This window comes from Salmo salar, chromosome ssa22 (genome assembly GCF_905237065.1).
Source record: "Salmo salar chromosome ssa22, Ssal_v3.1, whole genome shotgun sequence".
Taxonomy (NCBI): domain Eukaryota; kingdom Metazoa; phylum Chordata; class Actinopteri; order Salmoniformes; family Salmonidae; genus Salmo; species Salmo salar.
This window is the reverse complement of record NC_059463.1, coordinates 4,756,121-4,817,068: the sequence shown is the minus strand read 5'-3', so window position 1 is coordinate 4,817,068 and position 60,948 is coordinate 4,756,121. Positions and strand designations below refer to the sequence as shown.

Here is a 60,948-nt window from a genome sequence, read left to right as displayed (position 1 = left end):
ATAATGAAGGTATTTTGGTTAAGAGGTGGAGGCAAGGAGATCAAGGTGGAGGGGAATACAGGCAGTAAGATTATGGCAATAGAAAGAGGCATTTAGAGGACAGAGGGATGGAAAGATGAAAGAGGGAGGAATGGACAGGAGAGTTTAACGTGTGATTTCTATGCAGCATTTTACCTTAAGACTTTTGTTAACACTTGCTACCTCTGCAATATAAACCTTCATGGAACTAAGTGGTGAGAGGAGACTTAGGGGGTTGAAAACATGTAAATAACACCAATGGAAGTAAATTGCATAGTTTTTTACTAAAGCACCTTTCCATGTCATGACTTCCAAACCATGACACTCATACATACTCCTCTACCAAGACCATGAGTTATTATTTACGTAATATAATTATTTAGCTCATTTCACATTCTGCAAACGTTCAAACTGCCAAAGTCTTCTTGACGTCCATGCACAAAATATCCAGAGTTTAATATCCAAAATATCCATCATGCATTAGTGTGATAAATGTAGGATATGAAAATATACCATCTGATCTCTATCTAACTTAAGTGTTTTAATATTGTTGTTGCAAGTGTCATTTTCATTACAGTTAGTTGTAAAGAGGTTTATCAAAAAACAGAAAAGGGTAGAAAAATAACACTGCTCTAGAATCAGCCAAGCACAATACACTAAAGGCGTTCATCAACTATCAACGTGGCAGGTGTGCAGACTTCACAATAGAAAGGTCATGTAGAAATAGTAGTTTTCAGAAACAACTAAACCTTCAAACACTACAGCACCAACAACAGCATCTTAGTTATAATCAATAAATAAAAGAAACAACAAAAATCTTAATTACTAAATTATCATCAATGGCCAGCTTTAACTTCCCATTTATTAGGCAATAATACGCTGTCTGCACAATGCAAGATCATCTTTAATTCTTATAATATAAGACATAAATTAGATTATTTGTGTAAATATAAAATTAAATAATACATCAGAGGAAGCATACACATTTGCAAACCCAAAAACAAAATGGATGCAGTATCAGATTAAACCACTATTTGTCTGTTTCTTACTGAAGTAATAAAGTACAAAATGAAACTTTATGGAGTAAGCAATGCCCCATAAACTCCCTCATACTATCTACACTTATTTTCTTCTTTGGCTTCCTAGTAATATTACCTCTGCTCTTGCAGAAAATGAAGAAATGTTGTGTGTGGTGGCTGTGTGTACATGTGTGTGTGTGGTCCACAGAATGTGTATTTTCAACCTGCCTGCCCGGTTATCTTGATCTATGACAAATGCATCCTTTGACAAACAATGTCAGAGTGTGGGAAGCATGTACTAATACAAAAGAATGATGTTTGTCTTTAGCTACATACTTAACTTTGCAGCACAACAACGGTGCCACAACTAACCCTACAAGACAACACATAGAATGAAGTTAGATCTCCAGCAGTCCACTGCTTGTTTCCACCCCATTGCCTGAACCAGTTTTCTCTCCTTTGTTAGTTGGGTCACTAGGGACTCCTCCATTATTCTGCACGGCCGTGTTGGGTTTATTGGGGTCTGCCATCTCCTCATTCCTGGGGTCCTGGGCCTCTCCCTCCCCAGTCTTTCCCTGCTGCAGGGCAGACTCTGCGTGCGTCTTCTGGTGCTTGCTGAGGTGGTCACTGCGGGTGAATCTCTTGTTACACAGCAGGCAGGTGAACTTCTTCTCCCGCGTGTGTGTGCGGACATGCCTCTCCAGTTCGTCGGAGCGTGTGAAGCGCTTCCCACAGAACAGCCAGTTGCAGACGAAGGGTCTCTCCCCAGTGTGCCAGCGGAGGTGGGCCTTGAGATGCGAGGCCTTCCCATAGACTTTCCCACACCCTGGGATGTGGCAGCTATGGACAGGCTTCTTCCTCAGGGATGCAGCTGAGGCCCCCAGCCGCTCCAACTCCTGGCAGTTGGGACAGTCACAGGAGGACCTGCCAGTGGTGGTTCCTCCATACCCTCGTGATCCAGCTGCAGGCTTCAGGCCCATCTGACTCTCCATCAGCCCCCCGCCGGACACCTGCTTGGGCTTGTACATGTCCTGAGGCAGCATGTGCTGGGAGGACTGGAGGAGGTGTGATGAGGAGCCCAGGCTCACTGAGGGGTACTGAGCTGCATTGATGGAGGTGAAGTCAGAGGCGTAGCTGGGCAGCTGGGGGCTGAGGGAGGCTTGGGGAGGGATGGGCTGGAGCGAGCCCTGGAGGCTGTCGGTCTGGGGCTGGGGCTGGGCAGCACTTAACCAGTTGGTGTTGGGGTGGACTTCCCACCAGGAGGATGTGGCATTGGAGGGGGCGGCAGTGATACTGGGGTGGATGCCAGCCTTGTACCAGGAGCCGTAGGGGTGGGTCATGTCCAGGGAGGTGTAGACGCTGGTCAGACAGTCGGCTGTGCTGTGGGCCTTGGACACCAGCAAGGACTGCTCCTGGGACATGGAGGTCTGGAAGGAGTGGGAGAAGGGGTTGTACTCAGACGTGTACCCCCCAGAAGACGGCGGTGGACTCTCGGTGGGCGTGAGTAGCCCCCCTCCGGAGCTGAACAACCCAGTGTAGGAGTTCTCAATGCTCTCCCCTCCTCTGCCATTCTTCTGGAGGTCTAAGGTCATGCTGTACTGCTTCTTGCCTGGAGCGGTGCTGCCGGGGCCAGCCTTTCCAGGTGTGGCTGAGTCCCTCACAGGGCTTCCAAACTTGTTGCTGGTGGCGGTTAGCATAGCAAAAGAACTGGAGCCGTAACGAGCTTCCTCCTAGAGAGATTAGGAGACAGGAGGGATTACACACAGGAAATGGCTGCTACTACTTCTGCTTCTGTCAGTGTCAACACTAATCAAAACAGTATGGCAGGCTGTTTTTTCTGCTTTCCCCTCAAATTCGTTTTTCAGCTGAATTGAAATGACTGTCTTGATATAGGCTGCTTGTTTTGGCAAAGTGACTGAAGAATGAAAGAAAAGCCTTCCTGGATGGGCAATTCTAATGTAACTCTATGGCAGCACCCAAGGGGCTTGAATTTCCGAGCTCCACCCTTCGATTTTGCAGTGATGTAGTGTCCCTATGAGTGGCAGAACACTGAGCCAATCACGGCGCAACTAGAGAACGTTACCAACCCCTACACTCTGTATTTTTCCGCTGGCTACCCCACCACCACAGAAAGCACTGAGCTAGGCTGAAATTTGGAGCTGCCTTACTCAAGAAAGCAAAAAAGAGACTAAGTTTGTATGAGGCTTTATTAACTCAATGATGATGATGATTGTATTTACATTGTTTTTTGCAAACTGATATGTGACACGTATTAATGCCCCCCCCCCCCAAAAAAAAAATGTGGGGCCTGTTTTGCATGTTATTTTGGCATGAATATGTTTCACACATCAGTTTGCAAACAATGTACTATTATATATATATATATATATATATATATATATATATATATATATATATAAATAATTTTGCTAAACAGGTGGGGCTCAAAATAGGTGGGGCAGCCAGAATGGCGGGTCGCACTGTCCACAATACTAATCTAATTTACAGTGAAAAGAAGGAAGCCTGTACAGAATAAAAATATTCTAAAATGTTCATCCTGTTTACAACAAAACAGTAAAGTAGTACTGCAGAACATTTGGCAAAATAATTCACTTTTTTTCCTAAATACAAAATGTTATGTCTAGGGCAAATCCAATACAACCCATTACTGAATACCACTCTCCATATTTTCAAGCATAGTGGTGGCTGCATCATGTTATGGGTATGCTTGTAATCGTTTAAGGACTGCAGAGTTTTTAAGGATACAACATTTATGGAATAGAGTTAAGCACAGACAAAATCCTAGAGGAAAACCTGGTTTAGTCTGCTTTCCACCAGGCACTGGGAGAGGAATTCACCTTTCAGCAGGACAATAACCTAATGCACAAGGGCATGTCTACACTGGAGTTGCTTATCAATAAGACAGTGAATGTGCCTGAGGACTGAGTTAAATTTTTTACATTTCAGATAAAGAATGAAGAGAAATTATAGATAAAATGTATTGGTGCTCATCGGCCACTGGACATAAACATTACACAACAAGTTGGAAATCACAAATTCAACAATGAGTGGTTTGGAAGGAATCAGTGGCTAACTGCAAGCATTGCAAAGCAATCACTAGCCTGCTATTTAGTGGAGTGGGAATGTGGTCCCAACTCTGGGTTTAAGAGTCTCTTAAATGGATAAACATTCAACATTGGCCATGCCGTCAATCCAGCATTACTTCTTCCGCGCTCAAAACAACTGGAAACTCAGAACTGGAAAATCTGACTATAGTGCATTCAAGACAAATGGGAACTCAGAAAAAAACTAGCTCCGACTAGGTAAATAAGTTTTGAACGGTCATCCAACAATGGGAATTGCAAGTCGGGAACACTGGCCTCTTTCTAGAGCTCCAACCTGAAGATCACTGACGTCATCATGATTCAACCTTGTACTTTTCAGAGTTCCCAGTTGTCTTGAAGCACCATAAATCCAGAGAATGCCAGACTTTGATGACAAAGTTTGATGACAAAATTTGGCCACGTAGTAAGCTGTTAGCTGTTGGTGGTGCACATGTTGCCTATAGCCTGTTTTAGAGAAATGTCATCTTCAAAAATTGTAAGTGCTTTCATTGTCTGCTTATATGCACCCTTTATTTATCCTACGGTTCTAACTGTAAGAATGGCCCATGTTCTGAATTCTGCCTCTGTAAATTTAAAAAGTGCTGAACAAATAGTTATATATATATTTTTTATCTTTATTTAACTAGGCAAGTCAGTTAAGAACAAATTCTTATTTTCAATGACAGCCTAGGAACAGTGGGTTAACTGCCTTGTTCAGGGGCAGAACGACAGATTTGTAGCTTGTCAGCTCGGGGATTCAATCTTGCAACCTTTCGGTTTTTGCAACCAATGCTCTAACCACTAGGCTACGCTGCCACCCATCCTAGCTCGCTCATAGATGTCTTAATCAAAAATACGGATTGCCTCTCATCCGCTCGTCATCCCCTTATGCCATAGTTTGTATATCTCAATTGTCAGTAGAAACCACATTTGTTTAAGCAAGTTAGCCATATCAGTTATATATATTTTTTAAAGGCAGTAAATGAGGCTGAATGAACTGTTTCACTGCCAGACAAGACTCTGCTGATAGCCAGGTGTAGCAGTGGTAAGGTGTAGGCCCTAACAGCTTGTGGGCACTGTTTGTCACCATTATAGTGCAATTAATGTATTGTTTAGTGTTGTGTAGTGGCTTTGCTGGCATGCATAATTATAATTTTTTGATTGCCCCACCAAGATATACAGTTGAAGTCGGAAGTTTACATACACCTTAGCCAAATACATTTAAACTCAGTTTTTCACAGTTCCTGACATTTAATCCTAGTACAAATAGGTCAGTTTGGATCAAAACTTTATTTTAAGAATGTGAAATGTCAGAGTAACAGTAGAGAGAATGATTTATTTCAGCTTTTATTTCTTTCATCACATTCCTAGTAGGTCAGAAGTTTACATACACTCAATTAGTATTTGGTATCATTGCCCTTAAATTGTTTAACTTGGGTCAAACGTTTCAGGTAGCCTTCCACAAGATTACCACAAAAAGTTGGGTGAATTTTGGCCCATTCCTCCTGACAGAGCTGGTGTAACTGAGTCAGGTTTGTAGGCCTCCCTGCTCGCACACACTTTTTCTGTTCTGCCCACAAATTGTATGTAGGATTTAGTTCAGGGCTTTGTGATGGCCTCTCCAATACCTTAACTTTGTTGTCCTTAGGCCATTTTGCCACAACTTTGGAAGTATGCTTGGGGTCATTGTTCATTTGGAAGACCCATTTGCGACCAAGCTTTAACTTCCTGACTGATGTCTTGAGATGTTGCTTCAATATAGCCACATCATTTTCCTCCCTTATCATGCCATCTATTTTGTGAAGTGCACCAGTCCCTCCTGCAGCAAAGCAGCCCCACAACATGATGCTTCCACCCCCGTGCTTCACGGTTGGGATGGTGTTCTTCGCCTTGCTAGCCTCCCCCTTTTTCCTCCAAACATAACAATGGTCATTATGGCCAAACAGTTCTATTTTTGTTTCATCAGACCAGAGGACATTTCTCGACAAAGTATGATCTTCGTCCCCATGTGCAGTTGCAAACCGTAGTCTGGCTTTTTTATGGTGGTTTTGGAGCAGTGGCCTCTTCCTTGCTGAGCGGCCTTTCAGGTTATATCGATATAGGACTCGTTTTACTGTGGATAGAGATACTTTTGTACCTTTTCCTCCAGCATCTTCACAAGGTCCTTTGCTGTTGTTCTGGGATTGATTTGAACTTTTCGCACCAAAGTACATTCATCTCTATGAAACTGAAGACGTCTCCTTCCTGAGCGGTATGATGGCTGCATGGTCCCATGGTGTTTATACTTGCATACTATTGTTTGTACAGATGAACGTGGTACCTTCAGGAGTTTGGAAATTGCTCCCAAGGATGAACCAGACTTGTGGAGGTCTACAATTTTTTCTGAGGTCTTGGCTGATTTCTTTTGACTTTCCCATGATGTCAAGCAAAGATGCACTGAGTTTGAAGGTAGGCCTTGAAATACATCCACAGGTACACCTCCACTTGACTCAAATTTTGTCAATTAGCCCATCGGAAGCTTCTAAAGCCATGACATAATTTTCTGGAATTTTCAAGCTGTTTAAAGGCACAGTCAACTTAGTGTATGTAAACTTCTGACCCACTGGAATTGTGATACAGTGAATTATAAGTGAAATAATCTGTCTGTAAACAATTGTTGGAAAAATTACGTGCCATGCACAAAGTAGATGTCCTAACTCACTTGCCAAAACTATAGTATGTTAGCAAGAAATTTGTGGAGAGGCTGAAAAACGAGTTTTAATGACTCCAACCTAAGTGTATGTAAACTTCCGACTTCAACTGTACATGCTAAAATCGTCACTGATTGTGGAGTAACAACAATGTTGTTGAACCATCCTCAGTTTTTTCCTATCACTGCCATTAAACTCTGTAACTGTTTTAAAGTCACCATTGGCCTCATGGTGAAATCCCTGAGCGGTTACCTTCCTCTCCGTCAACGGAGTTAGGAAGGACGTCTGTATGTTTGTAGTGACTGAGTGTATTGATACACCGTCCAAAGTGTAATTCATAATTTCACCATGCTCCAAGGGATATTCAATGTCTGCTGTTTTTTATCCACCTATCAATAGGTGCCCTTTGCGAGACATTGGTCTTTGTGGTTGAATCTGTGTTTGAAATCCACTGTTTGACTGAGGGACCTTACAGTATGTGTGGGGTACAGAGATGAGGTAGTCATTCAAAAATCATATTAATCACTATTATTGCAGAGTCCATGCAACTTATTATGTGACTTGTTAAGCAAATTTGTACTCCTGAACTTATGAAGGATTGTCATAACAAAGGTGTTGAATACTTATTGACTTCAGACATTTCAGCTTTCATGTTTCATTTTTAATTACTTTGACATTATGGGGTACTATGTGTAGGCCAGTGACCAGAAACATCTCAATTGAATCAATTTTAAATTCAGGCTGTAACACAACAAAATGTTGAAAAAGTCAAGGGGTGTGAATACTTTAAGCAACCAGTCTTGCAAGGGCCGTGGGCTTAAATCAACATAAGGTTGACCAGTTTTTTATGGCCTACAAGGACGTTTTAAACCGCATCAGGGACGTCAGGCCAACAAAGATTTGGAAAATAGATGAGACTGGAATACGAAATGTCCAGAAACCTTTGCCTGCAACAAGGGAGCAGTATAGGTTGCACGGATGACCAGCTCAGAGGGGCTTCACAGTAATTTGTGCTATCAGTGTAGAGGAGCAGTACGTACCGCCCCTCTTCCACCGGAAGAAGATGAATGAACAGCTGCTGGTTAGAGCACCTCCAGGGTCCGTTGGAAGGGTAAGTGACTCAGGCTGTGTCGAAAGTGCCATCTTTGACGACTGGCTCTACCACTTCGCCCACAGTGTTGGTTGCACCCCTGAGGAACCTCACATCCTTATCATCGATGGGCACCACTCCCATAAGACCCTGGAGGCTTTCTTGACAGCAAGAGGCCAGGGAGTTATTCTCATCACTCTGCCACCCCACTGCAGCCAGAAGATGCAGCCGTTAGACCGTACCGTCTTCAAGGGTCTGAAGGCCTTTACAACAGGGCAGGAGATCAGTGGATGACGACAATTCCTGGGAAAAAAATAGGTATATACCAAGTGGCTGGCCTCTTCGCAAAGGCCTATAACAAGGTGGCTTGTGTGGAGAAGGGGAGTAGAGGCTTCCGGGCCAGTGGGCTGTGGCCTTTGAAAAGGACATCTTCACAGAGGCAGACTTCTTGGCCACTGAGGTTATAGAGCAGCCTGAGCCCATTGCTGGTAAGAAAAAGTAATCTAAATGAATGAAAAATAGCAGAAGCAGCATGTACTTGGTAGAAAGTGTTTATTGTACTAACACCAATGTATTGTTTTTGTTGTTTATTTTCAATGCATAATCTCCATTCAACCACAGTGCTCTACCGCCACCGCTGCCACCTCTACCACTGCCATCACTAGCTCTACAGTACCTCCACCAGCTCTAACACCAAAAGCTCTACCTCCACCACATCTACTTTTGCCACAACCTCCACCCTGCATCCTACCCTTGTTCCAAATGTTGTTAACAAAAAATACATTCAGTACTCATTTTAGGGAATAAATATATTTGTATATAGTGATTAGAAGTGTTTATTGTACCAATCCTCTTGTTTGTTTGTTTGTTTGTTTGTTTTTGCTTAAACCAACAGCCAACAGCTGCAGCAGTTGTATTGGAGTTGTCCCTGAGGTCGAAGCTCCAGGAGGAGAGGCCGAAAACAGCTCCTTTTCTGTGAGGAGCTGTTTTCAGTCACAGGTCGGGACTGGATTATGTGTGAGCAGTGCAGGAGGTGGTTTCATGAGTAGTGCTCCAACTTTACTGGGCATTGCTTAATTTGTGACCTATGTACAAATTAGAATTGTGCAATAGCAGAGCATGAGAGATGCGACATCAATGTTACACTGAATTAGTTAACTTTTTTGGGATAGGGGGCAGCATTCGGAATTTTGGATGAAAAGCGTGCCCAAGTAAACTGCCTGCTACTCAGGCCCAGAAGCTAGGATATGCATATAATTAGATTTGGATAGAAAACATTCTAAAGTTTCTAAAACTGTTAAAATTATGTCTGTGAGTATAACAGAACTTATTTGGCAGGCGAAACCCTGAGGACAAACCATCCAGGATTTTTTTTTTTGTTGAGGTGACAGTGTTTTCAATGGGTTTTCTATATGGATCTAGATTTCTAAGGCACTTTGTTTTCATCCGGTATTGAACACAGTTTATCCCGTCTTAAATTTGATTGATTATTTATGTTAAAAATACCTAAAGTTGTATTAGGAAAGTTGTTTGAAGTGTTTGGATCAAGATTACAGGTAACTTATTAGATATTTTGTAGTCATATTGCGCGAGTTGGAACCGGTGTTTTTCTGATTCAAACGCGCCAAATAAATGGACATTTTGGAGATATAACGACGGAATTTATCGAACAAAAGGACCATTTATGATGTTTATGGGACATATTGGAGTGCCAACAGAAGAAGATCTTCAAAGGTAAGGCATAAATTATATTGTTATTTCTGAGTTTTGTGTCGCGCCTGGCGGGTTGAATTATGATTGTCATGTGTTTGTTTGATCGGGTGCTGTCCTCAGATAATAGCATGGTTTGCTTTCGCCATAAAGCCTTTTTGAAATCTGACACGGTGGCTAGATTAACAAGAAGTTAAGCTTTAATTTGGTGTATTGCACTTGTGAATGTATGAAAGTTAAATATAATTTTTGGGGAATTTCGCGCTCTGCCATTTCAACGGATGTTGTCGAAAAGTTAGCGGAACCCCTAGCCGTAAAAGGTTAAGTGATGATTTATTGTTATTAAATGTTATATTCCAATTAGCTTAGTTATATTCCATTCTAATATTATATTCCAATTAATTTTAATTTTTCTTAATAATTCAAAACAAATATTGAAAACCTTTTCCTCTTGAATGTCATTTTAAAGACTGCTGGGATTTAAAATCTTGCAATATTTCAATAATATTTAGTGCAATTGTACATAATGGATTACATGGGAAAAGAACAACAAAGAAAGAACAAAGAAAATGAATGTGCAGGTGAGTTAAAACCTCTTAAGGATCTAACACTTTTTTTTCAATTTTCGCCTAAAATGACATACCCAAATTGAACTGCCTGTAGCTCAGGCATTGAAGCAAGGATATGCATATTCTTGATACCATTTGAAAGGGAACACTTTGAATTTTGTGGAAATGTGAATGTAGGAGAATATAACACAATAGATCTGGTGAAAAGAAAATACTTTTGTTGTTGGCCACTAGATGGCAGCAGTGTATGTGCAACGTTTTAGACTGATCCAATGAACCGTTGCATTTATGTTCAACATTTTGTATCAAGACTGCCCAAATGTGCCTAATTCGTTTATGAATAACTTTTCAAGTTTATAACTGTGCACTTGTTACTTACAACCTCATGCTAATCGCATTAGCCTATGTTAGCTCAACCGTCCCGTGGGGGACCCACTGATCCTGAAGAAGAATTGCGAAATAAAATAGTTTAAATGGATTAACTCTATGCCATAATCTTCTGCAATAACCACCATACTTTAAAAACGTCCCTTTTCTAAAAACAACAATTAATGACATTCTTCTTAGTGTAGGCTAGTTACCCCCCTAGTACCCTATAGCCTACTCGATTATTGGGCAGATTCAAGTTATTACACTTAAGACCATTTAGGTATGTAGTCTCCTCCTTACAGACGCAACAAAGTCCCCAGGGGCGCCGCATGGCTGTTGAGGGTGGATTTACCAGTCTCCCTAATAAGCGCCTGCTGTCGACTTAGCGTATCCTGTTGCCTTAGCTCCCGTTTCCAGGTTAATTGCTCTCAATCCATTTTCAACCCTCTCCCCGTTGAGTCTTAACTTTTATGTCCCCTGCTTAAGTTTTGATGACCGGCAGAGATGTAGGCTAATACTTTAATTGCAGTGGAATCTTTTTGGAAGGGTTGGAGAGAGATTGCGTAGCGTGTAACTTAATGTAGCGTTTCTTGTTGATTTTGTTGTTGACTGATTTGCCAAGCATGTGGGCTCCAAGCTGTCGTCCAAGCAGTGGACCTAACCAAACTTTTCAGTAAGAATCTTCGGTCAGATAGAGCTTCCGTGTTTTCCTATGTCTGCTATATCATCCAACGTGCCTAACGGTAACATTAGCAGTTTGGATAGGCTAAGCCTAAATATTACAGCATTGGCCTATGACTGACATTTATAACACGCATTCCAAATGGTAATTATATTACCTACACTTTAATGCTGTTGATGACCTTCAAAATAAAGTCCCTGCTTTTGGCAGAATTGTAGTCAGAGAATGCAGTTACGCACACCAATTCTGACAGATGGAGAGCCAACCGTTATATTTAGGCCGTAGCCTATAGGTTTTCACAATCTAATATTGTCTTATAAAAGCCTATTTGTCGAATGTCAACAGTGCAACGTTCTTTCTCATTTTCTCCATTACCTCAAGAACATACGCTAACGACATGACTGATCGTTCAAGGAGCGCACTGAACAGACAGATATAGTAGCCTACCAGTGCGCATTAAGTTTACCTCGCCACTCAGTTCATGAAAAATACAGCAGCAATTGGCGCCTAACTGTAAAACAACTTAAAAGTTAATACAAAAACACATACAAGTATATTCCATACCTCCAGGATAGATGCAGCCATCCCTGAGAAACAAAGTCCAAAGAGTCGAGAGGGAAGTTGGATAGACTGTTCTCTTCTCTGCTCGTGGTCCCAGGACAGTTTGGGAGAACTCCGGCACGAGCGCACAGACCTCTTTGGAAAGAAAGAGCCCGCCCCTTAATTATAGGGTCCGCGCGCTTTGAAGATTCGCTCAGAGTCAATAAAGGAGAGAGGGAAGGAAAAAGGATGGAGTGCATTGGAGGAGAAGAGAAGACATCCCACCTCCCAAATTTCAGATTGACAAATCCAGATTAATCTTTGGGAAATGGGTGGTTGGCGATTACAGGGGCTATTATGAAAGAATAGATAAAGACTTCAATTGTTAGGTAATTTACACCCTGCTTGCATCAAAGCCATCACCATGCTCATTCAGGTTCACAGTATAGAAACGCATGCGTTCTGTCAGCGTCAACATTATATAGGTAGCCTATTTATAGCCTACCTGCTAATATTAAGCCTAATAATGTTGAACATCTTTGGCGCTAATGATGCATTGATAGAACATATGTTTAATGGCAAAAGCATGCGTTATGGTCTCCATATAGGCCGAATCTTCAAATATAACACAATAATACCATAATAGTAAAACGCCTACTACTTCAACTGTAGCCTACCCCTTACAATTAATAATACATTTGGGTCTAGGCTACTATGGTCAATAATAATAATATTGTTATTAATAGCAGTAAAGCTGCTTGCTTTCGATATTGTTGTTGTGACACTCATCCAGAAAGGAAAGGAACATGCAGGCCACGAATAAATCAATCAATTAAGCCGGTCGGGTCTGCGGTTTGCTTCACAGGTTTTATTGTTGAGTTTTTAACCCGCTTTCTTTTTTCAATATTCTGAAACGCAGTTAAATGCTTTTGTAGGCATGATCTCTAATGATTGAAAGGATTCAACTGCTCGAAATTACAACAAAAAAAGAAATACTGCCATCAAATAAAATAAATTCCGAACACGGCTTTTAAGCTAATGGTTGGAGTAAAAACAAGACTTTGTTTCCTCGTTTTGGACTAAGTCTCCAGAAAGAAAATCCCTGACGATTTTAATAGATAGACCTACATGTGGAAATATTTACTATACTCCAACACAGCAGTAGGCCTACTTAAATCCATCTTCAGGTCTGTTACGACATTATTTCTCCATGATTTTATTTTGCAAATAGCTGTGATTAGTAGGCAACCTCATACAAACGCTGTGTCTTTCTTGAAACGTATATTTTATAGAGCATCATTTCCACCACCTGTCCTCCTTTATTAGTGGCTCTATTAAATCACATCCGCTTTAGCCGACATCTGCATAGTGGTTGGGTGTCGGAGGTGGAACTGCGTTATAGCTAGTTGTCAAATCCACAAGCCGCTCCTGCCGTTAAAGAGGACATTGTTGGCTGCACTGCGTTGCATTAAGAGAAATCCCATGCAGCCTTGTTTACAAGTTCTGCACCTCGATTAGGATGAAAAAAAATCCTCATTATTTCCTTTAATGATTTTTCATTTTGAGCGTAACTATTTATTATATAGCGTACATTTTATCGTTCTGAATTTCTAACAGGAGTGGGGCGGGTGTGGCTTCATGACTATGATCGCAAGAGCAGCTGCTCACCGATTTGAAGGCTCCAATGCAGTTAAACATCGAACACCACCAAAACATCCGCTGTGTGGTTGTCTGCTATCGCCGGTTAACGCTTGATCCGAGGTCTAACTTCGATTTATATTCATACTTGAATGTCATGATTTACGGTTTCAGGCATACAAATAACGATAGCGACAGAATTATGTAGGCTATAGAAGATTGAGAATATGTTTTCAGATTAGGACATTTGGATTTGAAATGTAGGCCAATCACCATTACAGGTCACTCAGAGTGCAATGCCTACATAAAGCGGAGGAAAGAAACTTAAATTGTTCCTAGCAAGGGAGAAATTGTGTAGTTATTGGGTGGATTAACAGTAGACAGTGTGTCTGGGGTGCTCAACTGATATAAATATATATATATAAAATATATAAACATTTTAAAACGTATTTCCTGCAATTCTACACAGTTTGACTACTTATTATGCCTCTCTTGAGGGGTATTTGAGTAGTATTTTGAAAACACAGTATAAGTGGAAGGATAAGTGGAAGAATAAGTCATCACCATCATTAATTAATGTATTTCAAGGCAAATATTTTAAGAAGACAACATTTGAAGACTGATTTGTATTATAGTTGGAGTTTGACTACCTTATGTCCAGTCCGCTTTTTAAAAAATATAGTAATTGAGTGTAAACATATCATGGACAAGGACTGACACTTGTCAGTGACAGAAGTATAGACGACATGGTACTGTTTTGGTTCCTTCGTTTTAGCCTGCCAGGGGTGCCGGGTCAGTGCCAGTGGCGTATTCCTCTGGCTAACCGCCCCTCTCCATATTCAGAACGTCAGAGTGGAGGAGGCGGTGCATGCGAACAGAGCCGGACTATCGTCCCCCAACCCCACCAATATTTTTACAATATTTTGTAGGAAAACCGCTAACTTTCTGCATTTCACATTTTTTTGCAATAGGGCAGAGAGAAAAATGTGCTGTTTTATAATGCTATTCTACAAATTTCGAAATTGAGAATTGTTTTTGCAGTTTTTAAGGAAATTTCCTGCAAATCTACACATTTTGCCATTGATTATGAAGTGTCCATATGCTATCTGGGGCCCCCCGACCTCCAGGGGACCCCAAACCCACAAATATATACAATAATTGTGTATATATTTTCGCCTATGGTTAATAGTATGTTATACCCATCAGAAAAGTGTTTTAACTCAACCCCCTTGTGCTCCCTCCATTCCTCAGTGCACTTGCTGTGTTGCTGCAGGTTGTAACTCTACACTAGATATTTAATCCAACATGTCTTTATCAATCTTTGACCAGTGTAGTTGGTAAAATGCTACGTCATTTTTTCATTCGAGATGACCACTTTGTCAACATAAGCATTCTTTTTTTCAAAATGAATTAATATGAATATAAGAAAAAAACATGCAACATGCATCATCATCATCATCATCATCAGAAAACAGTGCAATGCGGACACCATATAACAGTGCTGTCAGAAAGTATTCATACCAGAGCATGTGAGCAGAGTTCAGCGGTTGCAAAGCCTGCTCATCGCAGTCCTTGCACACCGCTCCGGCGCTCCATGTGCTTTTCTACTACATTCCTACAATCCGCTCTGTGCTCACAAGGGAAAAAAAACTGCCGCTCCAAATTCGCTCTATACATTAAAATCACAATTTAACCAACACCCATCTATATTTGTGACTACCTGGACTTAACAATAGTTTTTTAAGTATTTAAACCAAATCATATGGATTTGAATGAAAAGTATTTGAACAAACATGGAAAGGTGAATGTAAGAAGCGAACATATGTCATAGTAAATATGTCATACCATGTCATACTAAAAAGCATATAAACACTAAATATGTCAGGAGCCAGACAGGGAGCCTGAGAAGGAACGGAAATGAATTATTTAGGCTATATTATTTCTATTATTTCAAGGTCTAAAATAAATACAATGTGAAGCATTTGCTAGTGCGACACATTATGCTCGTAGGGACATAAAGCGCTCAGCATTTAAACACCATTTTGTTGTATTAAATCATTATAGTCTATAAATTGCACATATAGCCTGTGACTTACTTAGAATTAAATACAAATGAAACGAAAAATGACTTATTAGTGCCTTTGATACATTTTTAGAATACATTTTTAGAAATAATGAGTTTGGCCAGTCTGTGCCTTCAGGCTCTTGCAATGGTGCCTGGAGAGCCGGCCAGCAGCGGATAATATGCCTCAGAGTTTTTACAATTACATTTTTATAGGTAGGCCAATAGGTTTTTAGGGAAAATAACCCAATCAAAACGGAAAGTGGGAATATGCCAATGTTACACAATCGAGATGTGGAAAGCTCTTAGAGACTCCAATCTGTAATCGCTGTCAAAGGTGATTCTAACATGTATTGACTCAGGGTTGTGAATACTTATGTAAATTCTATATTTCTGTATTTCTTGTTCAATATATTTGCAAAAATGTAAAAAAAATATATTTTGCCTTTGTCATTATGGTGTATTGTGTGTGTGTAGATGGGTGAGAGAGAGAAAATATATTCAATCCATTTTGGATTGAGACTACAAATGCTTGCGGTGACGGGCTCGTGAAGCTCGTGAAGTGAGTGCTACTGGAGCGAAATTAGAGCGGGCGAGAAGGCCGACGCTCCAGCCTTTGGGAATCTCGCTCCACGCTCCAGTAAAAATGGGCAAGCTCCGCTCCAGCACATACTCTGATTCATATACCTTGATTTATTCCATATTGTGTTGTGTTATGTAGGTCTACAATCTTGTCCCTGACATCCTTGGAGAGCTCTTTGGTCTTGGCCATGGTGGAGAGTTTGGAATCTGATTGATTGATTGCTTCTGTGGACAGGTGTCTTTTATACAGGTAACAAGCTGAGATTAGGAGCACTCCCTTTAAGAGTGTGCTCCTAATCTCAGCTCGTTACCTGTATAAAAGACACCTGGGAGCCAGAAAGTTTTCTGATTGAGAGGGGGTTAAATACTTATTTCACTCATTAAAATGCAAATCAATTTATAACATTTTTGACATGCATTTTTCAGATTTTTTTTTGGTGTTATTCTGTCTCTCACTGTTCAAATAAACCTACCATTAAAATTATAGACTGATCATTTCTTTGTCAGTGGGCAAACGTACAAATCAGCAGCGGATCAAATACTTTTTTCCCCTCACTGTAGATAATAATAAAGGACTTGTCAGTGCAAACTTAATACACTCCTGTCACCCATTACAAAAAATCTGTACTGCTGTTGAACTGCTGAACATTGGAAATCTCCCAATTCAGTATGTTTCATATCATCATCACAGTTGAAACCGGGATTCATCCATGAAGAGCACACTTCTCCAGTGTGCCTATCAAGGCACAAGGCGAGACTCAAATGCAGACACAGGAGGCAGATGGTTGGAGTCTTACAATGTTTATTAATCCAAAGGGGTAGGCAAGCGAATGGTCGTGGACAGGCAAAAGGGTCAAAACCAGATCAGAGTCCAGGAGGTACAGAGTGGCAGACAGGCTCGTGGTCAAGGCAGGCAGAATGGTCAGGCAGGCGGATAAAAAGTCCAGAAACAGGCAAGGGTAAACACCGGGAGGACTAGAAAAAGGAGAATACAAAAAGCAGGAGAATGGGAAAAACGCTAGTTGACTTGGAAACATACAAGACGAACTGACGCAGAGAGACAGGGATAAATTCACTGGGGAAACAAGCGACACCTGGAGGGGGTGGAGACAATAATGAGGAAAGGTGAAACTGATCAGGGTGTGACAGTGCCAGTGGCCATCAGAGGTGAGCATTTTCCCAATAAAGTCAGTTACGATGCTAAACTGCAGTCAGGTCAAGACCCTGGTGAGGATGAAGAGCATGAAGATGAGTTTCCCTGAGACTGATTCTGACAGTTTGTGAAATAATTATTTGGTTTTGCAAACCCACAGTTTCATCAGCTGTCCGGGTGGCTGGTCTCAGACGATTCCTAAGGTGAAGAAGCCGAATGTAGAGGTCCTGGGCTGGCATGATTACACATGGTCTGCGGTTGTGCGGCCTGTTGCACGTACTGCCAAATTCTCTAAAATGACGTTGGAGGCGGCATATGGTAGAAAAATGTACATTACATTCTTTGGCAACAGCTCTGGTGGACATACCTGAAGTCAGCATGCCATATGCACGCTCTCTCAAAACTTCACATCTGTGGCATTGTGTTGCGTGACAAAACTGCACATTTTATAGTGGCCTTTTATTGTCCCCAGCACAAGGTGCACCTGTGTAATGATCATGCTGTTTAATCAGCTTCTTGACATGCCACACCTGTCAGGTGGAGGTGAAAAAAAAAATGTATGAAATGTATGCACTCTGGATAAGAGCGTCTGGTAAAATTACTAAATGACTAAATTATCTTGGCAAAGGATAAAAGCTTACTAACAGGGATGTAAACAAATTTGTGCACAAAATTTGAGAGAGCTTTTTGTGCATATGGAACATTTCTGGGATCTTTCATTTCAGCTCATGGGACCAACACTTTACATGTTGCGTTTATATTTTTGTTCAGTGTACAGTACGAGTCAAAAGTTTGGAAAAGGGTTTTTCTTTATTTTTTATATTTTCTACATTGTAGAATAATAGTGAAGACATCAAAACTATAAAATAAGCCATATGGAATCATGTAGTAAGCAAAATAAGTTTTAAACAAATCAAAATATATTTTATATATGAGATTCATCAAAGTAGCCACCTTTTGCATTGATGACAGCTTTGCACACTCTTGGCATTCTCTCAACCAGCTTCATGAAATAGTCACCTGGAATGCACTTCAATTATTAACAGGTGTGCCTTGTTAAAAGTTAACTTGTGGAATTTATTTCTTAATGCGTTTGAGCCAATCCATTGTGTTGTGACAAGGGTAGGGGTGGTATACACAAGATATCCCTATTTGGTAAAAGACCATGTCCAAATTATGGCAAGAACAGCTCAAATAAGCAAAGAGAAACGACAGTCCATCCATACTTTACGACATGAAGGCCAGTCAATTTATAACATTTCAAAAACTTTACAATTTTCTTATAGTGCAGTCGCAAAAACCATCAAGCGCTATGATGAAACTGGCTTTCATGAGGACCGCCACAGAATAGAAAGACCCAGAGTTACCTCTGCTGCAAAGGATAAGTTCATTAGAGTTAACTGCACCTCAGATTGCAGGCCAAATAAATGCTTCAAAGAGTTCAAGTAACAGACACATCAAAATCAACTGTTCATCAACTGCTCCATGAAGCATGGAGGAGGAGGTGTGATGGTGTGGGGGTGCTTTGCTGGTGACACTGTCAGTGATTTATTTAGTATTCAAGGCACACTTAACCAGCATGGCTACCACAGCATTCTGCAGCGATACGCCATCCCATCTGGTTTGCTCTTAGTGGGACTGTCATTTATTTTTCAACAGGGCAATGACCCAAAACATGCCTCCAAGCTGTGTACGGGCTATTGGACCAAAAAGGAGAGTGATGGAGTGCTGCATCAGATGACCTGGCCTCCACAATCACCCAACCTCAACCTAATTGAGAATTTTTGGGGATTAGTTGGACTGCAGAGTGAAGGAAAAGCAGCCAACAAGTGCTCAGCATATGTGGGAACTCCTTCAAGACTGTTGGAAATGCATTCCTCATGAAGCTGGTTGAGAGAATGCCAAGAGTGTGCAAAGCTGTCATCAAGGCAAAGCGTAGCTACTTTGAAGAGTCTATATATTTTCATTTGTTTACCACTTTTTTGTTTCTACATGATTCCATTTGTGTTATTTCATAGTTTTGATGTCTTCACTAATATTCTACAATGTAGAATAAAGGTTAAATAAAGGTAAAATATATATATATTTTTTAATTGTAGAAAATTGTCAAAATAAAGAAAAACCCTTGAATTAGTAGGTGTGTCCAAACTTTTGACTGGTACTGTGTATCAAATTCGACAACATCCGGTGAAATCGGAAAATACAAGTGTCATACATGATTCTTTAGATTAGAATCTTGGTAATCGAACCACGTTGTCCGATTTACAATAGGCTTTACTGGCGAAAGCATAGCATTCGATTATCTGAGGACAGCGCCCCACAACCACATATGTTTTCAAACCAGCATAGGCATCACAAAATCACAAATAGCGATAAAATAAATTAATTACCTTCGAAGATCTTCCTCTGTTTGCAATCCCAAGGGTCCCATCTACACAATGAATGGTCGTTTTGTTCAATAAAGTCCTTCTTTATATCCCAAAAAGTCCGTTCAGTAGGCATCATTGAGTTCAGAAATCCACCTGTTTAACATGCAGACAAAAAAGTCCCAAAAGTTACAGGTAAAGTTCGTCCAAACAAGTCAAACGGCGTTTGTAATTAATCCTCAGGTAGTTTAATATCTAAATAATAATATTTCATACGGAGACTAGTATGTTCAATTGGAAAGGAAAATAACGAAGAGCGTGCCCTTGTTCAGTGCGCAGAGACTACTTTTGCCTTAGTGCTCCCCTTGGATAAACTACTAGTCCTCGTTGGTTTTTCAAAAAACAAGCCTGAAACCATGTATAAAGACTGTTGACATCTAGTGGAAGCCATAGGAACTGCAATCTGGGAAGCGGAAGTCTTAGTTTTCAATAGCTTCACATTTGAAGTGGCTGGGAGCTGAAAAAAATTATAACTCCGGATGCATTTTCCTCGGGTTTTTGCCTGCCATATCAGTTCTGTCGTACTCACAGACATTTTCTTAACAGTTTTAGAAACTTCAGAGTGTCTTCTATCCAATTCTACCAATTCATGCATATCCTAGCTTCTGGGCCTGAGTAACAGGCAGTTTACTTTGGGTATGTCAAACAGGCGGAAATTCAGGAAACTAGACCATGCGCTAAAAAGTTAATTAACTTGTTATACCTAGCATGATTTAAGTGGCGAGAACACAGGTACAGTATACTTTTTGTATTTAAAACATATAACCCTGTGTTTATACTGAAGGCTACAATAGCTGAATTGATTAGTCTATACATTTATGTATAAATAAAGAAGTCTTTCCACCGTCATTGTGGCCGTCTCTTTTCTCAAAAAGAGAGGACAGAAGATTAAAATTGTTGTAAAAAATAAACATAGAATTTGAGTCCTTATTGTCAATTACAAGGCATGGTCTGAAGAGTCTGGCCCTCACATGAACACACCACTATGTTTAGCAGTCTGTTCTCCAACTGACCTTCACTCTTTATTTTCTTATAACAATCAGAGGCAGTGCATAGAAAGACTGGGATGTATATGAACACACACACACACACACACACACACACACACCAAAAGCATACACACAGTTACCTATGATTTGCTTGAAATACTTGCTGTGTGTCATAACATTAGTCACAGTTTGACACATAGTAGTGCACAAATAATTTGAAGAACCTCGTAAATAACATTATAATGCCACACAAAGAGAACAAGCTGGAGTCTAACTAAAGGCTTGAGAAAAAGTGAGGGGAATTTTCATGCATATATTTCACTCATATGTGCTCTACAAACAAACAGTATATCCATCATACGTGGCAAACAAACTCCTGACACTGAGGGATTCACCTCTTAGCGGTGTTTCTCATATAACTTAGTTTTCCTTTTCCTTTCTGTGTCCATTAATACTAGGCATTTTACATTGAAGTGAAATGATAGGGTTAGGTACAGCATCTAAACCAGAGGAAGTGTTGCTAAGTTGACTCAATGGTCTGCTTTCTGCACATTTATACAAGTTCTTAGTCATCTAACATCTCTGACGTTTTCTCATTTAAAGTTCCCAGTCAGTCACAGCTATAATTAGACATTGTGTTAAATACTTAACAGCTCTCCAGAAAGCTGTTTCAGTTTTATTTTCTACTTTTGTTTTGAGGTTTGGCTTTTAGGGGTAGGGTTAAGGTAGGTAATGGGGACTGGGGAGGGGTCGGGACACATCATTAGAGAGTTGGATTTCTACAGAAAATATCTGTTTGATGTGAACAGTTATTGGTAATCATAAAAACCATCAACGAGAAAATGTCGAGTTCCACCCAAATTCAGAGCAACTTAATGCTTCTTCTTATTGCTTTTTGGAAACTTGGCAGTGGACGTTAGATCTAGTCTTTATCATATGCTTGAAGCCCCATCTATGTATGCAATGCAGGATAATCAGGTTACAAAGGGTAGATTAGGGATTTTTCAATATGCCACTCATTTAATCTATCCTGACTCCCAAACTAACTAAAAAGTGATGCCAGTCTGTCTGTCTGTATGCTTGGCCTTGCTTCTGCACCTTCCGTGCTGCATGCACCAAATGGCTTTAACTGTCTTTTGAATTGGCTCCCCGATGTAATTATGACATTAGGAATAGCAGTTGGAATCATAATTGATTCCCACTGAACTGATGGAATCATAATGGGAATCAATGGAAGATCTCTCTCTCTCTCTCTCATGTATTTCCCTTAACATTCCTCGGCCTACCAAATCCTCTCCTAACCCGGACGACGCTGGGCCAATTGTGCGCCGCCTCATGGGTCTCCCAGTCATGTGACACAGCCTGAGGTCTGTAGTGATGCCTCAAGCACTGCGACGTGGTGCCTTAGACCGCTGTGCCACTGGGGATGCCCCCGCAAATTGATAATTCTTAGGGCTAGGCCCCTTTTTTCTCAATTTCTGCCTTAATGATGTGCCCAAAGTAAACTGCCTGTTGCTCAGGCCCTGAAGCCAGGATATGCATATAATTGGTACCATTGGAAAGAAAACACTTTGAAGTTTGTAGAAATGTTAAAATAATGTGGGAGAATATAACACAGGAGATATGGTAGGAGAAAATCCAAAGAAGAACCAACCAGAATATTTATTTTTGAGAGACCATCCTCTTACAATGGCAAGTATAAGGTCATATTGAAAATGAGCTCCCTGGATGCAATTCCTATGGCTTCCACAGGGTGTCAGCAGTCTATGTTCAAGGTTCCAGGCTTGTAACTTCAAAAACAAATAAGAAATATCAGTTTTAGTACAGGGACACAGTCTTGGAAATTCGTGTTGGCGCACGCCATGAAGACAGGACACACCTGCTAAAATCAGTTTCCCATTGAAAATACTTATTTCCATAAGAAATATTATAGTTTCATTACATTTTAGGGTATCTGCGGAGTGAATAGAAACGTATTTTGACTTGTTGAAAGAAAGTTTAGGTGTAGATTTTCGGATTCCTTTCTCTGCATGTTGAACGAGTGGATTACTGAAATCGATGGTGCCAACTAAACAGACATTTTGGGATATAAAGAAGGATTTTATCTAACAAAACGACACTAGATGTTATAGCTGGGACCCTTTGGGTGTCAAATCAGAGTAAGATTTCCATAAAGTAAGTGAATATTTAAATCGCTATCTGTGAATTTATGAAACCTGTGCAGGTGGAAAAATATTTTGATGTGGGGTGACGTCCTCAAACAATCGCATGGCATGTTTTCGCTGTAATAGCTACTGTAAATCGGACAGTCCAGTTAGATTAACAAGAATTTAAGCTTTCAGCCAATATAAGACACTTATATGTACCTAAATGTTTAATATCCATCATTTTTATGATGATTTATTTGAAGTTGTCCTGCTAGCGGGACGCTTAGCCCTAAAAGGTTTTAAACAATCTCCTCAGACACCACTAAACCAATGTCTCTGAAACTTGGTTTGCAGCATCTATAGACCAAGATCTTTTTGTGTTCCATAAATGAAGTTGATATATTAAATGCCAATGCGGCCCGGGTTAAAATCCCACCATTGTCACTTTCAGATAGACATCTCTAGACAGTGAGGGATTGTTGGTTTTGTATCTGAACCTAATTTTATGAAATAAAGCATTATATTTGAAAAAGTGAAAAGGGCTCAGGTCGTTGCTGCTTGCAAATATTTTTAGGGTTCCAAGCCCGTTTCGCCCTTTCTGTCCTTATTATAGGAATTAATTTTTTATCTTTGGAGAGCTATAGCTCAGAAAAGGCAAGACTGACAGAGACCAGAGGATATGAGCCAAGTGGAGCTGGAGTGAAGCGAGTAGCGGAGCATGCGCAATTTGTCCGGCTCTGGTGCTTCTCAGCCATGAGCTCTGGTCATACTTTTCCTAGCATTTTTCATTTCCTTCATCACTGTTCTTTTAATTAGACCTATTCTGTTGTTTTTATTTAGCCTACCCAACCTCGAATGTGCAGAGATGTTGATATGAGTCGACCAAGAAATAGGTCACACAGCCTGTGTAATTGATAGAAAGACAAAGAATGAGCCCACGCAGCAGCACCGGAGAGGTTTAGATGTTTAAATAGTCTATTGTTAAAAAAGAGGAGTGCAAGTTTGTAACAGTGATAAAGTTGTCTATTAACTGTCAAATGAAGTATCTGATCATTAATAGATTACAGAAAAAGCTAGTTGTTTTTTAACACAGCGGCCGCATATCACCAGATATGTCCTTGTTTACCATGTTGAAATGTTGAAGCTTCTTACGATAGCCTACTTCAATATCAACTGTTACATGGGGTGGTTGTTCAATTATATTTTTTAACAAAAAATGAATACATTTGGAGTAGCAAGTTTTTTTTTCCTGTGAGCGCTGAATAATTTTTTTGCGTGATGAGTGGGATTTCCAACCGGTCAACTCTGCTGACATACTCTAACAGAGACCAAACTTGATGGTATGGTTAAGTTGGTGGGCAATTATATCTGATTACACATGGTGCAACTTGGCCAAATGTGGGCGCTTGACCTAGAGTCTCGAAATTCCTTTCTACCCATGGAACAAATTTGCCTCTAGGACCGTTGATGCACGCATGATGGTAAGTTGCTTTGGATAAAACTCACAAGCATTTTGCTACAGCTGCAATAACATCTGCTAAACATGCGTATGTGACAAATAACATTTGATTTGATTTAAATGGCATCTATTACATTATTATACAGTATGTTATAAGATGTGTAAGTGCAAGAGATTGAGTCAAGATTGGAACCTGTAATTCATTCATACATACATACATACATACATACATACATACATACATACATACATACATACATACATACATACATACATACATACATACATACATACATACATACATACATACATACATACATACATACATACATACAGTCCCTTCAGAAAGTATTTAAACCCCTTGATTTTTTTCCACATTGTGTTGTGTTACAACGTGATTTCGTTGTCTTTTTGTCAACGATCTACAAAAAAATATGAATTAATGTCGAAGTGGTTGAATTTTTTTGGTAAAAAAAAACACAAATATCTTGAATACATAAGTATTCTACCCCCTGAGTCAATACATGTTAGAATCCCCTTTGGCAGCGATTACAGCTGTGAGTCTTTCTGGGTAAGTCTCTAAAAGCTTTGCACACCTGGATTTTACAATATTTAAAAATTATTCAAGCTCTGTCAAGTCGGTTGTTGGTCATGTCTTGCTATACATTTTCAAGCCGATTTAAGTCAAAGCTGTAATTAGACCACTTAAGGACATTCAATGTCATCTTGGTAAGCAACTTCAGTGTATATTTAGCCTTATGTTTTAGGTTATTGTCCTGCTGAAAGGTGAATTTGTCTCCCAGTGTCTGTTGGAAACAGACTGAACAAAATTTTCCTCTGGGATTTATCCTGTGCTATTCCATTTATTTGTATCTTAAAAAACTTCCTAGTCCTTGCCGATGACAAGCATACCCGTAACATGATGCAGCCACCACCATGCTTGAAAATATAAAGAGTGGTACTCAGTGATGTGTTGTGTTGGATTAGCGCAAAATATAACACTTTAAATTCAGGACATAAAGTTAATTTCTTTGCGGTTTCCTTCTACTCCAACAACTTAGTTAGGAAAGACGTCTGTATCTTTGTAGTGAATGGGTGTATTCATACACCATCCAAAGTGTAATTAATATTTTCAACATGCACAAAGGGATATTGAATGTCTTCTTTTTTTGTTATTGTCATCTATCAATAGGTGCCCTTCTTTGCAAGGCATTGACAATTTCCCTGGTCTTTGTAGTTTAATCTGTGCTTGAAATTCACTGCTCGACTGAGGGACCTTACAGATAATTGTATGTGTGGGGTACAGAGATGAGGTAGTCATTCAAAAATCATGTTTGTGTCCTTGCAATTTACTATTTAAATGGTCAAGCAAATTTTTACTCCTGATCTTATTTAAGCTTGCCATAGCAAAGGGGTTGAAATCTTACTAACTTACATTTCAGCTTTTCATTTTTTATTAATTTGTAAAAACTTATTTCTACTTTGATGTCATGGGATATTGTGTGTAGGCCATTGACAAAAAAATATATAATAAAAAAAAAATATTAATTTAAAATTCAGGCTATAACACAACAAAATGTGGAAAAAGTCAAGGGATGTGAATACTACCTGAAGGCACTGTATTCCTCGTGTTACCCTTCAATAATTTGTATATTTTTCTTTCTGCATTGATGGGAAGGGCCCGTAAGTAAGCATTTCACTGTAAGTCTACACCTGTTGTTTACGAAACATGTGACAATTTTATTTAATTTTGACTCATTGTTAGGTACTAACATTGGAAATAACATCATGTGTGTGTGTGTGTGTGTGTGTGTGTGTGTGTGTGTGTGTGTGTGTGTGTGTGTGTGTGTGTGTGTGTGTGTGTGTGTGTGTGTGTGTGTGTGTGTGTGTTTGGTTTCACTAGCCTTGTGCTGTCCAAAAGTCCTCACAAAGATAGTAAAACAAGGACAATTTGGACAAGTGGGGGCATTTTTCTGGTCCCCACAAGGGAAAAGGCTATTTTAGGCTTAGGGGTTAGGTTTAGGGTTAGGGTTGCAATTAGTGTTAGGGGTTAGGTTTAGTAGTTATAGTTAGAACGAGTAAAAAGTTTAAACTTGAAATCACTCACTCACAAAAATAAAAACATTGGAATGATATCATATCTTGGGTTCTAGTTTTTAATTTTCATTTAATCTCTGCAGGTTTTAATTACTGCATTTTACAACAAACCACACCACTAAAATAGACAAACTTCAATAACGTGGATGTGTGGGGTAATTTTGAACGGCTTGTAAACGACACGTACAAAATTATCACAAAATAATATGGAGATACTGAAACTCAGAAATTACGTGTTTCCCTCATGAGTCTACACACAATATCCGATAATGACAAGCGAAAACATGTTTTTCGAAATGTTTATTAATTGACTAAAAATAAAAAAACATACCTTTTTTACATAAGTATTCAGACCCTTTGTTATGAGACTCGAAATTGAGCCAAGTGCATCCTGTTTCCATTGATCATCCTTGAGATGTTTCTACATCTTGATTGGTGTCCACCTGTGGTAAATTCAATTGATTGGACATGATTAGGAAAGGCACACACCTGTCTATACAGACAGATTATTTCACATATAACTCACTGTATCACAATTCCAGTGGGTCATAAGTTTACATACACTAAGTTGACTGTGCCTTTAAAGAGCTTGGAAAATTCCAGAAAATTATGTCATAGCTTTAGAAGCTTCTGATAGGCTAATTGACATCATTTGAGTCAATTGGAGGTGTACCTGTGGATGTATTTCAAGGCCTACCTTCAAACTCAGTGCCTCTTTGCTTGACATCATGGGAAAATCAAAGAAATCAGCCAAGACATCCTTGGGAGCAATTTACAAACGCCTGAAGGTACCACATTCATCTGTACAAACAATAGTAAGCAACTATAAACACCATGGGACCACGCATACCATCATACTGCTCAGGAAGGAGATGCGTTCTGTCTCCTAGAGATGAACATTTTACAATAAGGCTGTAATGTAACAAAATATGGAGCATTTTTCAAATGCATTGTAAATAGAGAAATTCTCCCAAAGCCATGCTGTGCTACGCAGCTAATTCTCCAGTGTTAAATCAACACTGATGGTGTTACATTGAAAACTGGGCCAGTGTCTATACAGGTCCACACTTTTCAGTGTTAAATGAACACTGTGCTTAGTTATGCAATAACATCTCAAAGTTTTTTTAACACTAGAAAGTATATATACACCGAGTTTACATTCCATGACATACACTGACGAGGTGAATCCAGGTGAAAGCTATGATGCCTTATTGATGTCACTTGTTAAATCCACTTCAATCAGTGTAGGATGAAGGGTAGGAGACAGGTTAAAGAATGATTATTAAGCCTTGAAACAATTGAGACATGCATTGTCTGTGTGCCATTCAGAGGGTGAATGGGCAACACAAAATATTTAAGTTCCTTTGAACAGGGTGTGGTAGTAGGTGCCAGGCGCAACAGTTTATTTCAAGAACGGCAAAGCTACTGGGTTTTTCATGCTCAGCAGTTTCCCGTGTGTATCAAAAATGGTCCACAACCCAAAGGACATCCAGTCAATTTGACACAACTGTGTGAAATATTGGAGACAAGATAAACCAGCATCCCTGTGGAAAACATTCAACACCTTGTAGAGTCCATGCCTCGACGAATTGAGGCAAATTAAACTAGAACAACCATTTCATTATCAGGTGCAATAAATACACTGTGACTAACTGATTGGATTAGTTTACAATTTTTTTTGTTATTTGTATTTGTGTAGCATGAGATTAATCAATCAATCAATGTACATACAAAAACACAGATATTAAAAACAATCCTAAAAATGTCTACCAACAGTAGAGCATGCTGGGATATCTAATAGTAATGGGGTTGGTTTTGATGGGAATGGTTTACTCTCCACAGAGTAAAACGAGACAATAACACTCTCACACTCAACACTGGTTATTAACAACAACACTGTGGTTATTTTACACCATTGAGTGTTAATCGAACTCATGAATCAACACAAAAAATGTTGTACAGAAAAATCCACACTAGGTTGCACTGGCCAATTTGCTGTGTAGGTCTAGGCCTACTACTCTTCTGAAAATAAAGAAGAAAAACCTTCCTTCCCCCATTTGCCTAAACCTAAAGCCACAGCATGTGGTCTCTCTAAAAATGTCTGTCGTCGGTTCTTCTCGGGAAGGAGAGCCCAGAACAGCCCTCCACCATAATGGGCCTGTGGGTGTGGCCCCTCGTAGATGGCTTTTGACGGGGCCCCTCACAGCTGGCCGCACCCTTTGCCAGATCCCAAGGGCTCCAGGCTGCCTAACCAGAGACACCACGAGACGAGACGATGCGCCCCCCCTAAACCAAAGCGGTCCTGGCCTGGAGGAGCTGGTGCTACTGCCCGTTGTTGGAGCTATGGAGTATGGCTTGCTCACTGGTGATAATGACACAGATACTAACTACATAAACCCTGAGACTCACTATGACTGAGCTCACTATACAACATGTTAAGGGCAAACAGTTGGAGCAATACAAGGCAAGGCGTAGAATCGCTAATCTTGATCACATAATGAGTAGTTATTTGGGATGCAAGATGATTTGTAGATCAGTAATTCTGTAAAGTCAAAATGCAACATAGCCGATCATAAGCTGATCGTACACATTCTCCATAACTTAATTTGGAAAAGGCATGAATTCTACCGACAAAGCAAACACATCATCTCCTTTTTTCACCCTTATTGTTTCTGCACTTCTGTCAGTTTTAGACTTACTCTTTCGTAGCATTTTAACCTGTTATGGCTAGGGGGCAGTATTTTCACGGCTGGATAAAAAACGTACCCAATTTAATCTGGTTACTACTCCTGCCCAGTAACTAGAATATGCATATAATTATTGGCTTTGGATAGAAAACACTCCAAAGTTTCTAAAACTGTTTGAATGGTGTCTGTGAGTATAACAGAACTCAAATGGCAGGTCAAAACCTGAGAGATTCCTTTACAGGAAGTGGCCTGTCTGACCATTTCTTGAACTTCTTTGCCATCTCTATCTTTTACAAAGGATCTCTGCTCTAACGTGACACTTCCTACGTCTTCCATGGGCGCTCAGAGCCCGGGAAAAAACAGAATGTTGTCATCCCAGCCCCAGGCTAGGGCGATCAAGACTGGGCTTAGTGCCCTGCGGTTGAATATTTAATAAAACGAAAACGACCCTGATTTACCAATTCGGATAGTGTCTGGGACGCACGAACAAAACGCCGCTATTCGGATATAACGATGGATTATTTTGGACCAAACCAACATTTGTTATTGAAGTAGCAGTCCTGGGAGTGCATTCTGACGAAGACAACAAAAGGTAATCAAACTTTTATAATAGTAAATCTGATTTTGGTGAAGGCTAAACTTGCCGGGTGTCTAAATAGCTAGCCCGTGATGGCTGGGCTATGTACTTAGAATATTGCAAAATGTGCTTTCACCAAAAAGCTATTTTAAAATCGGACATATCGAGTGCATAGAGGAGTTCTGTATCTATAATTCTTAAAATAATTGTTATGCTTTTTGTGAACATTTATCGCGAGTAATTGAGTAAATTGTTAGTAAATTCCCCGGAAGTTTGCGGGGGGTATGCTAGTTCTGAACGTCACATGCTAATGTAAAAAGCTGTTTTTTGATGTAAATATGAACTTGATTGAACAAAACATGCATGTATTGTATAACATAATGTCCTAGGTGTGTCATCTGATGAGGATCATCAAAGGTTAGTGCTGCATTTAGCTGTCTTCTGGGTTTTTGTGACATTATATGCTAGCTTGAAAAATGGGTGTCTGATTATTTCTGGCTTGGTACTCTGCTGACATAATCTAATGTTTTGCTTTCGCTGTAAAGCCTTTTTGAAATCGGACAGTGTGGTTAGATAAAGGAGAGTCTTGTCTTTGAAATGCTGTGAAATAGTCATATGTTTGAAAAATTGAAGTTTTTGTATTTTTGAGGAATTTGTAATTCGCGCCACGCCTATCATTGGATATTGGAGCAGGTATTCCGCTAGCGGAACGTCTAGATGTAAGAGGTTAATGACTTTACTGTACAGTTGATGTCGGAAGTCTACATACACTTACGTTGGAGTCATTTAAAACTCATTTTTCAACCACTCCACAAATTTCTTGTTAACAAACTATAGTCTGGCAAGTCAGTTAGGACATCTACTTTGTGCAAAACACAAGTCATTTTTCCAACAATTGTTTACAGACAGATTATTTCACTTATAATTCACTGCATCACAATTACAGTCGGTCAGAAGTCAAGATACACTAAGTTGACTGTGCCTTTAAACACTTTGGAAAATTCCAGAAAATGATGTCATGGCTTTAGAAGCTTCTGATAGGCTAATTGACATCATTTGAGTCAATTGGAGGTGTACCTGTGGATGTATTTCAAGGCCTACCTTCAAAGTCAGTGCCTCTTTGCTTGACATCATGGGAAAATCAAAAGACATCAGCCAAGACCTCAGAAAAAACATTGTAGACCTCCACAAGACTGGTTCATAATTGGGAGCAATTTCCAAATGCCTGAAGGTACCACGTTCATCTGTGCAAACAATAGTATGCAAGCATAAACACCATGGGACCACGCAACCTTCATACCACTCAGGAAAGAAATGCGTTCTGTCTCCTAGATATGAACGTACTTTGGTGTGAAAAGTGCAAATCTATCCCAGAACAACAGCAAAGGACCTTGTGAAGATGCTGGAGGAAACAGGTACAAAAGTATCTATATCCACAGTAAAACGAGTCCTATATCGACATAACCTGAAAGGCCGCTCAGCAAGGAAGAAGCCACTGCTCCAAAACCTGCCATAAAAAAGCCAGACTACTGTTTGCAACTGCACATCGGGACAAAGTTCGTACTTTTTGGAGAAATGTCCTCTGGTCTGATGAAACAAAAATAGAACTGTTTGGCCGTAATGACCATCGTTATGATTGGAGGAAAAAGGGGAGGCTTGCAAGCCGAAGAACACCATCCCAACCGTGAAGCACGGGGGTGGCAGCATCATGTTGTGGGGGTGCTTTGCTGCAAGAGGGACTTGTGCACTTCACAAAATAGATGGCATCATGAGGCAGGAAAATTACGTGGATATATTGAAGCAACATCTCAAGACATCAGTCAGGAAGTTAAAGCTTGGTCGCAAATGGGTCTTCCAAATGGACAATGTCCCCACGCCTAGTTCCATAGTTGTGGCAAAATGGCATAAGGACAACAAATTCAAGGTACTAGAGTGGCCATCACAAAGCCCTGACCTCAATCCCAACAAAAATCTGTGGGCAGAACTGAAAAAGTGTGTGCGAGCAAGGAGGCGTACAAACCTGACTCAGTTACACCAGCTCTGTCAGGGATGAATGGGCCAAAATTCACCCAACTTATTGTGGGAAGCTTGTGAAAGGCTACCCGAAACGTTTGACCCAAGTTAAACAATATAAAGGCAATGCTACCAAATACTAATTGAGTGTATGTAAACTTCTGACCCACTGGGAATGTGATGAAAGAAATAAAAGCTGAAAAAAATCATTCCCTCTTCCATTATTCTGACATTTTACATTTTTTAAATAAATAGGTGATCCTAACTGACCTAAGACAGGGAATTTTTATGAGGATTAAATGTCAGGAATTGTGAAAAACTGAGTTTAAATGTAGTTGGCTAAGGTGTATGTAAACTTCCGACTTCAACTGTGTGTCTGAATGAAAATGGAGAGTTAACCTGACAACACCTCTTTGACTGATCTGTAGTTTGACCATGTTGTTTCCAGTATTAAGATCATTCATAATACATATTCTAGCTAAATGCTCTTTACTCATTTAATAATTACTGCCTTATGAGTGCCTATAATTTGTATTGGGTGTTCAGACCACGGGAGTGACTGAGTGAGTGGTTGTTGGGTGAAACTGGTGAAAACCTGGTTTGAATCAGTGGAGGGGGACCTCTTCTCTCCTCCTCTCCTCTCTCTCTCCTCTTCTCCCCATCCCATTCTCTCCTCTCAGAATTAGTTTGTTTTGTTGCCTCTCTCCTTTGCTTTTTAACAGATCTGCCTGTTTCTGGAAGTGTGGCTGGCGGTTGGCTCCTCAGCGAGAAAGGCAGCGGCTCTTAATTGCTCTTTGTTGTGGCGGGTTGGGGGGGAAGTAGGGCCTGTGGTTCAGCTGCTGCACAATGATGCTCTGGATTGCCAGCACACAAACACACATGGAAGAACGCACAGGCACGCGCTAGGTCTGTGACAGTCATGAAATTTTGTCAGACGGTTATTGTCATGCAAAAGACTGCCGGTCTCACTGTAATTTACCATTAATTAGCAGTTAAACAAAACTTGAAACATCTCCAGACCTCCATGCATATGTCACGGTTGTTGTCGGTGAAGGAGGACCAATACGCAGCAGGTACGTGTATGCTCATCTTGATTTTTATTAACTACAAAAATGAACATACAAAATAACAAAACGAAACGAACGAACGAACAACTACAAACAGTCTGGTAAAGCATACGGCTTACACACAGAACAATCACCCACAAATAACACATACAAACACACCCTAATATATGGGACTCTCAATCAAAGGCAGATAGACAACACCTGCCTTCAACTGAGAGTCCCAACCCCAATCAACCAAACATAGAAACACACACACTAGACTAACCATAGAATTAACTAAACATAAACCAAAACCCGGAAATACTAAATCAAACACCCTTTACACAAACACACCACCCCGAACCACATAAAACAAATACCCCCTGCCACGCCCTGACCAAACTACAAAACAATTAACCTTATATACTGGCCAGGACGTGACAGTACCCCCCCCTTAAAGGTGCTACCCCAGAAGCACCTTAACAAAAAAATAACCCCAAGCAACACCAACAAAAAGTCCCCTTTTCTAAAGGGAGGGAAGGGAGGGTGGCTGCCGTCAACGACGGCACTGTGCGACACCCCCCTCCCCAACCCACCTATTTCTGGAGGTGGCTCTGGTTCCGGCCGTTCCAGGCTGTCGGGCCACTCTGGCATCGCCGAGGGGCAGTCGGGCCAGTCTGGCATCGCCGGGGGCAGTCTGGGCAGTCTGGCAGTTCGGGGACAGTCTGGGCAGTCTGGCAGTTCGGGACAGTCTGGGCAGTCTGGCAGTTCGGGACAGTCTGGGCAGTCTGGCAGTCGGCCACTCGGGACAGTCTGGGCAGTCTGGCAGTTCGGGACAGTCTGGGCAGTCTGGCACTCCGGCAGTTCGGGGCAGTCTGGGCAGTCTGGCAGTTCGGGACAGTCTGGCCACTCCGGCGGGCAGTCTGGCCACTCCGGACAGTTCTGGGCAGTCTGGCCACTCCGAGGGCAGTCTGGCCACTCCGGCAGTTCAGGGCAGTCTGGCCACTCCGGCAGTTCAGGGCAGTCTGGCCACTCCGGCAGTTCAGGGCAGTCTGGCCACTCCGGCAGTTCAGGGCAGTCTGGCCACTCCGGCAGTTCAGCGCAGTCTGGCCACTCCGGCAGTTCAGCGCAGTCTGACCTCTCTGGCGACTGTTGACTGGCGGGCAGCTCTGGCGACTGTTGACTGGCGGGCAGCTCTGGCGACTGTTGACTGGCGGGCAGCTCTGGCGACTGTTGACTGGCGGGCAGCTCTGACGACTGTTGACTGGCGGGCAGCTCTGACGACTGTTGACTGGCGGGCAGCTCCTGGCGGGCAGCTCTGATGATGACTGTTGACTGGCGGGCAGCTCGTGATGACTGTTGACTGGCGGGCAGCTCTGATGATGACTGTTGACTGGCGGGCAGCTCTGATGATGACTGTTGACTGGCGGGCAGCTCTGATGATGACTGTTGACTGGCGGGCAGCTCTGATGATGACTGTTGACTGGCGGGCAGCTCTGATGATGACTGTTGACTGGCGGGCAGCTCTGATGATGACTGTTGACTGGCGGGCTGACGCACTATAATCCTGGTGCGTGGTGCTGGTACCGGATATACCAGCTTATGAACACGCACCTCCAGGCTAGTGCGGGGAGCGGGAACAGGACGAGTCGGACTGGGTTGACGCACTTCCGGCTCCGCACGAGAGACAGGAGCTGGAAACCCAGGGCTATGGAGGCGCACAGTCGGTCTAGATCTTACCTCCTGCACAACCCGCCTTGGCTGGATGGAACTAGTAGCCCTGTACGAGCGGGGTGCTCGTACAGGGCAGACTGGGCTGTGCAGGGGCCTGATGGTAGCCGTGCGTAGAGCGGGAGTTGGGTAGCCTGGTCCTCGGAGGCGTACCGGCGACCAGATGCGCTGCGCAGGTATCCTCCTACCAGGCTGGATGCCCGCTCTAGCACGGCACCTGCGAGGGGCTGGAATAACGCGCACCGGACTGTGCGTGCGTATGGGTGAGATAGTGCGCTCCTCAGCGAAACATAGCGCTCTCCACCCCATACGCTCCTCCATATAACCACGGGTAGCTGGCTTCCGGCTCTTCCTTCGCCTAGCCAAACTACCCGTGTGCCCCCCCCCCAACATTTTCTTGGGGGTGCCTCTCGTGCATCTCCTTCAGCGCGTCCACTCTGGCCTCGTACCACCGCCTCTCTGCCTTGGCTGCCTCAATTTCCCACTGCGGGCGGCGATAATCCCCAGCCTGATGCCAGGGTCCGGCCCCGTCCAGAACTTCCTCCCAAGTCCACTTCTCCCGCCAGTCCAACTCGAACTCCGTCTGCTCCTTCCTCTGCTGCTTGGTCCTTTGGTGGTGGGTGATTCTGTCACGGTTGTTGTCGGTGAAGGAGGACCAATACGCAGCAGGTACGTGTATGCTCATCTTGATTTTTATTAACTACAAAAATGAACATACAAAATAACAAAACGAAACGAACGAACGAACAAACAACTACAAACAGTCTGGTAAAGCATACGGCTTACACGCAGAACAATCACCCACAAATAACACATACAAACACACCCTAATATATGGGACTCTCAATCAAAGGCAGATAGACAACACCTGCCTTCAACTGAGAGTCCCAACCCCAATCAACCAAACATAGAAACACACACACTAGACTAACCATAGAATTAACTAAACATAAACCAAAACCCGGAAATACTAAATCAAACACCCTTTACACAAACACACCACCCCGAACCACATAAAACAAATACCCCCTGCCACGCCCTGACCAAACTACAAAACAATTAACCTTATATACTGGCCAGGACGTGACAGCATACAAGAGCATTCAAGCCGCTGTTGCGGCCTTTGGAGCATCTACATTTAAAAAAGTATAATAAATAAATGTAATATACACCATCACAATACATCCATTATTTATTTTAGGCAGGTCTAAAGAATATGATATGAAGAAAATGTATTTCAGAAGAACAGTATATGAGTTGGCTTACTGTATGTCATCTGGCTATGCACCATGCCATAGGCGTTGGCTTGTTTAAGAGACAACATATGCTTATAAATCCCATGCCATTATTTTATTTTACATGATTTATACTAAGAAGAATATTATTGAACTTAGCTGAAATAAAATATGAATGATATTTTTTGCATTCTGGCGCAAGTGCTGTTGGTCTAAATCTAGCGTATAGGACCTGTTTCAAATGAAAAAGTGATCATTTGAAACAGGTCCTGTACGCTAGATTTAGAGTTACACTACAACAGCATGTTGCTACAAAGTTGGAAGCATTAAATTAACTTGAATGTCACTGTATGCTGTAACATTAAGATTTCCCTTCACTGGAGCAAAGGGGCTTAGCCTGAACCATGAAAAACAGCCCCAGACCATTATACCTCCTCCACCAAACTTTACAGTTGGCAATATGCATTCGTGTAGGTAGTGTTCTTCTGGCATCCGCTAAACCCAGATTCGTCTGTCGAACTGCCAGATGGTGAAGCGTAATTCATGACTCCAGACAATGCGATTCTACTGCTCCATAGCCCAATGGCGGTGAGCTTTACACCACTCCAGCCAACGCTTGGCATTGTGCATGATGATCTTAGGCTTGTATGCAGCTGCTCGGCCATGGAAACCCATTTCAGGAAGGTCCCGATTAACAGTTATTGTGCTAACGTTGCTTCCAGAGGCAGTTTGGAACTCAGTAATGAGTGTTACAACTGAGGACAGACGATTTTTATGCGCTACGTGCTTCAGCACTCGGTGGTCCAGTTCTGTGAGCTTGTGTGGCCTGCCACTTCGCGGCTGAGTTGTTGTTGCTCCTAGACAGTTACACTACAACAGCATGTTGCTACAAAGTTGGAAGCATTAAATTAACTTGAATGTCACTGTATGCTGTAACATTAAGATTTCCCTTCACTGGAGCAAAGGGGCCTAGCCTGAACCATGAAAAACAGCCCCAGACCATTATACCTCCTCCACCAAACTTTACAGTTGGCAATATGCATTCGTGTAGGTAGTGTTCTTCTGGCATCCGCTAAACCCAGATTCGTCTGTCGAACTGCCAGATGGTGAAGCGTAATTCATGACTCCAGACAATGCGTTTCCACTGCTCCATAGCCCAATGGCGGTGAGCTTTACACCACTCCAGCCAACGCTTGGCATTGTGCATGATGATCTTAGGCTTGTATGCAGCTGCTCGGCCATGGAAACCCATTTCAGGAAGGTCCCGATTAACAGTTATTGTGCTAACGTTGCTTCCAGAGGCAGTTTGGAACTCAGTAATGAGTGTTACAACTGAGGACAGACGATTTTTATGCGCTACGTGCTTCAGCACTCGGTGGGCCAGTTCTGTGAGCTTGTGTGGCCTGCCACTTCACGGCTGAGTTGTTGTTGCTCCTAGACATTTACACTTCACAATAACAGCACTTACAGTTGACCGGGGAAGCTCTAGCAGGGCAGAAATGTTACATACGGACTTGTTGGAAAGGTGGCATCCTATGACGGTGCCACGTTGAATGTAACTGAGCTCTTCTGTACGGGCCATTCTACTGCCAATGTTTGTCTATGGAGATTGCATGGCGGTGCAAATTTCAGGTGTGCTGAGTGCACACTTGAACATTGTGAAAATTCTTTGTAACTTCCAACGCTCGTTCACTGTGAACACTGAGGCTGTACCCGCTTTCAGTTAGTTTTAACAGTGGTCAAGTAGGTTACTGTGGCTATTTGATCACAATGTAGGCCTACCAGAGTGGCCTACCATCAAAAACAATGGAGAAAAAGGAAATGCATAATTATTCCCATACCATTATTATAGAGAATCAAACAAATTATGCTATCTGCCTATTGGCTACTTAGCTTTTTCAAACCTGTCTCAAAATACTTCCCCTTAAAGACAAAAAAAACCCTCTTTACCTGACTCACTTTTCAAACATGTCTAAAAATGCAAACGTTTTGTGCTGTTGTAGGAAGCAGTCACTCCCCATTGCTGTTTACAAAGTATCTATAACTGGGCTAATAACTCACTAACTAGCAAAAGATATGAACAAATGTACAAATGTGATAACGTCCCTTCACTACATGTAGCTCTCACTTTGATCTAAAAACAAGCACATCAACTCACGACCGCTCATACTGTAAAAACAGTCCAGTTCAAAGTGAATGGCACAGATCCATTTATGGCAATGGTCTATTTGCATTTAGGCCTACTGCATCTCTGATTGGTTATGGCCCACAGGTCTGTGTAGAGTAAGGGTCTGAGTCGTGCCTGTCAATGCAATAGAATCCTACTCCGATGCGTTCTGCCTACAACAACATCTCTTGCATACTTAGTTTTGCATACTAAATCTTGCATAGTTAGTTTTGTTTCGGTATGTTGCATTGATAGTGGCTAATATTGCAATTCGATCACAATTCCCACAGTAAAGGGAAATGTTGATAGTGTTAACTAATGGGGAAAACTCTAGAAAGTTGAGGTTAAATCTCATGCGTCTCTGCACTGGCATCCAGGGTTGGGTAGGTTACTTTCTAAATGTAATCCGTTACAGTTACTAGTTACCTGTCCAAAATTGTAATCAGTAACGTAACTTTTTGGATTACCCAAACTCAGCAACATAATCTGATTACGTTCCGTTAGTTTTAGATTACTTTCCCTTTAAGAGGCATTAGAAGAAGACAAACATGTATGTTATGTGTTGGTTATGTAGGCTTCTTCTAACCCATTGCTTTCTACTACATATAATAATATGATTCAATTATATTGTTACATTAAAAACCAAAGTCTATCAGAATTCCAGACATTCCAATAAATGTTTTACCCCTTAACCTTCAAGAAAAGGACTTGGATATATGGTATAGATTAGCCAAATTGTTTTAACTGAGCATAACCCCAAAACCAAGGACTTATTAGCCAGCCCTACTCTGTTGTTCATGATTTCGTTGTCATGGAGTACTGATTGGGCTCATTGATTTGAGTTGAAAAAGAAATGCTGCGCTCATGGAATGGCATGCTTTGAGCATTAATGAAAAGTAGTGAAAAATGAATGCAATATACTGCATTTGCTAAAGGCCTATTGTTTCCCTTTTTGTTGGTGACACTTTGATATCTTGATATCTTTCTAAAATGATCTGCCGAAATTGTTGCAACCCCTATTACTAGCCTGTTCAACATCTCTTTCATGTCGTCTGAGATTCCAAAAGATTGGAAAGCAGCTGCTGTCATCCCCCTCTTCAAAGGAGGGGACACTCTTGACCCAAACTGCTACAGACCTATATCTATCCTACCCTGCCTTTCTAAGGTCTTTGAAAGCCAAGTCAACAAACAAATTACCAACCATTTCGAATCCAACCGCACCTTCTCCGCTATGCAATCTGGCTTCAGAGCTGGTCATGGGTGCACCTCAGCCACGCTCAATGTCCTAAATGATATCGTAACCGCCATCGATAAGAAACAATACTTCCGGTTTGGAGCGAGCAGTCGCACCACGCTTCGCTCCACAGGTAATATTACACTTCAAACAAATCAAGCCGTTGTAATGTAGTGATCTGAGCAATTCTTCTTAGCTAGCTACATAGCCGTCTTTGTATCAAAGATAATTGTGTAGTTTAGAGTAATTGAGTAATTATCGAGGCAAACTATCTTCGTCCTCCTAACGTAGTCAACACTGCTAGCTGCTAGCTAGTCATCACTGCTAGCTAGCCAACTTCTACCGACTAGCAGCACTGCAGAAACTATTACATTACAACGTAACGACTTGATTAGTGTGGTGTTAGTGTTAGTTAGCCAGCTACATAGTTGTCTTTGCTGTCTCTGTATCTAAGATAATTGTGTAGTTTGAGTTTGAGTATTATCGAGGTGAGCTAGCCAGCCGCGACGCGGCGCCAGACTTACTCAACACACCTAGTCATCATTAACCTGTTGGGTCTAGGGGGCAGCATTTGCACGTCTGGATAAAAAAAATGTACCCGATTTAATCTGGTTACTAATCCTACCCACTAACTAGAATATGCATATACTTATTATATATGGATAGAAAACACTCTAAAGTTTCCAAAACTGTTTGAATGGTGTCTGTGAGTATAACAGAACTCATTTGGCAGGCAAAACCCTGAGACATTTTCTGACAGGAAGTGGATACCTGATGTGTTGTATTGACTTTAAACCTATCCCATTGAAAAACACAGGGGTTTAGGAATATTTTGGCACTTCCTATTGCTTCCACTAGATGTCACCAGCCTTTACAAAGTGTTTTGAGTCTTCTGGAGGGAGATCTGACCGAACAAGAGCCATGGAACGGTGATGTCCCATTAGACACCTGGCGCGCTAGTTCATGTTGGGTACCCTCGTTCCAATACGTTATAAAAGAGTATGCATTCGTCCACCTTGAATATTATTCATGTTCTGGTTAAAAAAGGCCCTAATGATTTATGCTATACAACGTTTGACATGTTTGAACGAACGGAAATATATTTTTTCCCCTCGTTCATGACGAGAAGTCCGGCTGGCTTACATCATGTGCTAACGAGACGGAGATTTTTGGACATAAATGATGAGCTTTTTTGAACAAAACTACATTCGTTATGGACCTGTGATACCTGGAAGTGACATCTGATGAAGAGAATCAAAGGTAATGGATTATTTACATAGTATTTTCGATTTTAGATCTCCCCAACATGACGTCTAGTCTGTATCGCAACGCGTATTTTTCTGGGCGCAGTGCTCAGATTATTGCAAAGTGTGATTTCCCAGTAAGGTTATTTTTAAATCTGGCAAGTTGATTGCGTTCAAGAGATGTAAATCTATAATTCTTTAAATGACAATATAATATTTTACCAATGTTTTCTAATTTTAATTATTTAATTTGTGACGCTGACTTGACTGCCGGTTATTGGAGGGAAACGATTTCCTCAACATCAATGCCATAGTAAAACGCTGTTTTTGTATATAAATATGAACTTGATAGAACTAAAAATGCATGCATTGTCTAACATAATGTCCTAGGAGTGTCATCTGATGGAGATTGTAAAAGGTTAGTGCATCATTTTAGCTGGTTTTATGGTTTTGGTGACCCTGTCTTTGACTTGACAAAACATTACACACAACTCTTGTAAATGTACTGTCCTAACATACTCTAAATTTATGCTTTCGCCGTAAAACCTTTTTGAAATCGTAAAACGTGGTTAGATTAAGGAGATGTTTATCTTTCAAATGGTGTAACATAGTTGTATTTTTGAAAAATTTGAATTTTGACATTTATTTGGATTCAAATTTGCCGCTCTTGAAATGCACCTGCTGTTGATGGAGTGCACCACGGGTGGCACGCTAGCGTCCCACCTAGCCCCAAGAGGTTAACCCACTGCCAGCTAGCCAACCGTTACCGACTAGCAGCGCTGTAGATACTAATACTTTACAACGGAACGATTTGACTAGTGCAGTGTTACCTAGCTAGCTACTTAGTTGTCTTTGTCATAGCTTGATAATTGTTAGCTAGCCAGCCATCGAGGTTAGCTAGCCAGCTATTTCCGTCCCCCGCGACGCCATTTTTCCTAACCCAGCCAACTATTACCGACGAGCAGCATTGTAGGAACTAAATACATTACAAGGAACGTCTTGATTAGTGTTATGTTAGCTAGCTAGCTACAAAGTTGCTTTGTATCATGACAAGGTGTAGTACTGAAACTATCGAGGTTACCTAGCCAGCTACACGTTCAAAGTCAACAACGCAGCCACTGCTAGCTAGCCTACTCCACCAGCCAGCAGTACTGTATCATTTTAGTCAATAAGATTTTTGCAACGTAAGCTTAACTTCCTGAACATTCGAGACGTGTAGTCCACTTGTCATTCAAATCTCCTTTGCATTAGCGTAGCCTCTTCTGTAGCTTGTCTACTATGTGTCTGTCTATCCCTGTTCTCTCTCCTCTGCACAGGCCATACAAACTCTCCACACCGCGTGGCCGCTGCCACTCTAACCTGGTGGTCCCAGCGCGCACGACCCACGTGGAGTTCCAGGTCTCCGGCAGCCTCTGGAACTGCCGGTCTGCGGCCAGCAAGGCTGAGTTCATCTCAGCCTATGCTACCCTCCAGTCCCTAGACTTCCTGGCGCTGACGGAAACATGGATTACCACAGATAACACTGCTACTCCTACTGCTCTCTCCTCGTCTGACTAGGTGTTCTCGCATACCCCTAGAGCATCGAGCCAGCGGGGTGGTGGCACTGGAATCCTCATCTCTCCCAAGTGGACATTCTCTCTTTCTCCCCTCACCCATCTGTCTATCTCCTCATTTGAATTCCATGCTGTCACAGTTACCAGCCCTTTCAAGCTCAACATCCTTATCATTTATCGCTCTCCAGGTTCCCTTGGAGAGGTCATCAATGAGCTTGACGCCTTGATAAGTTCCTTTCCTGAGGATGGCTCACCTCTCACAGTTCTGGGTGACTTTAACCTCCCCACGTCTACCTTCGACTCATTCCTCTCTGCCTCCTTCTTTCCACTCCTCTCCTCTTTCGACCTCACCCTCTCCCCTTCCCCCCCTACTCACAAGGCAGGCAATACGCTTGACCTCATCTTTACTAGATGCTGTTCTTCCACTAATCTCATTGCAACTCCCCTCCAAGTCTCCGACCACTACCTTGTATCCTTTTCCTTCTCGCTCTCATCCAACACTTCTCACTCTGCCCCTACTTGGATGGTATTGCGCCGTCCCAACCTTCGCTCTCTCTCTCCCGCTACTCTCTCCTCTTCCATCCTATCATCTCTTCCCTCTGCTCAAACCTTCTCCAACCTATCTCCTGATTCTGCCTCCTCAACCCTCCTCTCCTCCCTCTCTGCATCCTTTGATTTCCTCTGTCCCCTATCCTCCAGGCCGGCTCGGTCCTCCCCTCCTGCTCCGTGGCTCGACGACTCACTGCGAGCTCACAGAACAGGGCTCCGGGCAGCCGAGCGGAAATGGAGGAAAACTCGCCTCCCTGCGGACCTGGCATCCTTTCACTCCCTCCTCTCTACATTTTCCTCTTCTGTCTCTGCTGCTAAAGCCACTTTCTACCACTCTAAACTCCAAGCATCTGCCTCTAACCCTCGGAAGCTCTTTGCTACCTTCTCCTCCCTCCTGAATCCTTCTCCCCCCCCCTCCTCCCTCTCTGCGGATGACTTCGTCAACCATTTTGAAAAGAAGGTTGACGACATCCGATCCTCGTTTGCTAAGTCAAACGACACTGCTGGTCCTGCTCACACTGCCCTACCCTGTGCTTTGACCTCTTTCTCCCCTCTCTCTCAAGATGAAATCTCGCGTCTTGTGACGGCCGGCCGCCCAACAACCTGCCCACTTGACCCTATCCCCTCCTCTCTTCTCCAGACCATTTCCGGAGACCTTCTCCCCTACCTCACCTCGCTCATCAACTCATCCTTGACCGCTGGCTACGTCCCTTCCGTCTTCAAGAGAGCGAGAGTTGCACCCCTTCTGAAAAAACCTACACTCGATCCCTCCGATGTCAACAACTACAGACCAGTATCCCTTCTTTCCTTTCTCTCCAAAACTCTTGAACGTGCCGTCCTTGGCCAGCTCTCTTGCTATCTCTCTCAGAATGACCTTCTTGATCCTAATCAGTCAGGTTTCAAGACTGGGCATTCAACTGAGACTGCTCTTCTCTGTGTCACGGAGGCTCTCCGCACTGCTAAAGCTAACTCTCTCTCCTCTGCTCTCATCCTTCTAGACCTATCTGCTGCCTTTGATACCGTGAACCATCAGATCCTCCTCTCCACCCTCTCCGAGCTGGGCATCTCCGGCACCGCCCACGCTTGGATTGCGTCCTACCTGACAGGTCGCTCCTACCAGGTGGCGTGGCGAGAATCTGTCTCCGCACCACGTGCTCTCACCACTGGTGTCCCCCAGGGCTCTGTTCTTGGCCCACTCCTATTCTCGCTATACACCAAGTCACTTGGCTCTGTCATATCCTCACATGGTCTCTCATATCATTGCTATGCAGATGACACACAATTAATCTTCTCCTTTCCCCCTTCTGACAACCAGGTGGCGAATCGCATCTCTGCATGTCTGGCAGACATATCAGTGTGGATGACGGATCACCACCTCAAGCTGAACCTCGGCAAGACGGAGCTGCTCTTCCTCCCGGGGAAGGACTGCCCGTTCCATGATCTCGCCATCACGGTTGACAACTCCCTTGTGTCCTCCTCCCAGAGTGCTAAGAGCCTTGGCGTGACCCTGGACAACACCCTGTCGTTCTCCACCAACATCAAGGCGGTGACCCGATCCTGTAGGTTCATGCTCTACAACATTCGCAGAGTACGACCCTGCCTCACACAGGAAGCGGCGCAGGTCCTAATCCAGGCACTTGTCATCTCCCGTCTGGATTATTGCAACTCGCTGTTGGCTGGGCTCCCTGCCTGTGCCATTAAACCCCTGCAACTCATCCAGAACGCCGCAGCCCGTCTGGTGTTCAACCTTCCCAAGTTCTCTCACGTCACCCCGCTCCTCCGCTCTCTCCACTGGCTTCCAGTCGAAGCTCGCATCCGCTACAAGACCATGGTGCTTGCCTACGGAGCTGTGAGGGGAACGGCACCTCCGTACCTTCAGGCTCTGATCAGGCCCTACACCCAAACAAGGGCACTCCGTTCATCCACCTCTGGCCTGCTCGCCTCCCTACCTCTGAGGAAGCACAGTTCCCGCTCAGCCCAGTCAAAACTGTTCGCTGCTCTGGCACCCCAATGGTGGAACAAGCTCCCTCACGACGCCAGGACAGCGGAGTAAATCACCACCTTCCGGAGACACCTGAAACCCCACCTCTTCAAGGAATACCTGGGATAGGATAAAGTAATCCTTCTAACCCCCCCCTTAAAAGATTTAGATGCACTATTGTAAAGTGGTTGTTCCACTGGATATTATAAGGTGAATGCACCAATTTGTAAGTCGCTCTGGATAAGAGCGTCTGCTAAATGACTTAAATGTAAAATGTAAATGTGCTGCCGTATTCATTGACCTGGCCAAGGCTTTCGACTCTGTCAATCACCATATTCTCATCGGCGGACTCAATAGCCTTGGTTTCTCAAATGATTGCCTCGCCTGGTTCACCAACTACTTCTCTGATAGAGTTCAATGTGTCAAATCGGAGGGCCTGTTGTCCGGGCCTCTGGTAGTCTCTATGGGGGTGCCACAGGGTTCAATTCCCGGGCCAACTCTTTTCTCTGTATACATCAATGATGTCGCTCTTGCTGCTGGTGAGTCTCTGATCCACCTCTACGCAGACGACACCATTCTGTATACTTCTGGCCCTTCTTTGGACACTGTGTTAACTACCCTCCAGACGAGCTTCAATGCCATACAACTCTCCTTCCGTGGCCTCCAACTGCTCTTAAATACAAGTGAAACTAAATGCATGCTCTTCAACCGATCGCTGCCCGCACCTGCCCGCCCGTCCAGCATCACTACTCTGGACGGTTCTTACTTAGAATATGTGGACAACTACAAATACCTAGGTGTCTGGTTAGACTGTAAGCTCTCCTTCCAGACTCACATCAAACATCTCCAATCCAAAGTTAAATCTAGAATTGGCTTCCTATTTCGCAACAAAGCATCCTTCACTCATGCTGCCAAACATACCCTCGTAAAACTGACCATCCTACCGATCCTCGACTTTGGCGATGTCATTTACAAAATAGCCTCCAATACCCTACTCAATAAACTGGATGCAGTCTATCACAGTGCCATCTGTTTTGTCACCAAAGCCCCATATACTACCCACCACTGTGACCTGTACGCTCTCATTGGCTGGCCCTTGCTTCATACTCGTCGCCAAACCCACTGGCTCCAGGTCATCTACAAGACCCTGCTAGGTAAAGTCCCCCCTTATCTCAGCTCACTGGTCACCATAGCAGCACCCACCTGTAGCACGCGCTCCAGCAGGTATATCTCTCTGGTCACCCCCAAAGCCAATTCCTCCTTTGGCCGTCTCTTCTTCCAGTTCTCCGCTGCCAATGACTGGAACGAACTACAGAAATCTCTGAAACTGGAAACACTTATCTCCCTCACTATCTTTAAGCACCAGCTGTCAGAGCAGCCCACAGATCAATGCACCTGTACAAAGCCCATCTATAATTTAGCCCTAACAACTACCGTTTCCCCTACTGTATTTATTTATTTATTTTGCTCCTTTGCACCCCATTATTTCTATTTCTACTTTGCACTTTCTTCCACTACAAATCTACCATTCCAGTGTTTTACTTGCTATATTGTATTTACTTTGCCACCATGGCCTTTTTTGCCTTTACCTCCCTTATCTCACCTCATTTGCTCACATTGTATATAGACTTATTTTTCTACTGTATTATTGACTGTATGTTTGTTTTACTCCATGTGTAACTCTGTGTTGTTGTATGTGTCGAACTGCTTTGCTTTATCTTGGCCAGGTCGCAATTGTAAATGAGAACTTGTTCTCAACTTGCCTACCTGGTTAAATAAAGGTGAAATAAAATTTAAAAAAATAATATGCAGCTGTTTAAAGGGCCGGCCCGCCTCCGTTTTGGTAAAAAGATGAGGGATGGGCCTAGAGAAATGTAACCACTCTCAGATTAATAGACAGAGCTATGGATGCAAGAACTGACCATCCATGATATAAAAAGTATTGTTTATACCATGTTATGAGGCTATACAGTGTTTGTTTACAAACATTGGACTAAAACAAGCTTATATTTTGGGTTCTCATCGAGTGTGACAGTTGAACTAAGCGCATGAGGCATTTATAAATTATAGTCCAAAAATGGATCTAGCAACTACAGATTTCCCCTTTAAGTCTATCAAAAGTGTGCAAGTTTGAGCATGTGTCCATTAGGCCTATAGATTTTTTTGTTATCAGCTTAAATTAGATTGAACAATAAAAGCCCCACTGTTATTCCATAGACTTGGATCCGGACTTAGCAGCTGTTGCAAGATGTCACATGTGCTCCCTCCCCAGCCCCTAGCTCACCAGGCTGCTCATTATGGTTGCACACCTATCACCATCGTTATGCGCATCTGCGCGTCATCAGACTCACCTGGACTCCATCACTTCCCTGATTACCTTCCCTATATATATATCACTCCCTTTGGTTCCTTCCCCAGGCATCGTTGTTTCTGTTCCAGTGTCATGCCTGTGCGTTGTTTGTGTTTCTTGGTTTGTATTTAGTTGTGTTTATTTATTAAAACACTCACTCCCTGAACTTGCTTCCCGACTCTCAGCGCAGACGTTACACAAGGGCACATTTTTCACTGGCTGGCCACTGGTTTCAAAAACAATGATTGATAGGCAGCTTAAACTTCTTGAATTCAACCATTATTGGTTTCAAATACACATTTAGATTTGTGAACAGCCATCCACAACAACCACAATCCATAAGGCGCAAATAGTTAAATGAGAGTGCAGCAGTATGATTCACATCAATGCGCTATGTAGATATCAATAATAAGTGATATACGTATCGTCGTAGACTACACCACTGCTTTCATCCTTACCTTCAAGTGTTTATTCAAGTTGGATCATATTGTTTTATGCTGACAGTAATCTCATCATTGGAAGACATAGCTTGGACTGTAGCCTACAAAATCTTACTCCAGCAAACACATTTTTATTTAAGTAGGCAAGTCAGTTAAGAACAAATTCTTATTTACAATGACAGCCTAGGAACAGTGGGTTAGCAGCCTTGTTCAGGGGGCAGTACAACAGATTTTTACCTTGTCAGCTCAGGGATTTGAACTAGCAACCTTACGGTTACTGGCCCAACACTGTAACTACTAGGCTACCTGCCGACACATGTTTGGTGTGTCTTCATAGTGGTCTCTGACTTGTGGTCAGACTCGCTCAGGTGGAAGAGCGTCTGCTAAATGACGTAAATGACGTAAAATGACGTAAATGTGAAACAAACTTAATAAACTTGCCCCTTTTGTCAATGCTGATTTGAATGTCATTGAGAAAACAGGGAAGTGTCAAAGATTTCTTTTCTCGCAAACATCCTTTCTGATTTTAAAAGTAATCCTCGAAGTAATCATCTAGTTTTAAAAAAGTATCTGTAATCTGATTACAATATTCTTGCTGGTGATGTAACAGATTACAGTTAACGTTTTTTTGTGATCCCTTACATGTAATCTGTTACTCCCCAACCCTGCTGGCATCAGCCCCTCCCCGGGGAGCTTTGCACCCTGGCACCCGCACAGCTTAGAGGGAACATTGGCCAGGACCATTCACAGCTGAGCTCACTCAGTTTACCTCAACACTGATTGGCTATTATTATTATTTATTTTTTATGTAGGGAAGTCAAATGCTCGCTGGCTTCCCTTGCATTCAATGCTACGCACAGTAACCAGTCCACCAGTATGCATAATAACGCAGTCCACACTCAAATGTTATTACTAGAATTTTTTCATTTTGGAGTATAGGCTAGACCAATAATGTACTAAAGACATCTTAAATCAGTTTTTTCAAATGTTTTTCTGTGGTGAGTAATATGCAGTAGGCTATGTATTGTATAATGGCACAATCATTATTTTAATTCAGTTTTTTTTTTTGTGCTTGGGCTCATATATCAGCCTATGTGTCACGTCCTGACCAGTAAAGGGGTCTATTTGTTATTGTAGTTTGGTCAGGACGTGGCAGAGGGTATTTGTTTTCATGGTTTTGTGTATGTGTTTAGATAGAGGGATATTTTGTGTAGAGTGTTTCTGGGGTTTATTGGTGTAAGTGTCGATGTAGAGGGGGTAGTTGATTTAATTGGTTCGGGGTGTGTGTGTATTGTAGAGGGGTATTTGATTTATGTGTTCCGGGGTGTTGGGTATGTTCTTGTGTTTGTATTTCTAAGGGGCTGTTCTAGTTTTGTATTTCTGTGTTGGCCTGGTATGACTCTCAATCAAGAACAGCTGTACATCGTTGTTGCTGATTGAGAGTCATACTTAGGTAGCCTGTTTTCACCTGTCACTTTGTGGGAGGTTATTTCCGTGTTTAGCGTTATGCCTTACAGGACTGTCTATCGTCGTTGTGTTTTTGTATACGTGTTTGTTTTTGGTTTCCCTTCTTTGTCCTAATAAAAGAAGATGAGTGTACATATACCCGCTGCGTTTTGGTCTCAACCCTACGACTACCGTGACACTATGCATATGATATAAAATGCCTATGGGGGTTTTGAATTAATCATCACCTTTGAAAGCTTTGTCCATTTCTTTGAAAGTCTGAAACAACATCCATAATGACCATGTTCGAAGGATACTACAGTGTGTAGTATAGTATTCTACAATATACTGTAGCTTATTATAGAATTATATAGTAAGTACTGTAGTATTCTATAGTAAACTGGGTTTTTTCTTCATGTGGGTGACACACACACACACACACACACACAGAGGCACACACCGAAGCATGCATACAAAAACAAGCAGGCACAGAGACACATGTACAATCAGACCTACATGTGCTATTTGACAATCCTCTGTAATGCCACTCTATGCTAAACAGCCGAATGGTGTTTGCGAATTCCTATGGGGTTTGTGTTTTCCAGCTGAATGGGTTTGTGTATTCCTACTGTTCTGTGATGCTGGAAGCGTATAATTATCACATTTACAAGGAAGAACAGCCAAATAATAGTTTTGAAGCCTGAGAAGGCATAGTGCTCTGTCTGTCTGTCTGTGTGTGTGTGTGTGTGTGTGTGTGTGTGTGTGTGTGTGTGTGTGTGTGTGTGTAAGAGAGAGATGGGAGGGAGAGGGAGATTGATATAGTGATGTGGTGTGCATGTTCTTCTCATTCCGTTACCTCACATAAACTGTGTGTGTTTTGTTCAGCCCCTCTAAGTTGTTTCTTCTTGACTCATGAACATTGTTGATCTTTGGAAGAAACAGCCCAGTCAGATTTTCACAGATATTTGTACGAGAAAATGCACTGCTATATAAAAATTATAATTGACCCCCCCCCCACGACTTATTGCATATGCTCAGTATTACAGTCCCTGAACATTGCACACACTGTTATTGCACAACCCTGTAATCTCAATATCCATGATGAACGTTGTGCGTCCCTTTCAAATTGCACTGTTAGTTACATTTCACATTTTCATTATTGCACGTTCCCAAATGAGTGAGTCCATCCCCATATCCCTAATGTCCTCCTTATTTGTTCATATGGGTCAGTGCACGTGGCAACAATTTGTTTTTGTACCTTTTTTCCCTGGGGGAGTCTGTAGTGCTTCCTGGATGGCAGGAGTACACACTTTGAGCATATGATTTGAAAATGCATAGCCAATTGAGTTAGAAAAACTTTTCACAGTAAGTTCAAATATGGCTAACAAATATTAGATAAAAGTATCCTCTCCTCTCCTTTCTTCTTGTCTCCTCCCATCGCCTCTCCTCTCCTCTCCTCTCTTCTCCTCCCTTCTCCTCTCCACCCTTCCCCTCTCTTCCTCTCCTCTCATCCCCTCTCCTCTCCCTCCTGAAGTATCCCTCTGCAGATCATTTATTTGTTTTGTTTATTTTCTCAGCAGCCATGCACATGTGTTTATCCAAAAGTATTATTTTTCTACTCCTCCATAATAGTGGCTTTGTGCTCTCTGTGGTCAGTTGGTGTATTTTTGTGCAATTTACTCCTACATGTGGAGACTGATGTGCTGTTCCCTTCAGCGCCCCCCCCCCCTTCTTCAGGGGTTGGAAACAAAATTATTTTACAATGGTTTCAGAACCATTTTTTTTTATCAGTTCCACTGCTCCGACCAGCAAAATAAAGTACTGAACTGGTTCGAACCCCCAAAAAGTACCAGTTTATATCGTTCGTTCCTGTCTGTTCTTTTTTAAACCTCTGAAATCAATATTTTGTTTACATTTAACTCAACATTAAATGACTTCAACAATCAGTGCAGATAGAGCAGCTTGCGATGGATCGGATAAGTGATTTAATCTGTACAGGAAAGTTGTTAAGAGAAATTGTATTTTGCCGTAACATCATTGTTTTAATCATAAATGAAAGATAAACACACACTGTGCTGCTAGTCACAGTGTAGGGCGCGAGATGTAACAGAAATGTTGCAGGTGAGCAGAGAGCGAGAGAGGATGGAGGAAGCTTTCCTTGAAGCATTTTGTTATGACATGCATTATCTGAATTAGGCCCACAGAATTATACCTACGGAGGAGAGGCTTCTATGGAGGAACTTTGAATGTCTTTGAACTTCTGAGTTGGTTTAGCTAGCTAGCTAACAAGCTTTGTGTGCAGAGCAGCATTAGAATTAAATACATGTCTTACCTTTTTGTAGTTAATAAATCCAATGTGAAACGTGGTAACTATAGTATCCTTAACTAGGATTGAAAAAGTGAATCCATTCTTTTAAATCTCTCCCTAATTTCTGAATAATGCATGCAATATCATCAGTAGGCTACAGTAGCCTATGCTTTAGAGGGGAGGGGCAGGCAGCTTCCACACACATGCACACCCACTGACAAAGATTTACAGCTGGCAGGCAAACGCTGGAATAAGTTTCTGAGTGACAGAGAGTGAGGGCTTTGCATATGCGCTTTATTACTGAAAAAATATGAACCGGTTCCCATGCTTTTAAAATAACAGTTAGTTTCCAGAACAGTATAGATCACTTTCGTTTGAAGTTCGGGTTCTGTTCATCAAATAATCTCGGTATTTTGAACCTGTTCCAACCCTTGCCATTCCTGTCTATAAAAAAACTATTTTCCATTGACAGACAGACTGACAGTAAAGACCACAGCTTCAGCTATGACGGGTGACTTATCATACACGTCTCTCATGCACACATAATAAATACAGTACACACATGCATGCATGCACGCACAAGCACACACACACAAAAGTAACATCCATGGACACAAAAGTAAATGCACTGTAACTATTTTTGGAAATAAAAATGGAAAGTGCCACCAAATAAGGAAACCAATAAAGAAACCTCAACACATCGACGTCTGCCAAGAAGCACAAGGGATTCAATTGAGAGTATAAGTCAGAATACGTCCAGGCCGCAGGTTGCCATCCAGATAAGATAATCAGTTTATATAGTACTTTAAAACATGTATCTGAACTTGTAAACAGTTTTCCAGTTTTTGTTCTTTACAATAATGCCTGTTTTATGCCCTCGACATGCAGGAAAAATATTTTGATTGTTATTTTACTTGGGATCAATATTGTAATTAGATTAAAGTTTAAAATATAAATATATCTGATTGTCTTTATGTGCTGGTGTTTTTGACTTTCTGTTTGGAGAATATACTGTGGAATGTTTAATTGTTGTTGCTCACTGATCACAAAAACACACCTTAATATATCAATTCAACTCAGTTGAAAACACATAACCATCCATTTAACTTTTTATTGAAATTAAGTCAGGAATAACAGCCTGTTCAGAGATAGGCTATAGGCTTACATGAGACTGGGAGCAGACCCTACAGTTGAGCGCAGGGGTGGACTGGCCACCTGGCATTTCGGGTAAATGCCAGATGGGCTAGTCCATTTTTAGCCCAGTGGGCCTGTCTAATTTGTCAGTTTTTTTGTGCAAAATTATCATCATCTGGCTAATGGGGGGAAAAATTGCTGGTGTGGGGGCCTCAAGGAAAACATTTACCGGTGTGGGGGCCTCAAGGAAACAAATGGGCCTGTGTATTAGAAATGCCTGGGATGATTTCTGGGAGAGCAGGGAGATGTTTAGATTTAGTTAAATGCGTACTAATTATGCACTTAACGAGAGAAGCAATTCATTACTTCCTGCAGAATGGTAACTTTAAATAATGAAGGGAAGAGGGAAAAGGAAGAGGGTGGTGACTCATGAGACTCCTGCTGCTCAGTACTGTAATGGGGTAATGATATTGAGCTGCTGTCGACTTGCTAGGGCGTCTGTGTGTGTGTGTGTGTGTGTGTGTGTGTGTGTGTGTGTGTGTGTGTGTGTGTGTGTGTGTGTGTGTGTGTGTGTGTGTGTGTGTGTGTGTGTGTGTGTGTGTGTGAACTTTTCAGAGGAATCACTAATGGGTGCCACATTCACCCAGCACAATGATGCCATGCCACATGCCTGTCAAACGATCACGCACACACACACACACACACACAATGAAGTTACTGTATATGTAAACTCTCACATGCAAACATATGCATAGTCACACACTCACACCTAGTCAAACATCCTGTCAAATATCTATAATTATGTACATAGTGTTGTACAGTACTGTATTGAGAGGTTAAGTGACATTCTGGGTTCTGTTTTGACACTTTTCTTCCTGTGGACTACAGGAAAAGGAGGACCGAGCACGCCCCCATTCTCATTGAGGGTAGTGCGTACGGCCCAGTACATCACTGGGGCCAAGCTTCCTGCCATCCAGGACCTCTATACCAGGTGGTGTCAGAGGAAGGCCCTAAACATTGTCAAAGACTCCCGCCACCCTAGTCATAGACTGTTCTCTCTGCTACCACATGGCAAGCGGTACCGGAGCACCAAGTCTAGGTCCAAGAGGCTTCAAAACAGCTTCTGCCATAAGACTCCTGAACATCTAATCTAATGGCTACCAAGACTATTTGCATTGCCCCCCCCCCCCCTTTTACGCTGCTGATACTCTCTATTATTATATATGCATAGTCACTTTCATAACTCTACCTACATGTACATATTACCTCGACAAACCGGTGCCCCCACACATTGACTCTGTACCGGTACCCCCTGTATATAGTCTCGATATTGTTATTTTACTGCTTCTCTTTAATTATTTGTTACTATTATTTCTTTTTTTTAAGGTAGTTTTCTTAAAACTGCATTGTTGGTTAAGGACTTGTAAGTAAGCATTTCACTGTAAGGTCTACACCTGTTGTATTCGGCGAATGTGACAAAATTAGATTCCTATAAACCCTCTCTCTCGCTCTTTCTCTCTCATGTGGGACTGGTTGAGCTTGGGGATTCAGCCCCCATCAAAGGCAGTATGTGGTTGAATGCGAGCCACTGGGACTCCAATCTCACCCTAGTTAATGAGTCCCCCCCAAACCCACCAACCCACCCCGGCATCACTCTGGCACTTTTAAACATAACACAGCTAGCCCTGTTCCCCTCTTTCCTCCTCCCCTCCCCGTCTTTCTCCCCCTCTCCTCCACCCTCAGCCCAGCCACACTCCATCAGCCACAGTCCCTCCACAGGATCTGTTCCAAACCCAGCCTGGCGTCTGTCTCTCTATGTCGGACCCCCTCCTTCCGACCACCACCATCACCACACTGATCATACATACTCCTTCACTTTGCAAACACACTCTCACACATGCACACCGGCGCGCAGGCACACACACACACAAAATGCATTTACACATACATCTTATGCAAGCAGAATTATACACACACGCCAGACACATAAGCACAGACATATTCACAGTCCATTCCTTCCCAAAAATTGCTTTAATATGAAACTTTGAAAGGTCTTTCTTGTCACTTAGGTTTTTTGCAATAGTAATGTGGCGAGTATTTTGTTGTTATCCTTGGAGTAGTTCTGGGTAGTGTTGTGTTATGGTAGGCGTGCTGTCCCTAAATAAGATATTCCTAGTTTTCTCCATCTGGGTCATTAGAGAATAAAACAACAATATAGAGCCAGGGAAGATCTTAGTTAAAGAGGAGTTTTGGTTCCAGTTCCGGTGGCATGTATTGAAATGCTTAGCTTTCTTGTGGCTTTCTTTTGCAAGAACTGGCTGGCTCCAGGCATAAATGAGATAAGCGGTCGCTTAGGGCCCCAGGCCACTAGTGGGCCCCAAACCAACAAAAAAAACTCAGTCAGGGTCTCAACTTACTGTTGAGAGTTAGAATAGTAGAATACACAAGGTGCAAGTTCAAAATGTGGTTGTGCATAAGCAGTTTTTCTCTTGTTATGTCAGTCACTGACAGTCATGTCGGCAAAATAGTAATGTATGCTATCCACGCACAACCACGCAGCCTAGCATATGGCTGTGATGCTGCCCTGAGCATGAAATAATGAGGACATCCCTTCAATTGGGTGAAAAGAAAATGATTATTATTAATGCTGACTTTGTTATTATTATATTGCCTATGGTCCAGGGCATTTAGACAATGATGACTCCACGCCAATTAATGAGCAATGGACAATACACTGAGTATACCAAACATTAGAAACACCTACCTAATATTGAGTTGCACCTGCCCCCTTTTGCCCTCAGAACAGCCTCAATTCGTCAGGTCATGGACTCTACAAGTTGTCGAAAGTGTTCCACAGTGATGTTGGCCTATGTTGACTCCAATGCTTCCCACGGTTGTGTCTAGTTGGCTGGATGTCCTTTGTGTGGTGGACCATTCTTGATACACACAGGAAACTATCGGGCTTGAAAAACCCAACAGCTTTGCAGTTCTTGACACATTTAGCATCTCCTGTCTTCCACACAGCCTACAAGCCACTGACCTTTAGAACATCTACATTTTAAAAAGTCTAATAAATCCATTTAATAAATCCATTATTTATTTTAGACAGGTCTAAAGAAGCATGATATGAAGAAAATGTTGTCTATTTCAAAAGAACAGAATAGCATACTCTGCGTTGTCCTTATGTTAGGGCCTGATCTGGCTATGCCATATGGCTGTGGGCTACACTGGTTAATTTAACCTGCTGGGGCTAGGGGGCAGTATTTTCACGGCCAGATAAAAAACGTACCCGATTTAAACTGGTTACTACTCTTGCCCAGAAACGAGAATATGCATATAGTAGATTTGGATAGAAAATACTCTAAAGTTTCAAAAACTGTTTGAATAATGTCTGTGAGTATAACAGAACTCATATGGCAGGCCAAAACCTGAGAAGATTCCATGCAGGAAGTGCCCTGTCTGACAATTTGTTGTCCTTCTGTTGCATCTCTATCGAAAATACAGCATCTGTGCTGTTAAGTGACACTTTCTAAGGCTTCCATTGGCTCTCTAAAGTGTTCAGAAAGCGGAATGATGTGTCTCCTGAGATTGTAAGTGGCCTGCCTGGGGACAGTGAGACTGAGATGCGCGTTCACAAGACTTCTCCATTTTTTTTTTCAGTCTTTGAATGAATACAACGTTGCCCGGTTGGAATATTATCGCTATTTTACGAGAAAAATAGCATAAAAATTGATTTTAAACAGCATTTGACATGCTTCTAAGTACGGTAATGGAATATTTAGATTTTTTTTGTCACGAAATGCGCTCGCGCGTTAACCTTCGGATAGTGACCTGAACGCACGAACAAAACGGAGGTATTTGGATATAACTATGGATTATTTGAAACCAAAACAACATTTGTTGTTGAAGTAGAAGTCCTGGGAGTGCATTCTGATGAAGAACAGCAAAGGTAATCCAATTTTTCTAATAGTAATTCTGAGTTTAGGTTGCCCCAAACTTGGTGGGTGTCAAATTAGCTAGCCTGTGATGGCCGAGCTATGTACTCAGAATATTGCAAAATGTGCTTTCGCCGAAAAGCTATTTTAAAATCTGACATAGCGTTTGCATAAAGGAGTTCTGCATCTATAATTCTTAAAATAATTGTTATGTATTTTGTCAACATTTATCATGAGTAATTTAGTAAATTCACCGGAAGTTTTCGGTGGGTATGCTAGTTCTGAACATCACATGCTAATGTAAAAAGCTGGTTTTTGATATAAATATGAACTTGATTGAACAAAACATGCATGTATTGTATAACATAATGTCCTAGGAGTATCATCTGATGAAGATCAAAGGTTAGTACTGCATTTAGTTGTGGTTTTGGTTTTTGTGACATATATGCTTGCTTTGAAAATGTCTGTGTGATTATTTTTGGCAGGGTACTCTCCTGACGTAATCTAATGTTTTGCTTTCGCTGTAAAGCCTTTTTGAAATCGGACAACGTGGTTAGATTAACGAGAGTCGTATCTTTAAAATGGTGTAAAATAGTCATATGTTTGAGAAATTGAAGTTATAGCATTTTTGAGGTATTTGTATTTCGCACCACGCGATTCCACTGGCTGTTGACTAAGGTGGGATGCAAACGTCCCACTGGCCCAGAGAGGTTAACAGAAAAGATTTGCTTAGAATTCCATGGCATTATTTTATAGTATGAAGAATACAATTGAACATAGCTGAATAAAATAGGAAGGATATTTTCTCCAAACAATTTGAGGGAGTGCGCACATGCAGCTATTCTGCAAACAAACAAACAAACAGGTCCTCCTATATGCTTAATTTAGAGTTATTTATGAAACTTTAGTTATGATACAAATGTTGGGCTATATGTTTTGATTTTCAATACATTCTAAGGCTGCATGATGCATGAGCTCTGCTTTGTTTTTTTGCACAGGCTGTACACAGTTCATCAGTCTCTCATTCACAAATTGACAAGCACTTGATAATGCCTGGATTTTCCCGGCTGCATCCCCTTTGTGTGGCCATAATCCCCCTAAAAAAAATTCATGCCTTTTTTATGCCCTTGGGCTGAATATAATAATTATAATTCCCTTCTCCCCGCTGCGTGCCGAAGCACCTCTCACTCCTATGGCTCTCAGGTCTTTCTCACAAGCTACAAGTGAATACAGAAACATCAGGGATGCAACTGAGCGTGTCCTTATCCAATTCTGAGGTGAATATTGACGATATTGGAAGAACTGTCCACATTTACTTTTCGTCAGCCTAACAAACAGCAAAAGCACTAGCCTATGTCATATGTCAATCTACTATCCCCCATAGTACAAAAGTTGACCTATTTTATTCTGTGCGAGAAATAAATATTCCAAACATAGTCTGACACAATTGTGGGATGCTATAGATCCCAAATTAAAACAACAAGAAGTATCAAAAAACCTATTGATGTTCATAAACTATTAGACTATTACTTCACATTATAAGCGCAACAATGCGCACACGGCAGTAGGCCATAAGCACGAATGTTCCATTAGCAGGAAAACACCATTCTCAAAAGTGACCAAAAATGTGATTATTCATGTAATGCTTTTATTATAAAGGTGTATTTCTATGGTGAAAATGATCTTCCCCAAACTTGAAACTATGCCAGTTAGGCTCTACACCCATTGTAAAGCGGATTAATGTGCTACATTTTAAGAAGTTATTTGGCCACTTTAGTTGTGATACAAACCGTATTAAAACATATAGGCCTATGGGCTAGGCTACGTGAAGTGAGCGACTTTCAAGTCACAAAAAAAAGCATGCACTCTTTGCGTTGAGCTGGAAGTCCTTCACAGGTTATAGGCTAATATTGTCACCCATCACACTATTCTTTATTTAATCTTGTCTTTACATATACAGTAAATAATATATGTGTGAAATTTGTTTTGATTTAGAATGGACCATTATCATGCACCTGTCTTAAAAAACGGGCATAAAAAAATAAAAAATATAATTGATCCACTGACATAGCGAATGGAGAACGCATTCCCGGTGGTTCATTTTCATGCCAGCCAGGTAGGCTATACTCCTGTTTTAAAGAGAAGCAATGTGCTTAATTTTAGGAAGGTTGAGAAATAAATATAGTAGGCCTAGCCTATAGAAAGCTGATGGGATCTTCCTCTTTTTAATAGAGGCCATCACTCCATTAAAAAAGTGTTTGATTAGATTTTCAATTACATTTGTATTGATGTCAGAGTGATTAGAGTGATTAGAGTGTGGAGTACCAGACAGTTAGCAAGTTTGGTAGGCTACTAATGACCACCAGCAGCATCAGAGCTTGGAGGAGCCTAATTACCGTGAATAAACGTTCACATGGAATTTGACTGACATCATGACTCGTGACCGCCCGTGTGGCAGTAATACGGTCACCATAACAGCCCTAATTATTCCCCTTGTCTGAGAGGATGGAAGTTCAATATGTACAGTGAGGGAAAAAAGTATTTGATCCGCTGCTGATTTTGTACGTTTGCCCACTGACAAAGAAATGATCAGTCTATAATTTTAATAGTAGGTTTATTTGAACAGTGAGAGACAGAATAACAACAACAACAAAAAATCGCATGTCAAAAATGTTATAAATTGATTTGTATTTTAATGAGGGAAATAAGTATTTGACCCCCTCTCAATCAGAAAGATTTCTGGCTCCAAGGTGTCTTTTATACAGGTAACGAGCTGAGATTAGGAGCACACTCTTAAAGGGAGTGCTCCTAATCTCAGTGTGTTACCATTATAAAAGATACCTGTCCACAGAAGCAATCAATCAATCAGATTCCAAACTCTCCACCATGACCAAGACCAAAGAGCTCTCCAAGGATGTCAGGGACAAGATTGTAGACCTACACAAGGCTGGAATGGGCTACAAGACCATCGCCAAGCAGCTTGGTGAGAAGGTGACAAAAATTGGTGCGAATATTCGCAAATGGAAGAAACACAAAAGAACTGTCAATCTCCCTCGGCCTGGGGCTCCATGCAAGATCTCACCTCGTGGAGTTGCAATGATCATGAGAACGGCGAGGAATCAGCCCAGAACTACACGGGATGATCTTGTCAATGATCTCAAGGCAGCTGGGACCATAGTCACCAAGAAAACAATTGGTAACACACTACGCCGTGAAGGACTGCAATCCTGCAGCGCCCACAAGGTCCCCCTGCTCAAGAAAGCACATATACATTCCCGTCTGAAGTTTGCCAATGAACATCTGAATGATTCAGTGGACAACTGGGTGAAAGTGTTGTGGTCAGATGAGACCAAAATGGAGCTCTTTGGCATCAACTCACCTCACCGTGTTTGGAGGAGGAGGAATGCTGCCTATGACCCCAAGAATACCATCCCCACCGTCAAACATGGAGGTGGAAACATTATGCTTTGGGGGTGTTTTTCTGCTAAGGGGACAGGACAACTTCACCGCATCAAAGAGACGATGGACGGGGCCATGTATCGTAATATCTTGGGTGAGAACCTCCTTCCCTCAGCCAGGGCATTGAAAATGGGTCGTGGATGGGTATTCTAGCATGACAATGACCCAAAACACACGGCCAAGGCAACAAAGGAGGGGCTCAAGAAGAAGCACATTAAGGTCCTGGAGTGGCCTAGCCAGTCTCCAGACCTTAATCCCATAGAAAATCTGTGGAGGGAGCTGAAGGTTCGAGTTGCCAAACGTCAGCCTCGAAACCTTAATGACTTGGAGAAGATCTGCAAAGAGGAGTGGGACAAAATCCCTCCTGAGATGTGTGCAAACCTGGTGGCCAACTACAAGAAACGTCTGACCTCTGTGATTGCCAACAAGGGTTTTGCCACCAAGTACTAAGTCATGTTTTGCAGAGGTGTCAAATACTTATTTCTCTCATCAAAATGCAAATCAATTTGTAACATTTTTGACATGTGCTTTTCCGGATTTTTGTTGTTGTTATTCTGTCTCTCACTGTTCAAATAAACCTACCATGAAAATTATAGACAGATCATTTCTTTGTCATTGGGCAAACGTACAAAATCAGCAGGGGATCAAATACTTTTTTCCCTCATTGTAGCTAGTAGTGCAGGCTAATGTTAACTAGCGGGCTCATCGTTGCCTGTGTTGTGAAATGAAGTTAGGCTATCGAGCAAGCATTTTAGCCAGGTAGCCTAGGACAACAAAAATTCTATCATACAGCGTGTACTGTATGACAGAGTCATAGACTGTTTTGGCAACAGGAAAGAGAGGAGGATGACATTCGTGTTTCTCTACAAGTAGGGTGAGTCAACATGTTTTAATCGACTTCGAACACGCACGCACACACAAATCAGTAACATGGACAGCCACATCATATTTAGCTTATGTTGGACTAAATCATTGGTATCTTTTAGTTGTCATTGTATTAAACTAAGTGTGACTAAGGTGATTTGATGACGTTGAAATGTTAAAGTTGAAATGGTGCAGGTTGGAATAGTAGTGGAGGCTGCTGCTGTTTTCTGTGTGACTTGAGGTAACTCGCTGTGGTTCTAAATCAATAGTTGTTTAATAGTCCGAAAATGTCAGAAACATTAACTTCCTTGACCATGCTGTAGTAGGTCATGTAACTGTTTGTTAGATGCAATATGCTTTGTGGACTTCACCAGACATATGTTTCTCTCCAGTTATGTGATGAAACACAGGTGTGGTTGAATTTATTCTGTGTTCCACTGTGTCTTCTTATTGTCTCGGCCTTAGGACTTTATATCACGGTGGCAAGGCATATTTATTTTACCTTTCTTTAACTAGGCAAGTCAGTTAAGAACAAATTCTTATATTTTCAATGACGGCCTAGGAACAGGGGGTTAACTGCCTTGTTCAGGGGCAGAACGACAGATCTTTTACCTTGGGGATTTGATCTTGCAACCTTTCAGTTCCTAGTCC

General features: G+C 41.9%; 1 protein-coding gene across 1 annotated transcript; it reads right to left on the bottom strand.

Annotated features, from left to right (window-relative positions):
- Positions 1-283: 283 nt before the first annotated feature.
- On the bottom strand, positions 284-11,919 carry LOC106582663 (transcription factor Sp7-like). Its single transcript, XM_014165937.2, has 2 exons — positions 11,816-11,919; positions 284-2,767 (listed from the first exon to the last, which is right to left on the bottom strand). The coding sequence occupies exons 1-2, from the start codon at positions 11,834-11,836 to the stop codon at positions 1,436-1,438; spliced, it is 1,353 nt and encodes a 450-aa protein (XP_014021412.2). The 5' UTR covers positions 11,837-11,919; the 3' UTR covers positions 284-1,435.
- Between the last annotated feature and the right edge of the window lie 49,029 nt (positions 11,920-60,948).

What these genes read in the sequence shown, in the direction of transcription:
- LOC106582663 (XM_014165937.2), bottom strand. Translation starts at nt 11,836, where the DNA reads ATGGCTGCATCTATCCTGGAG. An exon ending in TGGCTGCATCTATCCTGGAG is followed by an intron (nt 2,768 to 11,815) that starts GTATGGAATATA and finishes TAATCTCTCTAG; the next exon opens with GAGGAAGCTCGTTACGGCTC.